The 61187-nt window shown below is 50.0% G+C and overlaps 1 long non-coding RNA gene across 1 annotated transcript; it reads right to left on the bottom strand.

Annotated features, from left to right (window-relative positions):
• Positions 1-4623: 4623 nt before the first annotated feature.
• On the bottom strand, positions 4624-27878 carry LOC142917330 (uncharacterized). Its single transcript, XR_012936968.1, has 2 exons — positions 27808-27878; positions 4624-5502 (listed from the first exon to the last, which is right to left on the bottom strand). It is a non-coding gene; the product is annotated as an uncharacterized LOC142917330 (long non-coding RNA).
• Between the last annotated feature and the right edge of the window lie 33309 nt (positions 27879-61187).

The following is a 61187-nucleotide window of genomic DNA, read 5'->3' as shown; positions in this document are numbered from 1 at the left end:
TGGTGGGGCTGATGGTAAGGCCCCACCTCTTAGTGGCACACTCCAGTTTCAGCAGCAGCACCTCCAACGCCTCCTCTGAGTGAACCCCAATTACCAGGTCGTCGGCATACATAACGTGGTTGACCAATAGGGAGCCATCCCTTGACTGCACCCGGGCATCGATCAGCCTCCGATTGTATCTGTACCAGATGGAAATTCCTCTGGTACAGCTACTGAAGGTTTCACGAACTACGTGGTCAAAATAGATGTTAAATCATGTGGGAGCCAGAGGACATCCCTGTCGCACCCCAAGGTGTACAGGGAATGGCTCTGACTCCCAGCCACGTAGTTTTACCCGGGTCCGCTCACCATCATGAAGGTCCTTAATGATCGTGAGCAGAGGGTCAGGTACTCCAAAAGCACGAAGAACAACCCAGAGCCCAGGATTACTGATGGTATCATAGGCCTTGACCAGGTCAATAAAGCAGAGATGTAGGTCTTGTTGGAATTGCCTACACCACTGCTAACACAGAGACACACAGAGACACACAACATAGACACACAGACAGACACAGAGAGAGAGAGAGACAACACAGAGACACAGAGAGAGAACACAGAGACAGACACAAAGAGAGAGAGAGAGAGACACAGCAACAACACAGAGAGAAACACAGAGAGAGAGAAACACAGCAACAACACAGAGACACAGAGAGAGTTCATAGTTCATAGTTCATTTATTTGGTATAGCCCTGTGAGACATTCGGCTCTTGAATCGGGTGCAACCGCAACAAACAAAAAACATGAACAGGAAAACATCTTAAAGTGATTTTGTGACTGTGCAAACAGAAAATACAGGAAAAAAATATCAAAATATTCCTGAAATAGCACCGTACACCAACGCTGTGTGCAAAAATCCCAGTGGGATGCAGGTCAAACAACAACAACAACCACAAGACAACTAAGATTAAGGCTATCAGTCTAACTCCGTACTACAATAAACAAAAACATGGCCAAAACAAAAAAAACTTTTTGAAATCACCAAAATAAAAGCCATAAATGCAATGTAACAGTGATCATAGGGACTGTGACCGAATTTTTAACAATAAACTCCATAAATAAATTATAACACCAAAATCTAGGGCCATAATTTAGGCCACTGAATAGCAGTGGCAGCTAGGGTTGTACAACTCCTCTAGAGCAGTTTTGAGTGAGAGACAGCAACAACACAGAGACACAGAGAGAGGCACACCACAGAGACACAGATAGAGAGAGACACAGCAATAACACAGAGACACAGATAGAGAGAGACACACAGCAACAACACAGAGACACAGAGAGAGACACAGATAGAGAGAGAGACACACAGCAACAACACAGAGAGAGAGACACAGATAGAGACACACAGCAACAACACAGAGACACAGAGAGAGAGACAGATATAGAGACACAGCAACAACACAGAGACACAGAGAGAGGCACACCACAGAGACACAGATAGAGAGAGACACAGCAACAACACAGAGACACAGATAGAGAGAGACACAGCAACAACACAGAGACACAGAGAGAGAGACAACACAGAGACGCACTTGGCTGCTGAAGTCAAAACTGCGGGAATGAAGGACGCGCGGTACGGGAGGTGGATGGGGGAGAGAGTCGGGGTAGGGGGAGAGAGAGAGAGATGGGGAGAGATGTTGGAGCGCTGAATGAGAGAGAGGGGGGGTTATCTACTCACTTGCAGCGGAGATTTTACATTCTCCATCGCTACACCGGCAGATAAAAAAAATTTTTGTCAGCTGAGAAGCGGAGGAGCAGATTCCACCACCACCACCGTCACCACCACCGCTGCTGTGCGTGTGGGGGTGGGGGTGTCACGTGTCAGTATTTAAATGGCTTAGCCCAGCCACGTGCTGTGTTCAAAGTGCCTAGCTGGTGTGTCACGTGTCAGTATTTAAATGTCTTAGCCCAGCCACGTGCTGTGTTCAAAGTGTCTAGCTGGTGTCACGTGTCAGTATTTAAATGTCTGAGCCCAGCCACGTGCTGTGTTCAAAGTGCCTAGCTGGTGTGTCACGTGTCAGTATTTAAATGTCTTAGCCCAGCCACGTGCTGTGTTCAAAGTGCCTAGCGGGTGTGTCACGTGTCAGTATTTAAATGTCTTAGCCCAGCCACGTGCCTCCACTTAACACCTTAATTAACTGAGTGGTTAATTGCTTTAGCGGGTGGCGCGTGAGCATTTAAATGGTTTAGCCCAGCCACGTGCCTCCACTTAGCACCTTAATTAACTGAGTGGTTAATTGCTTTAGCCAGGTGTGGTGGTGTGTATATAAAATCTCCTCTTGAAATCACGCAATACCCTCCACCCCATTATTTTGGCCAAGTGTAAGAAATACAATTTTAAGACTTAAAACTTTCATGACTGCAGGAATTCATTTTCTTGGTGTTGGGATCGAAACGTCGTAGTTTATTTTATTTCCTTTGAAACCTTTATCCGTGACTTTACCGAATGACCCAAAGTCGCGTGACGTCATTTATGGACGTCCCCTTAATTATTATTTTTGTATAGAGGATTTTACCACGGTCAAGTCGTGCGTGAATGAAATGATCATTATTGCTGGGTTCCCAATCACTCCGTGTTCACACCTCGTCACACCTCGTCATGCTGTGTGTGTGTTCACACCTCGTTCACACCTCGTCACGCTGTGTGTGTGTTCACACCTCGTCACACACTGTGTGATCACACCTCGTTACAATGTGTGTGATCACACCTCGTTACAATGTGTGTGTGTTCACACCTCGTTACAATGTGTGTTCACACCTCGTCACGCTGTGTGTGTTCACACCTCGTCACACACTGTGTGATCACACCTCGTCATCCTGTGTGTTCACACCTCGTCACACTGTGTGTATGTTACACCTCGTCACACTGTGTGTGTTCACACCTCGTCACACTGTGTGTGTCTTCACACCTCGTCACGCTGTGTGTGTGTTCACACCTCGTCACACACTGTGATCACACCTCGTTACAATGTGTGTTACACCTCGTCACACTGTGTGTGTGTTCACACCTCGTCACGCTGTGTGTGTTCACACCTCGTCACACTGTGTGTGTTCACACCTCGTCACACACTGTGTGTGTTCACACCTCGTTACAATGTGTGTTCACACCTCGTCACGCTGTGTGTGTGTTACACCTCGTCACACTGTGTGTGTTCACACCTCGTTACAATGTGTGTTCACACCTCGTCACACTGTGTGTGTTCACACCTCGTCACACTGTGTGTGTGTGTTACACCTCGTCACGCTGTGTGTTCACACCTCGTCACACACTGTGTGTGTTCACACCTCGTCACACACTGTGTGTGTTCACACCTCGTCACACACTGTGTGTGTGTGTGTGTTCACACCTCGTCACACTGTGTGTTCACACCTCGTCACACTGTGAGTATTCACACCTCGTCACGCTGTGTGTGTTCACACCTCGTCACGTTGTGTGTGTGACGAGGTATTCTGGCTGTGGTGGGTGGGTGAGGCAGGGCGGGGCCAGGCACACACAAACACAAAGACAAAGATTCCCCACTGTGTAGCCTGTAACAGACTGTAGGGGCAAGTGCTGTTAGCGAGTAGCAGCAGCTATGAAGGCTGCCGGCACTGTGGCACACGAGGGGGTGGGTGGTCAGCACCACGCCCGGCCGCCTTTGTCTCCCTCCTGGCGATGATTACTACACACCGCACCAGGTACTCATTTGAGGTGAGGTGGGTGGTGGTTGTAGTGGTTGCAGTGGTGGCAGTGGTGGTGGTGGCCGTGGTGGTGGTGGTGGTGGTGGCGGTCGTGGCGGTGGTGGCAGTGGTGGTGGTGGCGGTCGTGGCAGTGGTGGCAGTGGTGGTGCGCGTTCACACACTAGGGGGCAGTGGGGGTGGTGTCTGACTTAGTCCACTAGGGGGCAGTGGGGGGTGGTGTCTGACTTAGTTAGTCCACTAGGGGACAGTGGGGGTGGTGTCTGACTTAGTCCACTAGGGGACAGTGGGGGTGGTGTCTGACTTAGTTAGTCCACTAGGGGGCAGTGGGGGGTGGTGTCTGACTTAGTCCACTAGGGGACAGTGGGGGTGGTGTCTGACTTAGTCCACTAGGGGACAGTGGGGGTGGTGTCTGACTTAGTCCACTAGGGGACAGTGGGGGTGGTGTCTGACTTAGTCCACTAGGGGGCAGTGGGGGTGGTGTCTGACTTAGTTAGTCCACTAGGGGGCAGTGGGGGTGGTGTCTGACTTAGTCCACTAGGGGCAGTGGGGGGTGGTGTCTGACTTAGTCCACTAGGGGGCGGTGGGGCGCCACCCCACCAGGCAGCTGGACATGAGAATGATTTTTCAAATAAAAAAGACTTTTCTATAGGTAACATTTTGAGTAGTTCGTATAAGAAACCGCCGCTGCAACGCCGCGCGGTCTGATTTGTGCCTCGTGGGAGGTCTCGAGACCTTTCGCCGTGGGGTTTATATCTTGCAGAACTAACGGACAACCTGAAGTGGCATCACCCTGTTTGGGCCGAAACGTCGTGAGAATTTTATTTGATCAATTTATTATTTTATTCTCATTCTACGTGGTAATGACTTTACCGAAAGAACCAAAGAAGATGAATCCTTGCAGTCACGAAAGCTTTAAATCGGAATTTAATGTTTGTGTTTTTTAATCACGAGTATGTTTGTTCTGTTCTGTATGTACATGGACACAGTTCAACATTCAAAGCATCACAAGGGACAATATCCTCTAAATGCGATGGGTTTTATTCCGCTGTTTAGCCGCTACAAGCAGGCACGGAGGAACAAACGCGGCCGCTCGTGAGCCCCGTACTTAGACCGCTTCGAGTCGCACCTTGGCACAGCGATGAGCAATGTCACCCGATTCCACCAAACGCGGCGTCCAACGTTTTGACCCACGTGCTGTCGTCAGGTGCCGCCAGCCCACGTGACCGTCTGTTGTGACGAGAATGTCGCCCCGATTGTCGGTGTCACTCGCTGAGCCCCGTGCCCCTGCTGGACGTCTTTGCGGGGGGGAAAAATTAATGAGTGGGTGAGTGAGTGGGTGGTTGGGTGGGTGAGTGGATGGGTGAGTGAGTGGGTGGTTGGGTGGGTGAGTGGATGGGTGAGTGAGCGGGTGAGTGGGTGGGTGAGTGGGTGGGTGAGTGAGTGGGTGAGTGGATGGGTGAGTGAGCGGGTGAGTGGTTGGGTAAGTGAGTGGGTGAGTGAGTGGTTGGGTGAGTGGGTGAGTGGATGGGTGAGTGAGTGGGTGAGTGGATGGGTGAGTGAGCGGGTGAGTGAGTGACCGGGTGAGTTAGTGAGTGGGTGAGTGAGCGGGTGAGTGAGTGAGTGGGTGAGTGAGCGGGTGAGTGAGTGAGTTAGTGAGTGGAACGCGAGCCCGCCCGCCCACCCGCACGCCCGCATGCACGACCCTCCCCTGTATGTCCAGTGTGTCCGGCCTTCCACCCCGGCTGGCCGGCGCACAGTTGAATTTGGCTGCTCCTCGCTCGTCGACTCGATGGGCGACGAGGTCATGGAGAGGGAGGAGGAGGAGGAGAGAGAGAGAAGGGCGGGCGGGCGGGCGGGCGGCGATGAGAAAGGAAGATAGCGCGTGAGTCCGTGACGCGGGTCGCTCCACGCGCATCGAACGCACGCGGAGACACGGAGAGACATGGAGAGACGCGGAGAGACACGGAGAGAAGCGGAAACACGCGGAGACACGCGGAGACACGGAGAGACATGGAGAGACACGCAGAGACACGCGGAGACACGGAGAGACACGGAGAGACACGGAAAGACGCGGAGAGACAAGGAGAGACGCGGAGAGACACACGGAGACACGGAGAGACACGGAGAGAGACGGAGAGACGCGGAGAGACACGGAGAGACACGGAGAGACACGGAGAGACACGCGGAGAGACACGGAGAGACAAGGAGAGACACGGAGAGACGCGGAGAGACACGGAGAGACACGGAGAGACACAGAGAGACAAGGAGAGACGTGAAGAGACGTGGAGAGACACGGAGAGACACGGAGAGATGCAGAGAGACACGGAGAGACAAGGAGAGACACGGAGAGAAACGGAGAGACACGCGGAGACAAGGAGAGACACGGAGAGACAAGGAGAGACGCGGAGAGACATGGAGAGACACACGGTGACAAGAGACATGGAGAGGCACGGAGAGACGCGGAGAGACACGGAGAGACGTGGAGAGACACGGACACGGAGAGACACGGAGAGACACGCGGTGACAAGAGACACGGAGAGACGCGGAGAGACGCGGAGAGACACAGAGAGACGAGAGACACGCGGTGACAAGAGACACGGAGAGACACGGAGAGACATGGAGAGACACGCAGAGACACGGAGAGACACGCGGAGACAAGGAGAGACACGGAGAGACAAGGAGAGACAAGGAGAGACACGGAAAGACAAGAGACACGGAGAGACGCAGAGAGACACGGAGAGACAAGGAGAGACGCGGAGAGACACGGAGAGACACGGAGAGACACGCGGAGACAAGGAGAGACACGGAGAGACAAGGAGAGACAAGGAGAGACGCGGAGAGACACGGAGAGACACGCGGTGACAAGAGACACGGAGAGACACGGAGAGACGCGGAGAGACACGGAGAGACACGGAGAGACACGCGGTGACAAGAGACACGGAGAGACGCGGAGAGACGCGGAGAGACACGGAGAGACACGGAGAGACACGCGGTGACAAGAGACACGGAGAGACACGGAGACACGGAGAGACACGGAGAGACACGGAGAGACACGCGGAGACACGGAGAGACACGGAGAGACACGGAGAGACACGCAGTGACAAGAGACACGGAGAGACACGGAGAGACGCGGAGAGACACGGAGAGACGTGGAGAGACGCGAGAGACACGGAGAGACACGGAGAGACACGCGGTGACAAGAGACACGGAGAGACGCAGAGAGACACGGAGAGACACGGAGAGACACGCGGAGACACGGAGAGACACGGAGATACACGGAGAGACACGCAGAGAAATGGAGAGACACGCGGTGACAAGAGACACGGAGAGACGCGGAGAGACACGCGGAGACACGGAGACACGGAGAGACACGGAGAGACACGGAGAGACAAGGAGAGACATGGAGAGACGTGGAGAGACACGGAGAGAAACGGAGAGACACGGAGAGACGCGGAGAGACACGGAGAGAAACGGAGAGATACGGAGAGACGCGGAGAGACACGGAGAGACACGGAGAGACACGGAGAGACGCGGAGAGACACGGAGAGACACGCGGAGACAAGAGACACGGACACGCGGAGAGACACGGAGAGACACGGAGACACACGGAGACACAGAGAGACGTGGAGAGACACGGAGAGACTCTCTCCCCCTCCTCTGTTCCGACCATGGACGAACTCATCCGTCTGAACGGGGCCCGTAGCTATCCGTGGTGCTAAAGTTGAGGGTAAGAATCCACCCATTTTTTGCCATATAGCATTGTGATATATAACGACTTATTGTTGGTAGCTGAGCTGATTGGAGAATATAGAGTTTATTGATAACATTAAGGTAATTTATATTTTAGTTTTTATTGGGTCACTATATAGTACTGTGAATAGCTCAGATGTGTAGGCCTTGACTTCAACATAGTCATTTCTGTGACCAGTCACTAGCTAATCACTCAGTTATTTCAATGCTAAATTCGCCTAGTTATTTCAATGCTAAATTCTCCTGTTTGATTTGTACTAAGTGCCTCGGTGAATGTGTATGGTCTGACTTTAACGTAGCTATTTCTGTAAGCAGTTACAAGCTAATCACTCAGCTATTTCAATGCTAAATTCTATGCTAATTCCATTGTCAAGGGGTGCCTCTGCGGATGTGTATGCTTTAACTTAGCTATTTCAATGCTAAATTCTATGCTAATTCCATTGTCAAGGGGTGCCTCTGCGGATGTGTATGCTTTAACTTTTAACATAACTATTTCTGTGACCAGTCACAAGCTAATCATTCAGCCATTTCAATGCTAAATTATATGCTAATTCCTTTGTCAAGGCGCTTTGTTCCTCTCACACAGCTTAAAGGCCGTGATCTGAACGTGGCTCTTTCACTCCAGCGCTGTCCTACCAGTCTCGTCCCTTCACCTGATGAAGGCCGCTTGTGTTGTGGCCGAAAGGTCGTGAGAATATTATTGTGTTATTTTATTTTATCAATTTATTATTTTATTCTCATTCCTCGTGACTTTACCGAAAGAACCAAAGAAGACACAGGGTTTTATTAGTGATTCCTGGTCCTTTCTATGAAGTAACGGTAGATAGAAAATAAAAATAACGCGGCAAAAATTAGATAGTAAAAATGTTTAAATAATCACTGGGGAAATAACAAAAGCCAAAAAAGCCCACGACGTTTCGATGGCAACACGAGCGGCCTTCATCAGGCGGAGAGAAGAGTTGTTGTTAGTGTGAGAGCTGTACAGAGCAGCACACGAGGCGTGGCGGGGGGGGGGGCGACGTTGGGGATTGACCCACTCACCGGCACAGCGACGGCCTCACCACTGGCACAGCGAGAGAGAACAGCTTACCACTGGTACAGCGAGAGAACAGCTCACCACTGGCACACAGAGAGAACAGCTCACCACTGTTACAGAGAGAACAGCTCACCACTGGCACACACTAACAGCTCACCACTGGCACACAGAGAGAACAGCTCACCACTGGCACTGAGAGAGAACAGCTCACCACTGGCACAGAGAAAACAGCTCACCACTGGCACAGAGAACAGCTCACCACTGACACAGTGAGAGAGAACAGCTCACCACTGACACAGTGAGAGAGAACAGCTCACCACTGTCACACACAGAGAGAACAGCTCACCACTGGCACACAGAGAGAGAACAGCTCACCACTGGTACAGAGAGAACAGCTCACCACTGGCACACACTAACAGCTCACCACTGGCACACAGAGAGAACAGCTCACCACTGAAACACAGAGAGAACAGCTCACCACTGGCACACAGAGAGAACAGCTCACCACTGGCACACAGAGAGAGAACAGCTCACCACTGGCACACAGAGAGAGAACAGCTCACCACTGGCACACAGAGAGAGAACAGCTCACCACTGGTACACAGAGAGAACAGCTCACCACTGGCACACAGAGAGAGAACAGCTCACCACTGGCACACAGAGAGAGAACAGCTCACCACTGGCACACACTAACAGCTCACCACTGGCACACAGAGAGAACAGCTCACCACTGGCACACAGAGAGACAGCTCACCACTGGCACACAGAGAGAGAACAGCTCACCACTGGCACACAGAGAGAGAACAGCTCACCACTGGCACACAGAGAGAGAACAGCTCACCACTGGTACACAGAGAGAACAGCTCACCACTAGCACACAGAGAGAGAACAGCTCACCACTGGCACACACTAACAGCTCACCACTGGCACACAGAGAGAACAGCTCACCACTGGCACACAGAGAGAGAACAGCTCACCACTGGCACACAGAGAGAACAGCTCACCACTGGCACACAGAGAGAGAACAGCTCACCACTGGCACACAGAGAGAACAGCTCACCACTGGCACAGCGAGAGAACAGCTCACCACTGACACAGAGAGAACAGCTCACCACTGGCACAGAGAGAACAGCTCACCACTGGCACTGAGAGAGAACAGCTCACCACTGACACACAGAGAGAGAACAGCTCACCACTGGCACACAGAGAACAGCTCACCACTGGCACAGCGAGAGAACAGCTCACCACTGACACACAGAGAGAACAGCTCACCACTGGCACACAGAGAGAACAGCTCACCACTGGCACACAGAGAGAACAGCTCACCACTAGCACAGAGAGAGAGAACAGCTCACCACTGGCACACAGAGAGACAGCTCACCACTGGCACACAGAGAGAGAACAGCTCACCACTGGCACACAGAGAGAGAACAGCTCACCACTGGCACACAGAGAGAGAACAGCTCACCACTGGTACACAGAGAGAACAGCTCACCACTAGCACACAGAGAGAGAACAGCTCACCACTGGCACACACTAACAGCTCACCACTGGCACACAGAGAGAACAGCTCACCACTGGCACACAGAGAGAGAACAGCTCACCACTGGCACACAGAGAGAACAGCTCACCACTGGCACACAGAGAGAGAACAGCTCACCACTGGCACACAGAGAGAACAGCTCACCACTGGCACAGCGAGAGAACAGCTCACCACTGACACAGAGAGAACAGCTCACCACTGGCACAGAGAGAACAGCTCACCACTGGCACAGAGAGAGAACAGCTCACCACTGACACACAGAGAGAGAACAGCTCACCACTGGCACACAGAGAACAGCTCACCACTGGCACAGCGAGAGAACAGCTCACCACTGACACACAGAGAGAACAGCTCACCACTGGCACACAGAGAGAACAGCTCACCACTGGCACACAGAGAGAGAACAGCTCACCACTGGCACAGAGAGAACAGCTCACCACTGGCACACAGAGAGAACAGCTCACCACTGGCACACAGAGAGAACAGCTCACCACTGAAACACAGAGAGAACAGCTCACCACTGGCACACAGAGACAACAGCTCACCACTGGCACACAGAGACAACAGCTCACCACTGGCACACAGAGAACAGCTCACCACTGATACACAGAGAGAACAGCTCACCACTAGCACACAGAGAGAACAGCTCACCACTGGCACACACTAACAGCTCACCACTGGCACACAGAGAGAACAGCTCACCACTGGCACACAGAGAGAGAACAGCTCACCACTGGCACACAGAGAGAACAGCTCACCACTAGCACAGAGAGAGAGAGAACAGCTCACCACTGGCACACAGAGAGAGAACAGCTCACCACTGGCACACAGAGAGAGAACAGCTCACCACTGGCACACAGAGAACAGCTCACCACTGGCACACAGAGAGAACAGCTCACCCCTAGCACATAGAGAGAGAGAGAACAGCTCACCACTGGCACAGCGAGAGAACAGCTCACCACTGGCAAACACAGAGAGAGAACAGCTCACCACTGGCAAACACAGAGAGAGAACAGCTCACCACTGACACACAGAGAGAACAGCTCACCACTGGCACACAGAGAGAACAGCTCACCACTGGCACACAGAGAGAGAACAGCTCACCACTGGCACACAGAGAGAACAGCTCACCACTGGCACAGCGAGAGAACAGCTCACCACTGACACACAGAGAGAACAGCTCACCACTGGCACACAGAGAGAGAACAGCTCACCACTGGCACACAGAGAGAACAGCTCACCCCTAGCACATAGAGAGAGAGAGAACAGCTCACCACTGGCACAGCGAGAGAACAGCTCACCACTGGCAAACACAGAGAGAGAACAGCTCACCACTGGCAAACACAGAGAGAGAACAGCTCACCACTGACACACAGAGAGAACAGCTCACCACTGGCACACAGAGAGAACAGCTCACCACTGGCACACAGAGAGAGAACAGCTCACCACTGGCACACAGAGAGAACAGCTCACCACTGGCACAGCGAGAGAACAGCTCACCACTGACACACAGAGAGAACAGCTCACCACTGGCACAGAGAGAAAGCTCACCACTGGCACACACAGAGAGAACAGCTCACCACTGACACACAGAGAACAGCTCACCACTGGCACAGAGAGAACAGCTCACCACTGGCACAGAGAGAGAACAGCTCACCACTGACACACAGAGAGAGAACAGCTCACCACTGGCACACAGAGAACAGCTCACCACTGGCACAGCGAGAGAACAGCTCACCACTGACACACAGAGAGAACAGCTCACCACTGGCACACAGAGAGAACAGCTCACCACTGGCACACAGAGAGAGAACAGCTCACCACTGGCACAGAGAGAACAGCTCACCACTGGCACACAGAGAGAGAACAGCTCACCACTGGCACACAGAGAGAACAGCTCACCACTGGCCTACAGAGAGAACAGCTCACCACTGGCACACACACAGAGAGAACAGCTCACCACTGACAGAGAGAGAACAGCTCACCACTGGCACACAGAGAGAACAGCTCACCACTGGCACACAGAAAGAAAAGCTCACCACTGGCACACAGAGAGAGAACAGCTCACCACTGGCACACAGAGAGAACAGCTCACCACTGGCACACAGAGAGAACAGCTCACCACTGACACACAGAGAACAGCTCACCACTGGCACAGAGAGAACAGCTCACCACTGGCACACAGAGAGAACAGCTCACCACTGGCACACAGAGAGAACAGCTCACCACTGGCACACAGAGAGAGAACAGCTCACCACTGGCACACAGAGAGAGAACAGCTCACCACTGGTACACAGAGAGAACAGCTCACCACTAGCACACAGAGAGAACAGCTCACCACTGGCACACACTAACAGCTCACCACTGGCACACAGAGAGAACAGCTCACCACTGGCACACAGAGAGAGAACAGCTCACCACTGGCACACAGAGAGAGAACAGCTCACCACTGGCACACAGAGAGAACAGCTCACCACTAGCACAGAGAGAGAGAACAGCTCACCACTGGCACACAGAGAGAGAACAGCTCACCACTGGCACACAGAGAGAGAACAGCTCACCACTGGCACACAGAGAGAACAGCTCACCACTGGCACAGCGAGAGAACAGCTCACCACTGACACACAGAGAGAACAGCTCACCACTGGCACAGAGAGAAAGCTCACCACTGGCACACAGAGAGAGAACAGCTCACCACTGACAAACAAAGAACAGCTCACCACTGGCACAGAGAGAACAGCTCACCACTGGCACAGAGAGAGAACAGCTCACCACTGACACACAGAGAGAGAACAGCTCACCACTGGCACACAGAGAACAGCTCACCACTGGCACAGCGAGAGAACAGCTCACCACTGACACACAGAGAGAACAGCTCACCACTGGCACACAGAGAGAACAGCTCACCACTGGCACACAGAGAGAGAACAGCTCACCACTGGCACAGAGAGAACAGCTCACCACTGGCACACAGAGAGAACAGCTCACCACTGGCACACAGAGAGAACAGCTCACCACTGAAACACAGAGAGAACAGCTCACCACTGGCACACAGAGACAACAGCTCACCACTGGCACACAGAGACAACAGCTCACCACTGGCACACAGAGAACAGCTCACCACTGATACACAGAGAGAACAGCTCACCACTAGCACACAGAGAGAACAGCTCACCACTGGCACACACTAACAGCTCACCACTGGCACACAGAGAGAACAGCTCACCACTGGCACACAGAGAGAGAACAGCTCACCACTGGCACACAGAGAGAACAGCTCACCACTAGCACAGAGAGAGAGAGAACAGCTCACCACTGGCACACAGAGAGAGAACAGCTCACCACTGGCACACAGAGAGAGAACAGCTCACCACTGGCACACAGAGAACAGCTCACCACTGGCACACAGAGAGAACAGCTCACCCCTAGCACATAGAGAGAGAGAGAACAGCTCACCACTGGCACAGCGAGAGAACAGCTCACCACTGGCAAACACAGAGAGAGAACAGCTCACCACTGGCAAACACAGAGAGAGAACAGCTCACCACTGACACACAGAGAGAACAGCTCACCACTGGCACACAGAGAGAACAGCTCACCACTGGCACACAGAGAGAGAACAGCTCACCACTGGCACACAGAGAGAACAGCTCACCACTGGCACAGCGAGAGAACAGCTCACCACTGACACACAGAGAGAACAGCTCACCACTGGCACACAGAGAGAGAACAGCTCACCACTGGCACACAGAGAGAACAGCTCACCCCTAGCACATAGAGAGAGAGAGAACAGCTCACCACTGGCACAGCGAGAGAACAGCTCACCACTGGCAAACACAGAGAGAGAACAGCTCACCACTGGCAAACACAGAGAGAGAACAGCTCACCACTGACACACAGAGAGAACAGCTCACCACTGGCACACAGAGAGAACAGCTCACCACTGGCACACAGAGAGAGAACAGCTCACCACTGGCACACAGAGAGAACAGCTCACCACTGGCACAGCGAGAGAACAGCTCACCACTGACACACAGAGAGAACAGCTCACCACTGGCACAGAGAGAAAGCTCACCACTGGCACACACAGAGAGAACAGCTCACCACTGACACACAGAGAACAGCTCACCACTGGCACAGAGAGAACAGCTCACCACTGGCACAGAGAGAGAACAGCTCACCACTGACACACAGAGAGAGAACAGCTCACCACTGGCACACAGAGAACAGCTCACCACTGGCACAGCGAGAGAACAGCTCACCACTGACACACAGAGAGAACAGCTCACCACTGGCACACAGAGAGAACAGCTCACCACTGGCACACAGAGAGAGAACAGCTCACCACTGGCACAGAGAGAACAGCTCACCACTGGCACACAGAGAGAGAACAGCTCACCACTGCCACACAGAGAGAACAGCTCACCACTGGCCTACAGAGAGAACAGCTCACCACTGGCACACACACAGAGAGAACAGCTCACCACTGACAGAGAGAGAACAGCTCACCACTGGCACACAGAGAGAACAGCTCACCACTGGCACACAGAAAGAAAAGCTCACCACTGGCACACAGAGAGAGAACAGCTCACCACTGGCACACAGAGAGAACAGCTCACCACTGGCACACAGAGAGAACAGCTCACCACTGACACACAGAGAACAGCTCACCACTGGCACAGAGAGAACAGCTCACCACTGGCACACAGAGAGAACAGCTCACCACTGGCACACAGAGAGAACAGCTCACCACTGGCACACAGAGAGAGAACAGCTCACCACTGGCACACAGAGAGAGAACAGCTCACCACTGGTACACAGAGAGAACAGCTCACCACTAGCACACAGAGAGAACAGCTCACCACTGGCACACACTAACAGCTCACCACTGGCACACAGAGAGAACAGCTCACCACTGGCACACAGAGAGAGAACAGCTCACCACTGGCACACAGAGAGAGAACAGCTCACCACTGGCACACAGAGAGAACAGCTCACCACTAGCACAGAGAGAGAGAACAGCTCACCACTGGCACACAGAGAGAGAACAGCTCACCACTGGCACACAGAGAGAGAACAGCTCACCACTGGCACACAGAGAGAACAGCTCACCACTGGCACAGCGAGAGAACAGCTCACCACTGACACACAGAGAGAGAACAGCTCACCACTGGCACACAGAGAGAGAACAGCTCACCACTGGTACACAGAGAGAACAGCTCACCACTAGCACACAGAGAGAACAGCTCACCACTGGCACACACTAACAGCTCACCACTGGCACACAGAGAGAACAGCTCACCACTGGCACACAGAGAGAGAACAGCTCACCACTGGCACACAGAGAGAGAACAGCTCACCACTGGCACACAGAGAGAACAGCTCACCACTAGCACAGAGAGAGAGAACAGCTCACCACTGGCACACAGAGAGAGAACAGCTCACCACTGGCACACAGAGAGAGAACAGCTCACCACTGGCACACAGAGAGAACAGCTCACCACTGGCACACAGAGAGAACAGCTCACCACTGGCACACAGAGAGAGAACAGCTCACCACTGGCACACAGAGAGAGAACAGCTCACCACTGGTACACAGAGAGAACAGCTCACCACTAGCACACAGAGAGAACAGCTCACCACTGGCACACACTAACAGCTCACCACTGGCACACAGAGAGAACAGCTCACCACTGGCACACAGAGAGAGAACAGCTCACCACTGGCACACAGAGAGAGAACAGCTCACCACTGGCACACAGAGAGAACAGCTCACCACTAGCACAGAGAGAGAGAACAGCTCACCACTGGCACACAGAGAGAGAACAGCTCACCACTGGCACACAGAGAGAGAACAGCTCACCACTGGCACACAGAGAGAACAGCTCACCACTGGCACAGCGAGAGAACAGCTCACCACTGACACACAGAGAGAACAGCTCACCACTGGCACAGAGAGAAAGCTCACCACTGGCACACAGAGAGAGAACAGCTCACCACTGACAAACAAAGAACAGCTCACCACTGGCACAGAGAGAACAGCTCACCACTGGCACAGAGAGAGAACAGCTCACCACTGACACACAGAGAGAGAACAGCTCACCACTGGCACACAGAGAACAGCTCACCACTGGCACAGCGAGAGAACAGCTCACCACTGACACACAGAGAGAACAGCTCACCACTGGCACACAGAGAGAACAGCTCACCACTGGCACACAGAGAGAGAACAGCTCACCACTGGCACAGAGAGAACAGCTCACCACTGGCACACAGAGAGAACAGCTCACCACTGGCACACAGAGAGAACAGCTCACCACTGAAACACAGAGAGAACAGCTCACCACTGGCACACAGAGACAACAGCTCACCACTGGCACACAGAGACAACAGCTCACCACTGGCACACAGAGAACAGCTCACCACTGATACACAGAGAGAACAGCTCACCACTAGCACACAGAGAGAACAGCTCACCACTGGCACACACTAACAGCTCACCACTGGCACACAGAGAGAACAGCTCACCACTGGCACACAGAGAGAGAACAGCTCACCACTGGCACACAGAGAGAACAGCTCACCACTAGCACAGAGAGAGAGAGAACAGCTCACCACTGGCACACAGAGAGAGAACAGCTCACCACTGGCACACAGAGAGAGAACAGCTCACCACTGGCACACAGAGAACAGCTCACCACTGGCACACAGAGAGAACAGCTCACCCCTAGCACATAGAGAGAGAGAGAACAGCTCACCACTGGCACAGCGAGAGAACAGCTCACCACTGGCAAACACAGAGAGAGAACAGCTCACCACTGGCAAACACAGAGAGAGAACAGCTCACCACTGACACACAGAGAGAACAGCTCACCACTGGCACACAGAGAGAACAGCTCACCACTGGCACACAGAGAGAGAACAGCTCACCACTGGCACACAGAGAGAACAGCTCACCACTGGCACAGCGAGAGAACAGCTCACCACTGACACACAGAGAGAACAGCTCACCACTGGCACACAGAGAGAGAACAGCTCACCACTGGCACACAGAGAGAACAGCTCACCCCTAGCACATAGAGAGAGAGAGAACAGCTCACCACTGGCACAGCGAGAGAACAGCTCACCACTGGCAAACACAGAGAGAGAACAGCTCACCACTGGCAAACACAGAGAGAGAACAGCTCACCACTGACACACAGAGAGAACAGCTCACCACTGGCACACAGAGAGAACAGCTCACCACTGGCACACAGAGAGAGAACAGCTCACCACTGGCACACAGAGAGAACAGCTCACCACTGGCACAGCGAGAGAACAGCTCACCACTGACACACAGAGAGAACAGCTCACCACTGGCACAGAGAGAAAGCTCACCACTGGCACACACAGAGAGAACAGCTCACCACTGACACACAGAGAACAGCTCACCACTGGCACAGAGAGAACAGCTCACCACTGGCACAGAGAGAGAACAGCTCACCACTGACACACAGAGAGAGAACAGCTCACCACTGGCACACAGAGAACAGCTCACCACTGGCACAGCGAGAGAACAGCTCACCACTGACACACAGAGAGAACAGCTCACCACTGGCACACAGAGAGAACAGCTCACCACTGGCACACAGAGAGAGAACAGCTCACCACTGGCACAGAGAGAACAGCTCACCACTGGCACACAGAGAGAGAACAGCTCACCACTGGCACACAGAGAGAACAGCTCACCACTGGCCTACAGAGAGAACAGCTCACCACTGGCACACACACAGAGAGAACAGCTCACCACTGACAGAGAGAGAACAGCTCACCACTGGCACACAGAGAGAACAGCTCACCACTGGCACACAGAAAGAAAAGCTCACCACTGGCACACAGAGAGAGAACAGCTCACCACTGGCACACAGAGAGAACAGCTCACCACTGGCACACAGAGAGAACAGCTCACCACTGACACACAGAGAACAGCTCACCACTGGCACAGAGAGAACAGCTCACCACTGGCACACAGAGAGAACAGCTCACCACTGGCACACAGAGAGAACAGCTCACCACTGGCACACAGAGAGAGAACAGCTCACCACTGGCACACAGAGAGAGAACAGCTCACCACTGGTACACAGAGAGAACAGCTCACCACTAGCACACAGAGAGAACAGCTCACCACTGGCACACACTAACAGCTCACCACTGGCACACAGAGAGAACAGCTCACCACTGGCACACAGAGAGAGAACAGCCTCTTCACTGCTAGCCTGTTCTCTCTCACCCTCCTAGCCTCTCTACTGCTAGCCTGTTCTCTCTCACCCTCCTAGCCTCTCTACTGCTAGCCCGTTCTCTCACACTCCTAGCCTCTCCACTGCTAGCCTGTTCTCTCACGCTCCTAGCCTCTCCACTGCTAGCCTGTTCTCTCACCCTCCTAGCCTCTCCACTGCTAGCCTGTTCTCTCTCCCGCTCCTAGCCTCTCTACTGCTAGCCTGTTCTCTCTCACTCTCCTAGCCTCTCCACTGCCTGCCTGTTCTCTCTCACTCTCCTAGCCTCTCCACTGCTAGCCTGTTCTCTCTCACGCTCCCAGCCTCTCCACTGCTAGCCTGTTCTCTCACCCTCCTAGCCTCTCCACTGCTAGCCTGTTCTCTCACCCTCTCCTAGCCTCTCTACTGCTAGCCTGTTCTCTCACGCTCCTAGCCTCTCCACTGCTAGCCTGTTCTCTCTCACTCTCCTAGCCTCTCCACTGCTAGCCTGTTCTCTCACCCTCCTAGCCTCTCCACTGCTAGCCTGTTCTCTCTCACTCTCCTAGCCTCTCCACTGCCTGCCTGTTCTCTCTCACTCTCCTAGCCTCTCCACTGCTAGCCTGTTCTCTCACGCTCCTAGCCTCTCCACTGCTAGCCTGTTCTCTCACACTCCTAGCCTCTCCACTGCTAGCCTGTTCTCTCTCACGCTCCTAGCCTCTCTACTGCTAGCCTATTCTCTCACGCTCCTAGCCTCTCCACTGCTAGCCTGTTCTCTCACTCTCCTAGCCTCTCCACTGCTAGCCTGTTCTCTCACTCTCCTAGCCTCTCCCCTGCTAACCTGTTCTCTCTCTCCTAGCCTCTCCACTGCTAGCCTGTTCTCTCTCTCCTAGCCTCTCCACTGCTGCCCTGTTCTCTCTCACTCTCCTAGCCTCTCCACTGCTAGCCTGTTCTCTCTCACTCTCCTAGCCTCTCCACTGCTAGCCTGTTATCTCTCACTCTCCTAGCCTCTCCACTGCTAGCCTGTTCTCTCACGCTCCTAGCCTCTCTACTGCTAGCCTGTTCTCTCACTCTCATAGCCTCTCCACGGCTAGCCTGTTCTCTCTCACCCTCCTAGCCTCTCTACTGCTAGCCCGTTCTCTCACACTCCTAGCCTCTCCACTGCTAGCCTGTTCTCTCACGCTCCTAGCCTCTCCACTGCTAGCCTGTTCTCTCTCTCCTAGCCTCTCCACTGCTAGCCTGTTCTCTCACGCTCCTAGCCTCTCCACTGCTAGCCTGTTCTCTCACCCTCCTAGCCTCTCCACTGCTAGCCTGTTCTCTCACTCTCCTAGCCTCTCCACTGCTAGCCTGTTCTCTCTCACGCTCCTAGCCTCTCCACTGCTAGCCTGTTCTCTCACCCTCCTAGCCTCTCCACTGCTAGCCTGTTCTCTCTCCCGCTCCTAGCCTCTCTACTGCTAGCCTGTTCTCTCACGCTCCTAGCCTCTCCACTGCTAGCCTGTTCTCTCTCACTCTTCTAGCCTCTCCACTGCTAGCCTGTTCTCTCTCACTCTCCTAGCCTCTCCACTGCTAGCCTGTTCTCTCACCCTCCTAGCCTCTCCACTGCTAGCCTGTTCTCTCTCACTCTCCTAGCCTCTCCACTGCCTGCCTGTTCTCTCTCACTCTCCTAGCCTCTCCACTGCTAGCCTGTTCTCTCACGCTCCTAGCCTCTCCACTGCTAGCCTGTTCTCTCACACTCCTAGCCTCTCCACTGCTAGCCTGTTCTCTCTCACGCTCCTAGCCTCTCTACTGCTAGCCTATTCTCTCACGCTCCTAGCCTCTCCACTGCTAGCCTGTTCTCTCACTCTCCTAGCCTCTCCACTGCTAGCCTGTTCTCTCACTCTCCTAGCCTCTCCCCTGCTAACCTGTTCTCTCTCTCCTAGCCTCTCCACTGCTAGCCTGTTCTCTCTCTCCTAGCCTCTCCACTGCTGCCCTGTTCTCTCTCACTCTCCTAGCCTCTCCACTGCTAGCCTGTTCTCTCTCACTCTCCTAGCCTCTCCACTGCTAGCCTGTTCTCTCTCACTCTCCTAGCCTCTCCACTGCTAGCCTGTTCTCTCACGCTCCTAGCCTCTCTACTGCTAGCCTGTTCTCTCACTCTCATAGCCTCTCCACGGCTAGCCTGTTCTCTCTCACCCTCCTAGCCTCTCTACTGCTAGCCCGTTCTCTCACACTCCTAGCCTCTCCACTGCTAGCCTGTTCTCTCACGCTCCTAGCCTCTCCACTGCTAGCCTGTTCTCTCTCTCCTAGCCTCTCCACTGCTAGCCTGTTCTCTCACGCTCCTAGCCTCTCCACTGCTAGCCTGTTCTCTCACCCTCCTAGCCTCTCCACTGCTAGCCTGTTCTCTCTCACTCTCCTAGCCTCTCCACTGCCTGCCTGTTCTCTCTCACTCTCCTAGCCTCTCCACTGCTAGCCTGTTCTCTCTCACGCTCCTAGCCTCTCCACTGCTAGCCTGTTCTCTCACCCTCCTAGCCTCTCCACTGCTAGCCTGTTCTCTCTCCCGCTCCTAGCCTCTCTACTGCTAGCCTGTTCTCTCACGCTCCTAGCCTCTCCACTGCTAGCCTGTTCTCTCTCACTCTCCTAGCCTCTCCACTGCTAGCCTGTTCTCTCACCCTCCTAGCCTCTCCACTGCTAGCCTGTTCTCTCACCCTCCTAGCCTCTCCACTGCTAGCCTGTTCTCTCTCACGCTCCTAGCCTCTCTACTGCTAGCCTATTCTCTCACGCTCCTAGCCTCTCCACTGCTAGCCTGTTCTCTCACTCTCCTAGCCTCTCCACTGCTAGCCTGTTCTCTCTCTCCTAGCCTCTCCACTGCTAGCCTGTTCTCTCTCACTCTCCTAGCCTCTCCACTGCTAGCCTGTTCTCTCTCACTCTCCTAGCCTCTCCACTGCTAGCCTGTTCTCTCTCACGCTCCTAGCCTCTCTACTGCTAGCCTGTTCTCTCACTCTCATAGCCTCTCCACGGCTCGCCTGTTCTCTCTCACCCTCCTAGCCTCTCTACTGCTAGCCTGTTCTCTCACGCTCCTAGCCTCTCCACTGCTAGCCTGTTCTCTCACGCTCCTTAGCCTCTCCACTGCTAGCCTGTTCTCCCTCTCTCACTCTCCTAGCCTTTCCACTGCTAGCCTGTTCTCTCTCACGCTCCTAGCCTCTCTACTGCTAGCCTGTTCTCTCACTCTCCTTAGCCTCTCCACTGCTAGCCTGTTCTCTCACGCTCCTAGCCGCTCCACTGCTAGCCTGTTCTCTCTCACGCTCCTAGCCTCTCCACTGCTGCCCTGTTCTCTCTCTCCAAGCCTCTCCACGGCTCGCCTGTTCTCTCTCACCCTCCTGGCCTCTCCACTGCTAGCCTGTTCTCTCACGCTCCTAGCCTCTCCACTGCTAGCCTGTTCTCTCTCTCCTAGCCTCTCCACTGCTAGCCTGTTCTCTCACGCTCCTAGCCTCTCCACTGCTAGCCTGTTCTCTCACGCTCCTAGCCTCTCCACTGCTAGCCTGTTCTCTCACTCTCCTAGCCTCTCCACTGCCTGCCTGTTCTCTCTCACGCTCCTAGCCTCTCTACTGCTAGCCTGTTCTCTCACGCTCCTAGCCTCTCCACTGCTAGCCTGTTCTCTCACTCTCCTAGTCTCTCCACTGCTAGCCTGTTCTCTCACGCTCCTAGCCTCTCCACTGCTAGCCTGTTCTCTCTCTCCTAGCCTCTCCACTGCTAGCCTGTTCTCACTCACTCTCCTAGCCTCTCCACTGCTCGCCTGTTCTCTCTCTCTCTCCTAGCCTCTCCACTGCTAGCCTGTTCTCTCACGCTCCTAGCCTCTCCACTGCTAGCCTGTTCTCTCACCCTGCTGGCCTCTCCACTGCTAGCCTGTTCTCTCACGCTCCTAGCCTCTCCACTGCTAGCCTGTTCTCTCTCTCCTAGCCTCTCCACTGCTAGCCTGTTCTCTCACGCTCCTAGCCTCTCCACTGCTAGCCTGTTCTCTCACCCTCCTAGCCTCTCCACTGCTAGCCTGTTCTCTCTCACGCTCCTAGCCTCTCCACTGCTAGCCTGTTCTCTCACCCTCCTAGCTTCTCCACTGCTAGCCTGTTCTCTCTCACGCTCCTAGCCTCTCTACTGCTAGCCTGTTCTCTCACGCTCCTAGCCTCTCCACTGCTAGCCTGTTCTCTCACTCTCCTAGCCTCTCCACTGCTAGCCTGTTCTCTCACTCTCCTAGCCTCCACTGGTAGCCTGTTCTCTCTCTCCTAGCCTCTCCACTGCTAGCCTGTTCTCTCTCACGCTCCTAGCCTCTCTATTGCTAGCCTGTTCTCTCACTCTCCTTAGCCTCTCCACTGCTAGCCTGTGCTCTCACGCTCCTAGCCTCTCCACTGCTGCCCTGTTCTCTCTCTGCAAGCCTCTCCACTGCTAGCCTGTTCTCTCTCTCCTAGCCTCTCCACTGCTAGCCTGTTCTCTCTCACTCTCCTAGCCTCTCCACTGCTAGCCTGTTCTCTCTCACGCTCCTAGCCTCTCTACTGCTAGCCTGTTCTCTCACTCTCATAGCCTCTCCACGGCTAGCCTGTTCTCTCTCACCCTCCTAGCCTCTCTACTGCTATCCTGTTCTCTCACGCTCCTAGCCTCTCCACTGCTAGCCTGTTCTCTCTCTCACTCTCCTAGCCTCTCCACTGCTAGCCTGTTCTCTCTCACGCTCCTAGCCTCTCCACTGCTAGCCTGTTCTCTCACTCTCCTTAGCCTCTCCACTGCTAGCCTGTTCTCTCACGCTCCTAGCCTCTCCACTGCTGCCCTGTTCTCTCTCTCCAAGCCTCTCCACTGCTAGCCTGTTCTCTCACCCTCCTGGCCTCTCCACTACTAGCCTGTTCTCTCACGCTCCTAGCCTCTCCACTGCTAGCCTGTTCTCTCTCTCCTAGCCTCTCCACTGCTAGCCTGTTCTCCCTCATGCTCCTAGCCTCTCCACTGCTAGCCTGTTCTCTCACCCTCCTGGCCTCTCCACTACTAGCCTGTTCTCTCACCCTCCTAGCCTCTCCACTACTAGCCTGTTCTCTCACACTCCTAGCCTCTCCACGGCTCGCCTGTTCTCTCACGCTCCTCGCCTCTCCACTGCTAGCCTGTTCTCTCACCCTCCTAGCCTCTCCACTGCTAGCCTGTTCTCTCACTCTCCTAGCCTCTCCACTGCTAGCCTGTTCTCTCACCCTCCTAGCCTCTCCACTGCTAGCCTGTTCTCTCTCACTCTCCTAGCCTCTCCACTGCCTGCCTGTTCTCTCACTCTCCTAGCCTCTCCACTGCTAGCCTGTTCTCTCTCATGCTCCTAGCCTCTCCACTGCTAGCCTGTTCTCTCACCCTCCTAGCCTCTCCACTTATAGCCTGTTCTCTCTCACGCTCCTAGCCTCTCTACTGCTAGCCTGTTCTCTCACGCTCCTAGCCTCTCCACTGCTAGCCTGTTCTCTCACTCTCCTAGCCTCTCCACTGCTAGCCTATTCTCTCACTCTCCTAGCCTCTCCACTGCTAGCCTGTTCTCTCACTCTCCTAGCCTCTCCACTGCTAGCCTGTTCTCTCACGCTCCTAGCCTCTCCACTGCTAGCCTGTTCTCTCACCCTCCTAGCCTCTCCACTGCTAGCCTGTTCTCTCTCACGCTCCTAGCCTCTCCACTGCTAGCCTGTTCTCTCACCCTCCTAGCTTCTCCACTGCTAGCCTGTTCTCTCTCACGCTCCTAGCCTCTCTACTGCTAGCCTGTTCTCTCACGCTCCTAGCCTCTCCACTGCTAGCCTGTTCTCTCACTCTCCTAGCCTCTCCACTGCTAGCCTGTTCTCTCACTCTCCTAGCCTCCACTGGTAGCCTGTTCTCTCTCTCCTAGCCTCTCCACTGCTAGCCTGTTCTCTCTCACGCTCCTAGCCTCTCTACTGCTAGCCTGTTCTCTCACTCTCATAGCCTCTCCACGGCTAGCCTGTTCTCTCTCACCCTCCTAGCCTCTCTACTGCTATCCTGTTCTCTCACGCTCCTAGCCTCTCCACTGCTAGCCTGTTCTCTCTCTCACTCTCCTAGCCTCTCCACTGCTAGCCTGTTCTCTCTCACGCTCCTAGCCTCTCCACTGCTAGCCTGTTCTCTCACTCTCCTTAGCCTCTCCACTGCTAGCCTGTTCTCTCACGCTCCTAGCCTCTCCACTGCTGCCCTGTTCTCTCTCTCCAAGCCTCTCCACTGCTAGCCTGTTCTCTCACCCTCCTGGCCTCTCCACTACTAGCCTGTTCTCTCACGCTCCTAGCCTCTCCACTGCTAGCCTGTTCTCTCTCTCCTAGCCTCTCCACTGCTAGCCTGTTCTCTCACGCTCCTCGCCTCTCCACTGCTAGCCTGTTCTCTCACCCTCCTAGCCTCTCCACTGCTAGCCTGTTCTCTCACTCTCCTAGCCTCTCCACTGCTAGCCTGTTCTCTCACCCTCCTAGCCTCTCCACTGCTAGCCTGTTCTCTCTCACTCTCCTAGCCTCTCCACTGCCTGCCTGTTCTCTCACTCTCCTAGCCTCTCCACTGCTAGCCTGTTCTCTCTCATGCTCCTAGCCTCTCCACTGCTAGCCTGTTCTCTCACCCTCCTAGCCTCTCCACTGCTAGCCTGTTCTCTCTCACGCTCCTAGCCTCTCTACTGCTAGCCTGTTCTCTCACGCTCCTAGCCTCTCCACTGCTAGCCTGTTCTCTCACTCTCCTAGCCTCTCCACTGCTAGCCTATTCTCTCACTCTCCTAGCCTCTCCACTGCTAGCCTGTTCTCTCACTCTCCTAGCCTCTCCACTGCTAGCCTGTTATCTCTCACTCTCCTAGCCTCTCCACTGCTCACCTGTTCTCTCTCACTCTCCTAGCCTCTCCACGGCTAGCCTGTTCTCTCTCACCCTCCTAGCCTCTCTACTGCTAGCCTGTTCTCTCACGCTCCTAGCCTCTCCACTGCTAGCCTGTTCTCTCACGCTCCTAGCCTCTCCACTGCTAGCCTGTTCTCTCTCTCCTAGCCTCTCCACTGCTAGCCTGTTCTCTCACGCTCCTAGCCTCTCCACTGCTAGCCTGTTCTCTCACCCTCCTAGCCTCTCCACTGCTAGCCTGTTCTCTCTCACTCTCCTAGCCTCTCCACTGCTAGCCTGTTCTCTCACCCTCCTAGCCTCTCCACTGCTAGCCTGTTCTCTCTCACTCTCCTAGCCTCTCCACTGCTAGCCTGTTCTCTCACTCTCCTAGCCTCTCCACTGCTAGCCTGTTCTCTCTCACGCTCCTAGCCTCTCCACTGCTAGCCTGTTCTCTCACCCTCCAAGCCTCCCCACTGCTAGCCTGTTCTCTCTCCCTCTCCTAGCCTCTCCACTGCTCGCCTGTTCTCTCTCTCTCCTAGCCTCTCCACTGCTAGCCTGTTCTCTCTCACGCTCCTAGCCTCTCCACTGCTAGCCTGTTCTCTCACCCTCCTGGCCTCTCCACTGCTAGCCTGTTCTCTCACGCTCCTAGCCTCTCCACTGCTAGCCTGTTCTCTCACCCTCCTAGTCGAAACCTTCTCCTGCCAGGCCACCAAGATTATACGGCTTACCAAAAATACATAAAGTTGATACACCTCTTCGTCCCATAGTCTCTACTATCAGCTCCCCCACCTACAAACTAGTCTAAACCTTCTCCTGCCAGGCCACCAAGATTATACGGCTTACCAAAAATACATAAAGTTGATACACCTCTTCGTCCCATAGTCTCTACTATCAGCTCCCCCACCTACAAACTAGCTCGTTTTTTGTCTGAAATCCTGCGTCCTTTCACTGGAAAGACCACCTCTGCGGTACAAAATTCTACTCACCTGGTATCGACAATCAAGGGTATTTCCCTGTCCCCAGACGACCTGCTTGTCAGTTTTGATATAGTTTCCTTATTCACCAAGGTTCCTGTACCTGACACCATTGCAATCATTGAAGACTTGGTTCATCAAGGACTAAACACTGAGGTACCCCCCCTGGTGAGGCACTGTTTAACCAATACATACTTCACTTGGAATGGAACTTTCTACAAACAAACTGAGGGCACCCCAATGGGCTCCCCCCTTTCTCCAGTTATAGCTAACATTTTCATGGAGAAATTTGAGACTGACGCCATCCAGACTGCCACTCTGCGCCCAACCTTATGGAAGAGGTACGTGGATGACACTTTTGTCATCTGGCCACATGGCCGGCCTGCTCTAGACCAATTCTTCGACCACATCAATTCCATACACCCAGCCATCAGATTTACCATGGAAGTCGAAATAGATGGCAAGATACCTTTTTTGGATGTCCTAATTAAAAAGAGACCTGATGGTTCAATGAGCCACTCTGTCTACAGGAAAGCTACCCATACGGATGCTTATCTGAAACCGGATTCCCACCACCATCCATCACAGAAGAATTCTCTCATCAAGACTCTGTATCATAGAGCCCAATGCATATCCGACCAGGAACACATAAGCAGTGAACTCAAGCACGTACACCAAGCTCTTAGGGCTAATGGTTACTCCGACTATACAATCCGCAAAGCTATCACTCAAACCATGAAGAAGAACCCTCTTGAGGAGCCTTTCAAAACCATCACTTTACCCTACATTGCTGGGATCACAAAAAAGATCTCCAAAATCTTGAATAAACACAAGATCCAGGTCCGTTTCAACACATTACATAAAATCCGTGATCTGGTTCCGTCTGTAAAAGATGTGATTCCGGACATACAATACCCTGGTGTCTACAAACTAAGTTGCCTCTGTGGTAGTAGTTACATTGGAGAAACCAAACGCCATGTCTCGGACCGCATTCGTGAACATAAAGCAGACCTTAAACACGGTAGGACCAACACCTCGGCCGTAGCAGATCATTGTTCTAATTCAGTAGGCTCACATGCCATTGACTTTTCCAAGACGGAGGTTCTTTGTAAGCCATCTGGCTTCCATGAGAGATTCGTTCATGAGGCTATCCACATATACAAGCACAGAGACAATTTCAACCGAGAAGATGGATTCTATCTTAGCAATCATTGGAAAGATTTGATAAACCATTTCAGTTCTTAATTGATTGTTCACGCTTACAGTGGCTTTCAGACAGCATACATTATAAAAAATTTCGTCTCCCCCCTCCTCTTTTAAAAAAAAAATAGATGGACTAGTCCTGGGCAAACTGCCAAATCGCTGCGCGTGACGCCAACGTTTTTTATAAATAAATGCGCTGTTTAAAAATAAATTTATGCAAACCAACACACCTGAAGATGACCGTTTGAGTTATGGTCGAAACGTCGTGAGATTTTTTATTGTTATATATATTTTATTATTTTGTTGTTTCTCTTCAACGTGACTTTACCGAAAAAACTAAGAAGATTAAATTCAATAAGATAAAGACCACTTGTGTTGCGATCGAAACGTCGTGGGTTTATTGTTTTATTTTATTTTTCATTTTATTATTATTTTATTTTCTATCTACGTGACTTTATCGAATAAACCAAGAATATTAATTCCTGCAGTCACCAAAGTTTTAAGTCAAAACATTCACACACGTTGACAAAGCCTCACCTTGTGTTGTTGTGGGCAGGTCGCTTCTGACAACAAGAGCGGTATAGCAGCTCAAGCGGGCTTGGCCTGCTAACAAAAGAAAATAAAAACTGCGTGAATATTTACAATAAAACAAAGTTACAAAGTGGCGAGCCGGGTGAAGACAAATTAAACTTAAGCGAGATAATTAAAGTGAACGCAATCAGGCGAGGGCAGGAGGCAAGGCCCCGCGTGGCTAGGCCCCGCGTTGTAAGGTTCCAACCTGGACATCGATTCCCATGCTCGCTGCTACTCAACTGACATCCCTACGAGAGCGAGGCTCTACCTTGGTAAACAACAACAACAACCACCACCACAACGACCACCACCACAACGATGAGAATTTCTCACCTCGGATTTCAGTGCAAGCGCGCACACGGCAGCTTCCTGTTGCCTCGCGACAGCAGGAAGTAGTATGACGTCACTTCCCTCCCACGAGCGGCTCTCTAAGTGAATAAATTATGTTAATGAGACCAGACCATACGTCGAGGGATGGGGGCGTTGGCGCTGAACCCGTCGCAATAAATTCGCGACGGCTTTAACGGATACATTATGTTAATGAGCCGCCAGTCACTGGGCGTAGCTTTGCCCAAATAAGGATTGCCACTGGACCGATATCGGCAGTGACCCAGGCGGAGGTGACGTCACGCTCAAGAGCTCGGTGGACGGGGGAGGGGTGAATACCTTGGTGACATGACGTCACTAGCAAGTTACACCTCCCCCTTGCGTTTCACGCCGATGAGGTATGGCAGAGTGGTGACGTCACAGAGTTGGAGTTTAAGTTGATTTAGATTCATTTTCTACTGCTCCCTCCCTTGGGTGTGTGAGCTCAGCAACAACAACGTGGACATTATTGTGTATACACTGTGTGTGTACACTGTGTGTGTGTACACTGTGTGTCACTGTTTGTGTGTACACTGTGTGTACACTGTGTGTGTGTACACTGTGTATACTGTGTGTGTGTACACAGTGTGTGTCCGCATTGAACCGAACCCCCGGCAAGGCCATCTACTTAATGACGAGAGAAAATTCACACGAAATGTCCTTTGCAATGAAGTCTTCCAGATGTAAATTGATACAAGCTTTTATTGAAGAAATAAAATCATCTAACTCAAAACACAACACAATTCAAAGATGTTTCATTCTAAAACTTCAAAACGGAGCATGGGGTACTTGCGTGAATGCGTCCTTCGTGTGCAAATGTTGTGACTTTCCTGGCCTGAAGGCCGTCAACGTGTTGGACCTTTATTGGTGCACAGCGTCTCAACAACAGCAGTGGGGTTTGCTTCAACCGATGGTTACGAACATCCAGACGTGAATCAGCAAGGACCATATCTAGTCCCAGTTAGACAAAATCAACGTCAACACGTAAGACAAAACTACAATTTGTGTTGTAGAGAATGTACCTCCTCCTATACGTGTAACCTTCAAGTGGTATGCCTTGTAACTGATGAATGATCCAAGCGTGCTCCCTATTTCAAGGAAAATGAGTTGCTCCAGAGGCAAACGCTTCGTGAAACACAAAAGTACCCTTTGACCTGTATCACAAGAACAACGGGTCTCACCTGACTTCCCTGTACAGGTTACTTCCAAAACACACACACACACTTTGTCCTAACATCACTTATTCAATGTGTGACCTCAGACAAAATGATACATGTACGCGCACAGACAAGTATTCATTATAAATCATTGACGGGCATATTAACAACATTGAATTACTGCAGCGAAATTGACTGCATCACGTTACATCGTATTAACAAGAAGCTATTTTACAAATATGCACCGTCTGCTTAACAGTGTATGTACAACAAACTATTGTTGCGTCATTCAAAACGAGTAGGCCGTTGCATGCTGGCGTCTGGGTCAAAATGTAGCAAATTCTAAACATTACGCTACAAATAATAGATCACGGCGTTTCGAATGGCAACACAAGCAATCATCATCAGGTGGGACAAGCACAGCAGCAATAAGAAACTGCTGGAGTAGGCGCCTACTACTTCAGCAGTTTCTCTTGCTGTGGTTGTCCCACCTGATGACGATTGCTTGTGTTGTGATCTAAACGCCGTCATCTGTTATGTTTCTACCCACGTGGTGACTTTACCGAAATAACTCAAGAGTGTGGATTCCTGCAGTCACGAAAGCTATGAATCAAGATTACCTACAAACTACACAACTGAAATTACGCATCAATCATCGCCCCCTGACAGGCTCTTGTCCACATGCAGGCTGGTGTAGGACCACCACCTTGTGCCACACAGGTGCAGCTGCTACTTGGGGATGCTCTTCGAGTGCTTCAGACGAGATACAAAACTCCGAGTTGCTGAGGCGGTTAAGCAAGCACCGTGTAACTGCAATTATTATAACATAGTGAATGCTTGGGGGCTTATTGTCTCTCGCTCCTGGTTAGAGATCTACCCAACCCACGGGCCCACAAAGACTGGCCGCTCTTACTCTGCAGGTTGAACCTAGGAACTGAGTGTCCAACTTCACGTTCTTGTCATTAAAGGCCTGTGACAAAGGTGCATCTATTGTAGCGACATCGTCTCTGGCTTACACATCTACCGGGTCTCCACTTGACTTTGTATTGTCTAGGAAGTCCACCCACACCTCCACTTCCACAAACTGCTGGGAGTTGCCTCGCTCTGCCTCAGTCAGAATTCTCCTCCTGCTTTACGATGTGAAGGTCCCATTTTGGAGTTGAATCTTCATCTTCACATTTTACCTTCACTTCTTCGCTCATCACTTCTTCCCTCTTCACCATCACTTCTTCACATTTCACCTTCACCTCTTCATATTTCACCTCGATACCTTTAAAAGTGTCCAAGCTGGGATATTCGTCCGGTTCGTGATTCACGAGGGATGGGTTCATTGCGGCACTTTGACTTTCACAAGCTGATTTCAGACTCCACTCCTTGTGGATCTTCTGATGCTTCTGTGTTCTCTGGTGTACTTGAAGATTTGATGAACGTGCAAATGCCTTCCCACACACACTGCACTTGAAGGGTTTCTCTTCTGTATGTGTTCTCTGGTGTTTTAAAAGCAGATGAATCTGAAACTGTCTTCCCACACACACTGCACTTGAAGGGTTTCTCTTCTGTGTGTGTTCTCTGGTGTTTTTTAAGAGCAGATGACCGTGAAAATGCCTTCCCACAAACACTGCACTTGAAGGGTTTCTCTCCCGTGTGTGTTCTCTGGTGTAATACGAGATTATATGACTGTGTAAACGCCATCCCGCACATCGTGCACCTGAAGGGTTTCTCTCCCGTGTGTGTTCTCTGGTGTTTTACAAGATCAGATGACTGTGCAAATGCCTTCACGCACACACTGCACTTGAAGGGTTTCTCTCCTGTGTGTGTTCTCTGGTGTTTTTTAAGAGCAAATGACCGTGTAACCGCCATCCCGCACACACTGCACTTGAAGGGTTTCTCTCCCGTGTGTATTCTCTGGTGTTTTCTAAGAGTAGATAAATCTGAAAATGCCTTCCCACAAACACTGCACTTGAAGGGTTTCTCTCCCGTGTGTGTTCTCTGGTGGTTCTTAAAAACTGATGGCCATGCAAATGCCTTGTTACACACAGTACATTTGAAGGGTTTCTCTCCTGTGCGAGTTCTCTGGTGCCGTGTCAAATTTCCAGTCCGGTCCGTGCTGTATGCACGCTGGTCGCATTGTTGACTTGTCGTACCGAGCTGCGCTGAGTGCCTTTGCTCCATCAGACCAATTCTGCAGAAGAAGCATCAGCTGCAGACAGAAAAAAAGAATATCCACACCATCTACACGTCAGGCACAGAGGAATGCACACGTGACTTACACGTCTATACTTATTAATATATTCATGATGTAGTGAAAAAGTTTCCCAAATTCATCAGATTTGATGAATCTGCAAACGCCTTCACGCACAGAGTGCACCTGAAGGGTTTCTCTCCACGGGCTGCTATGGCACACAATGAGAGGGCAAATGTCATTAATATGCCTGGAAGCCCTCATATCTTCCAGATGAATGTTAACTCAAAACTCTAAGCACACAATTTCGGCTGTCTGACTACAAAAGGAATATTTATGAAAGCTAAATTCAGCTGACATAGCAAAGGGTGTTGAAAACAATACTATTTGTGTTATGCAGAAATGCATAAATTAACGTTCAATCGCAACTTAGAGGTGTGAATCCAGGCTCGGATGTCCTTGAATGCTGGGATGAACAGTTCTGACTTCAGCTGCATGTGTGTGGTGTGTTCACCTCCTGTTTCCATTCTTATAAAGAGTTCCAGATGAAAACAAAAATAAACAATTTTTTTGATACAACCTCCGTGTTCAACAGAGTTAATAGACGTTACTGCAAACACAAACTTGACACTGTCACACACTGCCATGAGTAAACAGGTGGTGGTGTGACCAGAACAATGCCTGGCCACCTTCATCTGCTCAGCATTAATTCTTCCTCACTCCACCAAGTAATGAATCGAGGATCAATCAACATAGCCGAGGCTATCCGTGTCTCTGTCTCTCTCCCCGTGGTGAAGGTGTTCCCCTCCACACATTCAGAGTCAACAGCAGCACGAGCTTAGCGTCTTTGACCGATAGATACATTGACGCACGTATTGTTGGTTCTTTCAGAAAAGTCACATAGATAGAAAATAAAAATAACAGATTAAATTTAATAAGATAAAGACCACTTGTGTTGCGATCGAAACGTCGTGGGTTTTTTGCTTTATTTAAAAAAGATATTTTTCATTTAATTTGATTGCTATTTTTATTTTATTTCATATCTACGTGACTTTACCGAAATAACCAAGAAAATTCATTCCTGCAGTCACCAAAGTTTAAAGTCAAAACATTCACACACGTTGACAAAGCCTCACCTTGTGTTGTTGTGGGCAGGTCGCTTCTGATAACAAGAGCGGTATAGCAGCTCAAGCGGGCTTGGCCTGGTGAAAACAAAAGAAAATAAAAACTGCGTGAATATTGACAATAAAACAAAGTTACAAAGTGGCGAGCCGGGTGAAGACAAATTAAACTTAAGCGAGATAATTAAAGTGAATGCAATCAGGCGAGGGCAGGAGGCAAGGCCCCGCGTGGCTAGGCCCTGCGTTGTAAAGTTCCAACCTGGACATCGATTCCCATGCTCGCTGCTACTCAACTGACATCCCTACGAGAGAGAGGCTCTACCTTGGTAAACAACAACCACCACCACCACCACAACAACAACCACCACCACCACAACGATGAGAATTTCTCACCTCGGATTTCAGTGCAAGCGCGCACACGGCAGCTTCCTGTTACCTCGCGACAGCAGGAAGTAGTATGACGTCACTTCCCTCCCACGAGCGGCTCTCTAACTGAATAAATTATGTTAATGACGCCGGCCCATATGTCGAGGGATGGGGGCGTGGGCGCTGAACCCGTCGCAATAAACTCGCGACGGCTTTAACGGACACATTATGTTAATGCGCCACCAGTCACTGGGCGTAGCTTTGCCCAAATAAGGATTGCCACTGGAACGATATCGCCAGTGATCCAAGCGGAGGTGACGTCACGCTGAAGAGCGCGGTGGACAGGGGAGGGATGAATACCTTGGTGACATGACGTCACTAGCGAGGTACACCTCACCCTGGCGTTTCATGCCGATGAGGTAATGCTGAGTGGTGACGTCACAGAGTTGGAGTTTAAGTTTATTTAGATTAATTTTCCATTGCTCCCTCCCTTGGGTATGGGAGCTCAGCAACAATGTGGACATACACTGTGTATACACTGTGTGCGTGTGTACACTATGTGTATACACTGTGTCACTGCGTGTCGCTGTGTCACTGAGTACCTGGTGCGGTGTGTAAATATCGCCACTAGGGAGACAAAGGCGGTCGGGCGTGGTGCTGGCCACCCACCCCCTCGTGTACCGTTCCGGCCTTCATAGGTGCTCACTAACAGCACTTGCCCCTACGGTCTGTTAAGGCTACACGGGGGATCTTTGTCTTTGTGTGTCACTGTGCCTGGCACAAGCGTCGTGGTGACGTCACCGTCACTTAGTGGCGAATGGCGGTTGTTGTTGTCACTGTGTCACTGTGTGTGTGTCACTGTGTGTGTGTATATACAGTGTGTGTACCCTGTGTGTACACTATGTGTATACACTGTGTGTGTGTACACTGTGTGTACACTGTGTGTCACTGTGTGTGTGTACATTGTGTATACACTGTGTGTACAGTGTGTGTACACTCTGCACAAAGAGGGTACACTGTGTGTGCACTGTGTGTACATTGTGTACACTTTGTGTGCACACTGTGTGTACACTGTGTGTGTACACTGTGTGTGTACATTGTGTGTGTACACTGTGTGTGTGTACACTGTGTGTGTCCGAACCCCCGGCAAGGCCATCTACTTAATGACGAGAGAAAATTCACACGAAATGTCCTTTTCAATGAAGTCTTCCAGATGTAAATTGATACAAGCTTTTAATGAGGAAATAAAATAATCTCATTCAAAACACAACACAATTCAAAGATGTTTCATTTTAAAACTTCAAAACGGAGCATGGGGTACTTGCGTGGATGCGTCCTTCGTGTGCAAATGTTGTGACTTTCCTGGCCTGAAGGCCGTCAATGTGTTGGACCCTTATTGGTGCACAGCGTCTCAACAACAGCAGTGGGGTTTGCTTCAACCGATAGGTAACGAACATCCAGACGTTAATCAGCAAGGTGCATTTCTAGTCCCAGTTAGACAAAACCTACGTCAACACGTAAGACAAAACTACAATTCGTGTTGTAGAGAATGTACCTCCTCCTATAAGTGTAACGTTCAAGTGGTATGCCTTGTAACTGATGAATGATCCGAGTTTGCTTCCTATTTCAAAGACAATGAGTTGCTCCAGATGCTTCGTGGAACACAAAAACACCATTTGACCTGTATCACAAGAACAACGGGTCCCACCTGAGTTCTCTGTACAGGTTACTTCCAAACAGACACGCACACTTTGTCCTAACATCACTTATTCAATGTTTGACCCTTACAGATCAAATGTTACTTGTATGCACAAAATCAAACAAGAATTCATTCTAAATTATTGACAGGCATATTAACAAAATTGGATTACTTCAGTGAAATATACTGTATCACGTTACATCGTATTAACAAGAAGCTTTTAAAAAAAAGTTGCAGTCTGCTTCACAGTGTATGTAAAACATACTATTGTCATTCAAAACGAGTAGGCCATTGCATGCTGGCGTCTGAGTGAAAATGTAGCAAATTCTAAACATTACCTACAAACTACACAACTGAGATGACACATCAATCATCGCCCCCTACTGACAGGCTCTTGTCCACATGCAGGCCGGTGCAGGGCCACCACCTTGTGCCACACAGGGGCAGCTGTTACTTGGGGATGCTCAAGCGTTTGAGATACAAAACTCCGAGTTGCTGAGGCGATTAAGCAAGCACCATGTAAAAGCAATTATTATAACATAGTGAATGCTTGGGAACTTATTGGCTCTTGCTCCTGGTTAGAGATCTACCCAACCCACGGGCCCACAAAGTGTTCAACTTCACATTCCTGTCATTAAAGGCCTGTGACAAAGGTGCATCTATTGGAGCAACATCATATCAAGCTTACACATCTACCGAGTCTCCACTTGACTTTGTATTGTCTAGGAGCAAGTCCACCCACACCTCCACTTCCACAAACTGCTGGGAGTTGCCTCGCTCTGCCTCAGTCAGAATTCTCCTCCTGCTTTACAATGTGAAGGTCCCATTTTGGAGTTGAACCTTCATCTTCACATTTTACCATCACTTCTTCGCTCATCACTTCTTCACATTTCACCATCACCTCTTCACATTTCACCATCACCTCTTCATATTTCACCTCGATACCTTTAAAAGTGTCCAAGCTGGGATTTTCTTCCGGTTCGTGTTTCATGAGGGATGGGCTTATTGTGGCACTTTGACTTTCACAAGCTGATTTCAGACTACACTCCTTGTGGATCTTCTGATGCTGTGTTCTCTGGTGTACTTGAAGAGTTGATGAACGTGCAAATGCCTTCCCGCACACACTGCACTTGAAGGGTTTCTCTCCTGTGTGTGTTCTCTGGTGTACTTCAAGATTTGATGAACGTGCAAACGCCTTCCCGCACAGAGTGCACCTGAAAGGTTTCTCTCCCGTGTGTGTTCTCTGGTGTGTTTTAAGAGTAGATGACCATGAAAACGCCTTCCCACAAACACTGCACTTGAAGGGTTTCTCTCCCGTGTGTGTTCTCTGGTGTATTACGAGATTATATGACTGTGTAAACGCCATCCCGCACATTGTGCACCGGAAGGGTTTCTCTCCCGTGTGTGTTCTCTGGTGTTTTACAAGCGCAGATGAATGTGCAAATGCCTTCACGCACACACTGCACTTGAAGGGTTTCTCTCCCGTGTGTGTTCTCTGGTGTTCTACAAGAGCAGATGACTGTGCAAATGCTTTCCCACACACACTGCACTTGAAGGGTTTCTTTCCCGTGTGTGTTCTCTGGTGTGTTACAAGATGACATGAATCTGAAAACGCCTTGCCGCACAGAGTACACTTGAAGGGTTTCTCTCCTGTGTGTGTTCTCTGGTGTTTTTTAAGAGCAGATGACCATGAAAATGCCTTCCCACACACACAGTACATTTGAAGGGTTTCTCTCCTGTGTGACTTCTCTGGTGCCGTGTCAAATTTCCAGTCCGGTCCGTGCTGTATGCACGCTGGTCGCATTGTTGACTTGTCGTACCGAGCTGCGCTGAGTGGCTTTGCTCCATCAGACCAATTCTGCAGAGGAAGCGTCAGCTGCAGACATAAAAAAAAGAATATCCACACCATCTACACGTCAGTATCGATGCACAGAGGAAAGCATATATACACAGTAGCACGTGACTTACACGTCTATACTTATTCATATATTCATGATATAGTGGAAAAGTGTCCCAAATTCATCACACGGGCTGTTATGGCACACACTGAGAGGGCAAATGGTCATAAACATGCCTGGAAGCCCTCGAATCTTCAAAATGAATGTTCACCCAAAACTCCGAGCACACAATTTCGGCTGTCTGGCTACAAAAGGAATATTTATGAGAGCTAAATTCAGCTGACATAGCAAAGGGTGTTGAAAACAATACTATTTGTGTTAGGCAGAAATGCATAAATTAACGTTCAATCGCAACTTAGAGGTGTGAATCCAGGCTCAGATGTCCTTAAATGCTGGGATGAACAGTTCCGACTTCAGCTGCATGTGTGTGCTGTGTTAACTTCCTGTTTACATTCATATAAAGAGTTCCAGAGGAAAACAAAAGTAAACAATTGTCATGATATAACCTCCGTGTTCAACAGAGTTAATAGATGTTACTGCAAACACAAACTGTACACTGTCACTGAGTAAACAGGCGGTGACGTGTCTAGAATCATGCCTGGCCACCTTCATCTGCTCGGCATGAATGCTTTCTCACTCCACCAAGTAATTAATTGAGGATCAACGAACATAGCCGTGGCTAACTGGAGTTTGCGTGTCTCTCTCCGTGGTGAGATGTTAACTACCTCACCTGGTATACAGGAAGTCATGGGTTCGATCCCAACCGTGACGCCTGCTGTATATTTGGAGTTTGCGCGTCTCTCCGTATAGCGTCTTTGACCGATAGACATTGACACACGTATTCTTGTTTCTTTCGGTAAAGTTACGTAGATAAAAAATAACAATAACAGATAATACAATTACATTAAATAAAGGCCACTTGTGTTGCGATCAAAACGACGTGAGTTGTTTTGCTTTAGTTACAATTTATTTTTTATTTATTTTCATTGTTATTTTTATTAATTTTCTATCTACATGACTTTACCGAAAAAACCAAGAATAATAATTCCTGCAGTCACCAAAGTTTTAAGTCAAAACATTCACACACGTTGACAAAGCCTCACCTTGTGTTGTTGTGGGCAGGTCGCTTCTGATAACAAGAGCGGTATAGCAGCTCAAGCGGGCTTGGCCTGCTAACAAAAAAACGAAAATAAAAACTGCGTGAATATTTACAATAAAACAAAGTTACAAAGTGGCGAGCCGGGTGAAGACAAATTAAACTTAAGCGAGATAATTAAAGCGAACGCAATCAGGTGAGGGCAGGAGGCAAGGCCCCGCGTGGCTAGGCCCCGCGTTGTAAAGTTCCAACCTGGACATCGATTCCCATGCTCGCTGCTACTCAACTGACATCCCTACGAGAGAGAGGCTCTACCTTGGTAAACAACAACAACCACCACAACGATGAGAATTTCTCATCTCGGATTTCAGTGCAAGCGCGGATCGGCAGCCTCCTGTTACCTCGCGACGTCACACGGGTAAGCAGGTAACATGACGTCACTGCCGGGATAAGAGACACGCCCCTCCCACAAAGAGCGGCTCTGTAACTGAATAAATTATGTTAATGAGCCCGGGCCATACGTCGAGGAATGGGGTGTGGCTGCTGAACCTGTCGCAATAAACACTCGACGGCTTCAACGGATACATTATGTTAATGAACCGCCAGTCACTGGGCGTACCTTTGCCCAAATAAGGATTGCCACTGGATTGATATCGGCAGTGACCCAAGCGGAGGTGACGTCACGATCAAGAGCACTGTGGACGGGGTTGGGGGAGTGTGAATACCTTGGTGACATGACGTCACTAGCGAGATACACCTCCCGCTGGCACTTTATGCCGATGAGGTCATGCTGAGTGGTGACGTCACAGAGCGGGGATGGAGTCTAAGTTGATTTAGCTTCATTTTCCATTGCCCCCTCCCTTGGGTGTGTGAACTCAGCAACAACGTGGACATTATTGCGTATGCAGTGTGTGTGTACACTGTGTGTACACACACACTGTATACAAACACACAGTGTGTGTGTGTACACACTCTGTGTGCGTACACGTGCACACACAGTGTGTGTACATGTACACAGTGTGTGTACATGTACACACACTGTGTGTGTGTAGTGGGGGGCAAAGGCGATGCATCGGCCAGTCATCTGAGTCAGTCGACCCATGGCATCTTATAATCAATTATTTTTTTTAATGTATTATTTTTATTTGTTATTTGTATTTTTTCATTTTTTTATCTTTTATTTTGTTTATTTTTTGTTTTCTATCTACGTGACTTTGCCGAAAGAACCAGGAATATGGTAGCGCATTCTTTATTTGTTGCAGAGATTCAAAGTTCAAATCCGACAGGCACACCTGGCAACCCCAGTAACATTCACCACATTATGCGCTGTTCTGCTTCACGGCGGATGTAAAACAGAGTATTGTGTCACTCACAACGCACAGATCATTGCATGTTGGTGTCACGGTCAAAATTGTGGTAATTCCAAAACATTATCCGGAAACTCCACAACGTAGATGACGTGTCAATGATCGCCCCCTACCGACAGACTCATGCCACGTGCAGGCCGGTGGAGGGCCACCTTGTGCCACATAGGGGCAGCTGCCACTTAGGGGCGCCCTTCGATTGTTTGAGATGAGATTCGATACGAAACACCAAGTTGCTGAGGCAATTAGGCAAGTGACTTATGAGTGTAAATATGTTGTGTATAACGTAGTGAATGCTTGGGAGCTTAATTGTCTCTCGCTCCTGCTCACAGATTTACCCAGCCCACAGATCTTACATATGAAAAGCTAATGGTCAGTGAGGTCAGCAGCACTGTAGACATGGGCCTGCATTCGCTGGTCCACTGCTATATAGTCCAGCGGATGTTCTTGCTTGGACCCGGCGTGAATCCATGATGTTGTCTGGATGCACAGATGCCAGAACAGCGTGTTGGCAATGACAAGCCCACAGGCTGCACAGAAGTCTAACAGCCTCCTACCATTGTTATTGAGTTGATCTGGCCCATGCCTTCCAATCGCTCCAGACCAGGTGCCAGCATCATGACCAACTCGGGCATTGAAGTCACCCAACAGGATGACTCTATCCCGAGGGGCCACTTTTAGCTAACACCTGTCACAGGAGGTTATAGAAGGAATCTGAATCCACGGGCTTGCCTGCATCCCTCCACTGATGTTCATCTTCGGTGGGGGCGTAAGCAGCCACCACCACCACCATTCTCTGCCTCCTGTTGATGGGGAGGCGAGCCCAAAGTAGCCTGGGGCTTACAGCTTCCCACACCTCGCCGCCACCTTCCCACGCCGCCTTCATTCTTTTATTCAGAATAAGAGCCACTCCTTGTTGTTTGGCAGTCTCCTGCCCCGAGTGGAGGACTCTGCACCCTCATGAGGAACCCCAAGGGTAAGGATTCAGGCATTGCTCCTCACAATGTTATCGTCTGGCATCACAACCACCAACAACACACCTGTATTTGAATTGCAAGTAACTTTAAAGAACACAACGCAACCCAAACAACCGTTCGTTTGAAAAACATATCCTAAAGAATCGTCACTGGGTGTTGGCTGTGAGCGAGAATCAAACTCGGGTCGTCATGTTTGTAGAGCAGCGCACTAACCGCTAGACTACTGCAACACACGTTACACACGGTACACACACACACAGTGTACACACACACACACAGTACACACACACACGCATGGTACACACACACACGCATGGTACACACACATGCACAGTACACACGCACACGCACAGTACACACACACACGCACGGTACACACACATGCACAGTACACACGCACAGTATACACACGCACAGTACACACACACGGTACACACGCACACGCACAGTACACACACACGCACAGTACACACGCACAGTACACACGCACAGTACACACACACGCACGGTACATGCACGGTACACACACACAGTACACACGCACAGTACACACACACGCACAGTACAAACACACACGGTACACACACACACACAGTACACGACACACACGCACGGCACGCCCACACTCCTTCAGTCACGTGACTAAGGTTGACGCGCCGCCCCATCTAACGAGGTGACCTCTTGGCTCTCTCGTCTCGCCTCGACACGTAGATTAATTTCTTACTCTTACCTAGAAACGTCATTGTCTGTCTGTCTGTCTCTGTGGACGCAACTTGCGAGGAATTTAACTCACACACTGTGGGGTTTACGTTTCAAATAAAGTGCCCAGATACCATGCGACAAGCCCCGTGGTGAGCCAGTGCTATTCCTATTTCCAATCAGTCAGCTTGAAAGTAGTTAAATTAACAATTTATTACCAATCTCCATATATATCAAAGGCAAAGTTGTGAATGTGTGCGTCTGTTCAAAATGTTTAGCGTACTTCCCGACACGCACCAAGCTTTAAATTTGCCATGTGGGTAATTTCCAGACTGTACACCGTGCAAACATTATAAAAATAGACTTTTGTATATTTTTGGGGGGGGGCACGCAATAATGGATATGCATGAAAACACCACGATACATAGGACTTACTTTGATTAGAATCTTGGAATTGATTGTGTACATGTTGAAATTGTTAAATGAGCATTTTGAGCACACTGCTGTTTTAATAAATGTTCATGATTCTGAGAATATAACTAATTCTGAGCATCATAATGACCATATTGGAATTGTCATCATGAATGGGGGTACAATGATTTTTTATAACAATAGGAATGCGGTTTTGAGCATGACTATTGATATTTCGGACTCATTTATGACAATAGATTCACGATTAAATTGCGATTTTGTTTAGCTCATCAATCAGGATACTGTTAATAATGCGCATGCCCATAAATTGTTGAAATGACTAGAAATGCAAGTTGTGTATACTCTCCAACCCCATTCCTCTACCTACCCATTCCCTTGACGGGCTCCGTGCCCACTTAAACCCATGACGATGGCGGTGATGATTCCACCTCTCGCTGTAACAATCAAAGCACCTCCAACTTCTGAATGCAAAGGTGCTGGTTGGTGTAACGCCAAAACACATCGTCAACGCCGCTCCCAAGCCCGCCCTACGTTAATTCAATCGTTAGAATCAACAAAATAAAAAGTTCCACAGAGGAAACTAAAATGACATTACGCAATCCCCAAAGTGGCACGCGGTAGGCTACACGACTCGGAGAACAACGTCAGACTTCAAGACTTGCATCGCCATCATCAGCATCATTCTTCCTCTCCACAAGTCATCGCACGTCAATATTCAACAAGCTGCACACACGTGCAAGTAACCTCTCGACCCGCCACCTGCACAGTTAACGCGATCAGACCCGGGGGTCAAATTAAAATTGTGTCTTTGGTGACGTATTGCAATCGGTGTAATTTTAATGATGTACGTACAGCAACTGCTGCAACTGCTGTACGTACATCGAATTATATCATTGACAACGGGGTCCGCTTTTGCGGTATCTGCGTGCGGTCTTATAATTATATAGATACGTAGTCAGTTCATTAGTATGGGGTTCCTCTATAAGGAATTGTAAAATGTATTACTTAATACGCTTCCAGGCCGCACTTAGCTTGTAGCAGTCAGAGCAGTTAAAATGACTGTACATGTGTAGGTATGAAATAAAATAAATTTAATTAAAAGAAAATAAATTTTAGTTATTAAAACATTTAACTTAACGTAGGTATAAAATAAATGTAATTTAAATAAAATAAATGTAATTTATTTTAAAAAATGTATTTAAATAAAATAAGATAATTTATAAAAAATGTAATTTAACGTAGGTATAAAATTAATTTAAATAAAATAATGTAATTTATTTTAAAAATTAAATTAAACGTAGGTATTAAATGAAATAAATGTAATTTAAATAAAATAAATTTAATTTATTAAAACATTTAATTTAACGTAGGTATAAGATAAAATAAATGTAAAAAGAATAATTTATAAAAAAAAATTACGTAGGTATAAAATAAATGTAATTAAAATAAATTTAATTTATAAAAAATTGATTTAACGTAGGTATAAAATAAAATTCATTGAAATAAATGTAATTAATACAAATTTTCAATTAAATTTTACGTAGGTATGAAATAAAATAAATTAAAAATTTTAATTTATTACAAAATTAAATTAAACGTAGATATAACAAAATAAATTTAATTTAAATTATAAAAAATATTCATTCATAAAAAAATACATAGGTATAAAATGAATTTTAATTTACTTCATTAAAATTTTAAATAAAATTTAACGTAGGTATAAAATAAAATGTAATTAAATTAAATAATAAATACATTTTATTTTCTACCTCCGTGACTTTACCGAAAGACGCAAAGAGTGTGGACCCACGTGACATCAAGGCTGTCCTAGTCTTAGTCTAGGCAAGGCCTCAGGGTGTACCGGGCCTTTCACAACAACCGCAGCCGCAGCAACAACGGTTCTCTTGAGAAAATGCTTTAAAAAAGTCAACGTAGCTTACCTTGACACTCGCGAACTTTAATGATTAAAATAATTAAAACAAAAACTAAACATTCACACGCACATGGGCGCGCGGCGTTCAGCGTGTAGGGCATTAAAAACGGTAGCGTCCTCCCGCGATCTTATTGGTCGCCGTGTGCCAAAGTGGGGAGGGGGGAGGGCCAGCGATCCGATTGGTCGAGAGGCAAACCTGGGCGCGTCTCCGGCGATGGTGCGCAGCGATTGGTCAACGGTTGTCCTATGCTAATTTTGGTATGCTAATTAATTTTAATATGTATGCTAATACAGTATATTTATTAATACTCATTAAGTTTAATGTTTATCCTAAATTAGTTAAAAATTTATGCTCGTTTAGTTAACATTCTATGATAGTATCGTTATATTTTTTTATGCTATGATTACAGCAGTACATACTAACCGTAGTGGTACATGCTATGATTACAGCAGGTATACTGACTGTGGTGGTACCTGATATGATTACAGCAGGTATAGTGACTGTGGTGGTACCTGCTATGATAGCAGGCATACTGACTAGTGGTACCTGCTATAATTACATCAGTGCATACTGACTGTGGTGGTACCTGCTATGATTACAGCAGGCATACTGACTGTGGTGGTACCTGCTAAGGTTACAGCAGTGCATACTGTGGTGGTACCTGCTATGATAACAGCAGGCATACTGACTAGTGGTACCTGCTATAATTACATCAGTGCATACTGTGGTGGTACCTGATTTCACTACAGCAGTGCATACTGACTGTGGTGGGTACCTGCTAAGGTTACAGCAGTGCATACTGTGGTGGTACCTGCTATGATAACAGCAGGCATACTGACTAGTGGTACCTGCTATAATTACATCAGTGCATGCTGTGGTGGTACCTGATTTCACTACAGCAGTGCATACTGACTGTGGTGGGTATCTGCTAAGGTTACAGCAGTGCATACTGCTTATATGCTTTATCACGTGTCGTGAATGTGATAGTTTCATCCCAGAAATGGTGCCCTTGACCGGCCCAGAGCAGACATTTCACTTTGCCTTAGAACCTGAGGTGGCACAGCATTAGCAATTCCAAGTTCTTTATGTGACCAATAGCAACGAATTATGTGGCAAGCATTTGAAATGAGTGGGTTATGACGTACTGTACTTCACTCTTATCGACCATTAACATAAGTCTGTGTTACTGGCGTTGTGCTGCCTTGGCCGGTACCAACTTCTTCTTTGACCACGTGGACCACGCGGATGAATGGTCTACGCGAGTCGAGCGACCGATGGAGAAGACCTATGGGGGCACGCGGCGGGAGACTCTCAGGCGAAATCGTGGAAGCCGCGTGACAGAAGCCACGAGTGGAGGATAGACGCATGCTGGCGAGACGTCGTCTTCAGTTTAATTTGTTTCACGTGTCAGGTGTAGAGTCCTGTGAGCCGTGCGGCCCTTGACTCGGGTGCAACCGCAACAAACAAAAGCGTGAACATACTCATGTTGTGGGTCACTGTTGACGATGTGGGTCCCTTCTGACGAGGTGAGTGTCCATATTCATGTTGTGGGTCACTGTTGACGATCTGGGTCCCTACTGACGAGGTGAGTGTGCATATTCATGTTGTGGGTCACTGTTGACGATGTGGGTCCCTACTGACGAGGTGAGTGTCCATATTCATGTTGTGGGTCACTGTTGACGATGTGGGTCCTGATTGAAGATATGGGTCCGGATTAAAGAGGTGAGCGTCCCTTTTGATGTGGGTCTCTATTGACGCGGCGAGCATCCCTGTTGACGATGTTGGTCGCTGATGACGATCTGGGTCCGTGTTACCGATGTTAGCACTGAATTGGTCCTCGTCTAATATCATATATGTTCTACCATATGTATACTGTTGTATATGTAGGTGTTATGAAAATTGATGAAAATAATGAAAATTAAATGAAATTTGAAATTAGCATAATTTATCCGAAATTATGTTAATTAGTGTAATTATGTGCATAAATTATGCGGATTCAAGAGATAATCGTATTAATTTATGCGAGTGGGCGTGGTTAGGATAATGCAGGTCGTTATGGATTATCAGGTCGAGCCTCAGTGACGAGGATTGTGTTATGAATTGGAATAACGCAATTAATCGTATGCAGTGACGCATGCGTTGTGAGCGTGAATGAGAGAGAGTCGATTCGACTCTGCTCTTTAATTCCGTATTATCGATAAGAATACGATTACTCTCGATTGAACATTACGGATTATGTGTGTTATGGATCATGTGGTGATAGTGTGCTTATGATAGGTCCCCAGGATTCAGATCTCATACGCAGAACAATATTATGCAGAATTTCAGGAAGAATCACACACAAACCTTCTGCTTTAATCAATTTTATTTCTAGCTAACTTTAATTTTTGGATAATATGAAAACTCAATCTCGGGATTTTGGAATTTCAACACAGCGTGAACATGATACCATCACGATTGCGTTGTTTCACCTCGATAGCGGCACCTGTGGTTAATTCCCGACGCGTAACGCAATTGATCGGTTGTTGAGAGAGAGATTAAAAACATGCGAACTATTCTATCAAACCTTAACTTTATAATATGCAAACTCGTATGCTTGAATTGTTACACAACACGGCACTTGGTCTTTGATTCGTATCCAATCCTTAATACATCCTGATATGCGAAGCTATTATGCTTGAAATCGTCAGCACAGTACCACGTTGATGTTCGTTCATTGATTCATAATGATTATGCATTTAAAGCGTTCGACTGAAATACTTCGAATTGCCTTATCAACACCACTCGTTGGCCACAATGCTTCGTTACTTGAATTGTCAGACAAAACAGCATTCGGTCATTGATCATGCGCGGCCCTTAATGCAATTATTGTCACGTTGTTAACAATAGGATGACTGATTATTATGCAACGCTACTCGTTGACAGGGCACTCCAACCAGTATTATTCTTGGAGGCACAAATATGCGTTTGAATTCGTTATTTCATTCGTGGATACCGGCAAGATTATGCAGAAAGACAAATATTAACGAACGACTCAAGTATTCCTAATCAACTTCTCAACGCGACTCAATGGGTGGCGATGTTTCCTTTTGAGATCCTTATCTCGGGCCAATCTTTTAATTGATTGTGGCCAGACCCCTGGCAGGGAACCGGTTGAACCCGCTCTTCAACCCCGCGAGCGGCGCTCCGTGGTGAGGTGCCAAGAACGAATCCTTGTTAATGGGTCAGTTGGTAATTTATGCGGTTAGAAGTACAGCCCCAGCACAACATTACAGAGAAAATTATGAACACTCTTAAAAACGATAGATTATTCACTCGGTCGTTGCGATGTTTCCACAATCACGGATGGTTCAATGGCTTGAGGTTTTTAGGCTTTGTTAATGACCCGTGTGTGTGTGTGTTGAATGGTGTGAGTGGTGAAAGAGTAGGCCAATGTTCGGAATCGATTCTTTGCGTCAAGCAGACGTCTGGTTTGTGTGTAGTGGGGGGCAGTGTATCATACGTATCAGTTGATTCTTCTTTCAGTAGTTGGTTCGGACTCGATGGACGTTGGTGAACGAGTAGATGCGTTGTTGTAGCTGAGATGACCGTCTGGTAGACGGCGTTAGAAGCACGCCCGCAGCGGCACGCTGGTGCTCCGTCGTCGGCGGTTGTAGATTGCAGGCTCACGATTCGCTCGTGGTGGCGCTGGTGCTGGTTCTGGTGGCACGCTGGTGGCGCGCTGTTGGCACGCTCTGGTGCTGATGCTGGTGCTGATGGCACGCTGGTGGCGCGCGCTCCCTCTCCTTGAAGATGCGCGAACGCGCCCGTGCTGGTTCGCTGATAGCAGTTTCTCTCCACTGCTGGCTGAGCTGCTGCACGCTCTTGCTTGGCGTTGCTGGCCGCGCTCTTTCTCCTTGAAGATGCGCGAAAGCGCCCGTGCTGGTTCGCTGACAGCAGTTTCCTCCACTGCTGGATGAGCTACGCCGGCGCGCGCTCTTTCCGCTGCTGTAGTATCTGACGCTGCTGTAGTATCTGACGCTGCGCTCGCGAGCGACAGGTCAAGTTTTTCTTCTGCTGAGTTGAGTTGAGATGAGTCTTCTTCTGTTGAGCTGAGTTGAGATGAGTCTTCTTCTGTTGAGCTGCCCCCGAGGGCTGATGAGTTGATTTCAATGCTGAAACGGCTCCTTTTTATGCCAAAAATCTCTCCCCTTCTCGGCTCCCCCTCACGAGGTGGAGCTATCTTTGATCTGATCGTATGTCGGTGGGGGGGGTTCGTGTGTCGGTGGTGGGGGGGGGTTCGTGTGTCAGTGTGTATGTTTGTGTGTGTGTCATTTATGACATGGCTCTGTTCGGGTCTTTCCTCAAGCCATAAACATCAAGACAACAGACACCTCGATTCATCTTGGTGGCGTCTGGTTGTCTAATCCCTCCACCCAGAGAGAGGGGCGGGTTCCCCCCCCCCTTTTCCGTACGCGTTCCGACGCACAAAGAAATGGTTAAGATTTTTTTTTAAGTTTAACATTTCACATCACAGTTGGTATCTTATCATACACAGTTATGATCCTGCTTGTGATTCATAGTATTTGATTTATTTCCAAGTGAAGATGCTCTTCCGAGCATATGCATTTTATCACGTGCTGCAGGGAAAGACAAAGGTGGCCGGGAGCACCTCTTTATACTTTTGACTTATATTTCTCAAATACCATTTGGTCCCATGTTCGCCAAGACTCGTGTTTGTAACTACGTCCTCCCGACACCTCTCGGTTTTACCGAGGTTCGAATTGTTATGATGGAATTATTAAAAAGAAAAATAATTATCATCCTGAGTTTAAGAGGTCCATTTCTTGATTGTTGGAATCCATATCCCTTGGTTCTGTAAGGTTCTATAATGGAATGTCGTGTAAGGTTAACACGTTGTTATTATTAATATTATTTTGCAATTTTCTTTAAAACTTTCTTTGCCTGGTTGCCGTGTGTGGGGTGGGTGTGTCTCCTCATCAAACCCGGCTGGCTTTTCCAGATGGCCCCTTGTGATAAGGTGTAATTCCTGCTTCTCCGCGCTGTGAGAGAGACAAATGTGGTCGGGGTTGCTTGGAATATTGTTTAAACTCTTTCGCAAGTTTGCTCGTTGTCTCATTCCTTCTCGATAACCTTTGATGTGACTCGGTTTTCTTGCTCCCAGCTTTGTTTTAACAGTAAAAGTATTAAAGGTGAAAATCATTTGATAGCGAATTAATCATTGGATAATAATTCACTGATGTGTCTGGTGGCCTGTTCTTAATTGGAGTGAGCGTTAGGCTCGCTACTTTTATCTTATTCTTGTTGTTGCCTTTTAATTTTTTTGTTGTTGTTTTACTGGAAAATAAGGAAAAGAATATGTATACGATTTACCCTGTTGGCGTCTGGTGTCTGCTCTCTTGGTATTCTGACCTCGGGCCAGGGATATTAGGGCCAGGGATATTAGGGCCAGGGATATTAGGGCCTGGGATATTAGGGCCAGGGATGTTAGGGCCAGGGATATTAGGGCCAGGGATATTAGGGCCAGGGATATTAGGGCCAAGGATATTAGGGCCAGGGATATTAGGGCCAGTGATATTAGGGCCAGGGATATTAGGGCCAGGGATATTAGGGCCAGGGATATTAGAGCCAGGGATATTAGGGCCAGGGATATTAGGACCAGGGATATTAAGGCCAGGGATATTAGGGCCATGGATATTAGGGACAGGGATATTAGGGCCAGGGATATTAGGGCCAGGGTTATTAGAGCCAGGGATATTAGGGCCAGGGATATTAGGGCCAGGGATATTAGGGCCAGGGATATTAGTGCCAGGGATATTAGGGCCAAGGATATTAGGGCCTGGGATATTATGGCCAGGAATATTAGGGCCAGGGATATTAGGGCCAAGGATATTAGGGCCAAGGATATTAGGGCCAGGGATATTAGAGCCAGGGATATTACGGCCAGGGATATTAGGGCCAGGGATTTTAGGGCCAGGAATATTAGGGCCAAGGATATTAGGGCCTGGGATATTAGGGCCAGGGATATTAGGGCCAGTGATATTATGGCCAGGGATTTTATGGCCAGGGATGTTAGGGCCAGGGATATTAGGGCCAGGGATTTTAGGGCCAGGGATATTAGGGCCAGGGATATTAGGGCCAGGGATTTTAGGGCCAGGGATATTACGGCCAGGGATATTAGGGACAGGGATATTAGAGCCAGGGATATTAGGGCCAGGGATATTAGGGCCAGAGATATTATGGCCAGGGATATTAGGGCCAGGGATATTAGGGCCAGGGATATTAGGGCCAGGGATATTAGGGCCAGGGGTATTAGGGCCAGGGGTAATAGGGCCAAGGGTATTATGGCCAGGGATATTAGGGCCAGGGATGATAGGGCCAGAGATATTAGAGCCAGGGATATTAGGGCCAGGGATATTAGGGCCAGGGGTATTAGGGCCAGGGATATTAGGGCCAGGCATATTAGGGCCAGGGATATTAGGGCCAGGAATATTAGGGCCAGGGATATTAGTGCCAGGGATATTAGGGCTAGGGATATTAGGGCCAGGGATATTACGGCCAGGGATATTAGGGCCAAGGATATTAGGGCCAGGGATATTAGGGCCAGGGATATTAGGGCCAGGAATATAAGGGCCAAGGATATTAGGGCCAGGGATATTAGGGCCAGGGATATTAGGGCCAGGGATATTAGGGCCAGGGATTTTAGGTCCAGGGATATTAGGGCCAGGGATATTAGGGCCAGGGATTTTAGGGCCAGGGATATTAGGGCCAGGGATATTAGGGCCAGTGATATTAGGGCCAGGGATAATAGGGCCAGGGATATTAGGGCCAGGGATATTAGGGCCAGGGATATTAGGGCCAGGGATATTACGGCCAGGGATATTAGGACCAGGGATATTAAGGCCAGGGATATTAGGGCCAGGGATATTAGGGCCAGGGATGTTAGGGCCAGGGATATTAGGGCCAGGGATGTTAGGGCCAGGGATATTAGGGCCAGGAATTTTAGGGCCAGGGATATTAGGGCCAGGGATATTAGGGCCAGGGATATTAGGGCCAGGGATATTAGGGCCAGGGATATTAGGGCCAGGGATATTAGGGCCAGGGATATTAGGGCCAGGGATATTAGGGCCAGGGATAGTAGGGCGAGGGATATTAGGGCCAAGGATATTAGGGCCTGGGATATTACGGCCAGGAATATTAGGGCCAGGGATATTAGGGCCAGGGATATTAGGGCCAGGGATATTAGGGCCAGGGATATTAGGGCAAGGGATATTAGGGCCAGGGATTTTATGGCAAGGGATATCAGGGCCAGGGATATTAGGGCCAGGGATATTAGGGCCAGGGATATTAGGGCCAAGGATATTAGGGCCAGGGATATTAGGGTCATGGATATTAGAGCCAGGGATATTACGGCCAGGGATATTAGGGCCAGGGATATTAGGGCCAAGGATATTAGCGCCTGGGATATTAGGGCCAGGGATATTAGGGCCAGTGATATTATGGCCAGCGATTTTAGGGCCAGGGATGTTAGGGCCAGGAATATTAGGGCCAGGGATTTTAGGGCCAGGGATATTAGGGCCAGGGATATTAGGGCCAGGGATTTTAGGGCCAGGGATATTACGGCCAGGGATATTAGGGACAGGGATATTAGAGCCAGGGATATTAGGGCCAGGGATATTAGGGCCAGGGATATTAGGGCCAGGGATATTAGGGCCAGGGATATTAGGGCCAGGGATATTAGGGCCAGGGATATTAGGGCCAGGGGTATTAGGGCCAGGGGTAATAGGGCGAAGGGATATTAGGGCCAGGGATATTAGGGCCAGGGATATTAAGGCCAGGGTTATTAGGGCCAGGGATATTAGGGCCAGGGATATTAGGGCGAGGGATATTAGGGCCAGGGATATTAGGGCCAGGGATATTAGGGCCAGGGATATTAGGGCCAGGGGTATTAGGGCCAGGGATATTAGGGCCAGGCATATTAGGGCCAGGGATATTAGGGCCAGGAATATTAGGGCCAGGGATATTAGTGCCAGGGATATTATGGCCAGGGATATTAGGGCCATGGATATTAGGGCCAGAGATATTAGAGCCAGGGATATTAGGGCCAGGGATATTAGGGCCAGGGGTATTAGGGCCAGGGATATTAGGGCCAGGGATATTAGGGCCAGGGATATTAGGGCCAGGGATATTAGGGCCAGGGATTTTAGGGCCATGGATATTAGGGCCAGGGATATTAGGGCCATGGATATTAGGGCCAGGGATATTAGGGCCAGGGATATTAGGGCCAGGGATATTAGGGCCAGGGATATTAGGGCCTGGGATATTAGGGCCAGGGATATTAGGTCCAGGGATATTAGGGCCAGGGATATTAGTGCCAAGGATATTAGGGCCAGGGATATTAGGGCCAGGGATATTAGGGCCAGGGATATTAGGGCCAGGTTTGTTAGGGCCAGGGATATTAGCGCCAGGGATTTTAGGGCCAGGGATATTAGGGCCAGGGATATTAGGGCCAGGGATGTTAGGGCCAGGGATATTAAGGCCAAGGTTATTAGGGCCAGGGATTTTAGGGCCAGGGATTTTAGGGCCAGGGATATTAGGGCCAGGGATATTAGGGCCAGGGATATTAGGGCCAGCGATATTAGGGCCAGGGGTATTAGGGCCAGGGATATTAGGGCCCGGGATATTAGGGCCAGGGATATTAGGGCCAGGAATATTAGGGCCAGGGATATTAGTGCCAGGGATATTAGGGCCAGTGATATTAGGGCCAGGGATATTAGGGCCAGGGATATTAGGGCCAGGGATATTAGGGCCAGGGATATTAGGGCCAGGGATTTTAGGGCCAGGGATATTAGGGCCAGGGATATTAGGGCCAGGGATATTAGGGCCAGGGATATTAAGGCCAGGGTTATTAGGGCCAAGGATATTAGGGCCAGGGATATTAGGGCCAGGGATATTAGGGCCAGGGATTTTAGGGCCATGGATATTAGGGCCAGGGATATTAGGGCCAGGGATATTAGGGCCAGGGATATTAGGGCCAGGGATATTAGGGCCAGGGATATTAGGGCCTGGGATATTAGGGCCAGGGATATTAGGTCCAGGGATATTAGGGCCAGGGATATTAGTGCCAAGGATATTAGGGCCAGGGATATTAGGGCCAGGGATATTAGGGCCAGGGATATTAGGGCCAGGGATGTTAGGGCCAGGGATATTAGGGCCAGGGATTTTAGGGCCAGGGATATTAGGGCCAGGGATATTAGGGCCAGGGATGTTAGGGCCAGGGATATTAATGCCAGGGTTATTAGGGCCAGGGATTTTAGGGCCAGGGATTTTAGGGCCAGGGATATTAGGGCCAGGGATATTAGGGCCAGGGATATTAGGGCCAGCGATATTAGGGCCAGGGGTATTAGGGCCAGGGATATTAGGGCCCGGGATATTAGGGCCAGGGATATTAGGGCCAGGAATATTAGGGCCAGGGATATTAGTGCCAGGGATATTAGGGCCAGGGATATTAGGGCCAGGGATATTAGGGCCAGGGATATTAGCGCCAGGGATATTAGGGCCAGGGATATTAGGGCCAGGGATTTTAGGGCCAGGGATATTAGGGCCAGGGATATTAGGGCCAGGGATATTAGGGCCAGGGATATTAAGGACAGGGTTATTAGGGCCAGGGATATTAGGGCCAGGGATATTAGGGCCAGGGATATTAGGGCCAGGAATATAAGGGCCAGGGATATTAGGGCCAGGGATATTAGGGCCAGGGATATTAGGGCCAGGGATATTAGGGCCAGGGATTTTAAGGGCCAGGGATATTAGGGCCATGGATATTAGGGCCAGGGATATTAGGGCCAGGGATATTAGGGCCAGGGATATTAGGGCCAGAGATATTAGGGCCTGGGATATTAGGGCCAGGGATATTAGGTCCAGGGATATTAGGGCCAGGGATATTAGTGCCAAGGATATTAGGGCCAGGGATATTAGGGCCAGGGATATTAGGGCCAGGGATATTAGGGCCAGGGATGTTAGGGCCAGGGATATTAGGGCCAGGGATTTTAGGGCCAGGGATATTAGGGCCAGGGATATTAGGGCCAGGGATATTAAGGCCAGGGTTATTAGGGCCAGGGATTTTAGGGCCAGGGATATTAGGGCCAGGGATATTAGGGCCCGGGATATTAGGGCCAGGAATATTAGGGCCAGGGATATTAGTGCCAGGGATATTAGGGCCAGGGATATTAGGGCCAGGGATATTAGGGCCAGGGATATTAGCACCAGGGATATTAGGGCCAGGGATATTAGGGCCAGGGATTTTAGGGCCAGGGATATTAGGGCCAGGGATATTAGGGCCAGGGATATTAGGGCCAGGGATATTAAGGCCAGGGTTATTAGGGCCAGGGATATTAGGGCCAGGGATATTAGGGCCAGGGATATTAGGGCCAGGAATATAAGGGCCAGGGATATTAGGGCCAGGGATATTAGGGCCAGGGATATTAGGGCCAGGGATTTTAGGGCCAGGGATATTAGGGCCATGGATATTAGGGCCAGGGATATTAGGGCCAGGGATATTAGGGCCAGGGATATTAGGGCCAGAGATATTAGGGCCTGGGATATTAGGGCCAGGGATATTAGGTCCAGGGATATTAGGGCCAGGGATATTAGTGCCAAGGATATTAGGGCCAGGGATATTAGGGCCAGGGATATTAGGGCCAGGGATATTAGGGCCAGGGATGTTAGGGCCAGGGATATTAGGGCCAGGGATTTTAGGGCCAGGGATATTAGGGCCAGGGATATTAGGGCCAGGGATATTAATGCCAGGGTTATTAGGGCCAGGGATTTTAGGGCCAGGGATTTTAGGGCCAGGGATATTAGGGCCAGGGATATTAGGGCCAGGGATATTAGGGCCAGCGATATTAGGGCCAGGGGTATTAGGGCCAGGGATATTAGGGCCTGGGATATTAGGGCCAGGGATATTAGGGCCAGGAATATTAGGGCCAGGGATATTAGTGCCAGGGATATTAGGGCCAGGGATATTAGGGCCAGGGATATTAGGGCCAGGGATATTAGGGCCAGGGATATTAGGGCCAGGGATATTAGGCCAGGGATTTTAGGGCCAGGGATATTAGGGCCAGGGATATTAGGGCCAGGGATATTAGGGCCAGGGATATTAAGGCCAGGGTTATTAGGGCCAGGGATATTAGGGCCAGGGATATTAGGGCCAGGGATATTAGGGCCAGGGATATTAGGGCCAGGGATATTAGGACCAGGGATATTAGGGCCAGGGATATTAGGGCCAGGGATATTAGGGCCAGGGATATTAGGGCCAGGGATATTAGGGCCTGGGATATTAGGGCCAGGGATGTTAGGGCCAGGGATATTAGGGCCAGGGATATTAGGGCCAGGGATATTAGGGCCAAGGATATTAGGGCCAGGGATATTAGGGCCAGTGATATTAGGGCCAGGGATATTAGGGCCAGGGATATTAGGGCCAGGGATATTAGAGCCAGGGATATTAGGGCCAGGGATATTAGGGCCAGGGATATTAGGGCCTGGGATATTAGGGCCAGGGATGTTAGGGCCAGGGATATTAGGGCCAGGGATATTAGGGCCAGGGATATTAGGGCCAAGGATATTAGGGCCAGGGATATTAGGGCCAGTGATATTAGGGCCAGGGATATTAGGGCCAGGGATATTAGGGCCAGGGATATTAGAGCCAGGGATATTAGGGCCAGGGATATTAGGGCCAGGGATATTAGGGCCAGGGATATTAGGGCCAGGGATATTATGGCCAGGGATATTAGGACCAGGGATATTAGGGCCAGGGATATTAGGGCCAGGGATATTAGGGCCAGGGATATTAGGGCCATGGATATTAGGGCCAGGGATATTAGGGCCAGGGATATTAGGGCCAGGGATATTAGGGCCAGAGATATTAGGGCCTGGGATATTAGGGCCAGGGATATTAGGTCCAGGGATATTAGGGCCAGGGATATTAGTGCCAAGGATATTAGGGCCAGGGATATTAGGGCCAGGGATATTAGGGCCAGGGATATTAGGGCCAGGGATGTTAGGGCCAGGGATATTAGGGCCAGGGATTTTAGGGCCAGGGATTTTAGGGCCAGGGATATTAGGGCCAGGGATATTAATGCCAGGGTTATTAGGGCCAGGGATTTTAGGGCCAGGGATTTTAGGGCCAGGGATATTAGGGCCAGGGATATTAGGGCCAGGGATATTAGGGCCAGCGATATTAGGGCCAGGGGTATTAGGGCCAGGGATATTAGGGCCTGGGATATTAGGGCCAGGGATATTAGGGCCAGGAATATTAGGGCCAGGGATATTAGTGCCAGGGATATTAGGGCCAGGGATATTAGGGCCAGGGATATTAGGGCCAGGGATATTAGGGCCAGGGATATTAGGGCCAGGGATATTAGGCCAGGGATTTTAGGGCCAGGGATATTAGGGCCAGGGATATTAGGGCCAGGGATATTAGGGCCAGGGATATTAAGGCCAGGGTTATTAGGGCCAGGGATATTAGGGCCAGGGATATTAGGGCCAGGGATTTTAGGGCAAGGGATATTAGGACCAGGGATATTAGGGCCAGGGATATTAGGGCCAGGGATATTAGGTCCAGGGATATTAGGGCCAGGGATATTAGGGCCAGGGATATTAGGGCCAGGGATATTAGGGCCAGGGATATTAGGGCCTGGGATATTAGGGCCAGGGATGTTAGGGCCAGGGATATTAGGGCCAGGGATATTAGGGCCAGGGATATTAGGGCCAAGGATATTAGGGCCAGGGATATTAGGGCCAGTGATATTAGGGCCAGGGATATTAGGGCCAGGGATATTAGGGCCAGGGATATTAGAGCCAGGGATATTAGGGCCAGGGATATTAGGACCAGGGATATTAGGGCCAGGGATATTAGGGCCAGGGATATTACGGCCAGGGATATTAGGACCAGGGATATTAGGGCCAGGGATATTAGGGCAGGGATATTAGGGCCAGGGATATTAGGGCCTGGGATATTAGGGCCAGGGATGTTAGGGCCAGGGATATTAGGGCCAGGGATATTAGGGCCAGGGATATTAGGGCCAAGGATATTAGGGCCAGGGATATTAGGGCCAGTGATATTAGGGCCAGGGATATTAGGGCCAGGGATATTAGGGCCAGGGATATTAGAGCCAGGGATATTAGGGCCAGGGATATTAGGGCCAGGGATATTAGGGCCAGGGATATTAGGGCCAGGGATATTACGGCCAGGGATATTAGGACCAGGGATATTAAGGCCAGGGATATTAGGGCCATGGATATTAGGGACAGGGATATTAGGGCCAGGGATATTAGGGCCAGGGTTATTAGAGCCAGGGATATTAGGGCCAGGGATATTAGGGCCAGGGATATTAGGGCCAGGGATATTAGTGCCAGGGATATTAGGGCCAAGGATATTAGGGCCTGGGATATTAGGGCCAGGAATATTAGGGCCAGGGATATTAGGGCCAAGGATATTAGGGCCAAGGATATTAGGGCCAGGGATATTAGAGCCAGGGATATTACGGCCAGGGATATTAGGGCCAGGGATTTTAGGGCCAGGAATATTAGGGCCAAGGATATTAGGGCCTGGGATATTAGGGCCAGGGATATTAGGGCCAGTGATATTATGGCCAGGGATTTTATGGCCAGGGATGTTAGGGCCAGGGATATTAGGGCCAGGGATTTTAGGGCCAGGGATATTAGGGCCAGGGATATTAGGGCCAGGGATTTTAGGGCCAGGGATATTACGGCCAGGGATATTAGGGACAGGGATATTAGAGCCAGGGATATTAGGGCCAGGGATATTAGGGCCAGGGATATTATGGCCAGGGATATTAGGGCCAGGGATATTAGGGCCAGGGATATTAGGGCCAGGGATATTAGGGCCAGGGGTATTAGGGCCAGGGGTAATAGGGCCAAGGGTATTATGGCCAGGGATATTAGGGCCAGGGATGTTAGGGCCAGAGATATTAGAGCCAGGGATATTAGGGCCAGGGATATTAGGGCCAGTTGTATTAGGGCCAGGGATATTAGGGCCAGGCATATTAGGGCCAGGGATATTAGGGCCAGGAATATTAGGGCCAGGGATATTAGTGCCAGGGATATTAGGGCCAGGGATATTAGGGCCAGGGATATTACGGCCAGGGATATTAGGGCCAAGGATATTAGGGCCAGGGATATTAGGGCCAGGGATATTAGGGCCAGGAATATAAGGGCCAGGGATATTAGGGCCAGGGATATTAGGGCCAGGGATATTAGGGCCAGGGATATTAGGGCCAGGGATTTTAGGGCCAGGGATATTAGGGCCAGGGATATTAGGGCCAGGGATTTTAGGGCCAGGGATATTAGGGCCAGGGATATTAGGGCCAGTGATATTAGGGCCAGGGATAATAGGGCCAGGGATATTAGGGCCAGGGATATTAGGGCCAGGGATATTAGGGCCAGGGATATTACGGCCAGGGATATTAGGACCAGGGATATTAAGGCCAGGGATATTAGGGCCAGGGATATTAGGGCCAGGGATGTTAGGGCCAGGGATATTAGGGCCAGGGATGTTAGGGCCAGGGATATTAGGGCCAGGAATTTTAGGGCCAGGGATATTAGGGCCAGGGATATTAGGGCCAGGGATATTAGGGCCAGGGATATTAGGGCCAGGGATATTAGGGCCAGGGATATTAGGGCCAGGGATATTAGGGCCAAGGATATTAGGGCCTGGGATATTACGGCCAGGAATATTAGGGCCAGGGATATTAGGGCCAGGGATATTAGGGCCAGGGATATTAGGGCCAGGGATATTAGGGCAAGGGATATTAGGGCCAGGGATTTTATGGCAAGGGATATCAGGGCCAGGGATATTAGGGCCAGGGATATTAGGGCCAGGGATATTAGGGCCAAGGATATTAGGGCCAGGGATATTAGGGCCATGGATATTAGAGCCAGGGATATTACGGCCAGGGATATTAGGGCCAGGGATATTAGGGCCAAGGATATTAGGGCCTGGGATATTAGGGCCAGGGATATTAGGGCCAGTGATATTATGGCCAGCGATTTTAGGGCCAGGGATGTTAGGGCCAGGAATATTAGGGCCAGGGATTTTAGGGCCAGGGATATTATGGCCAGGGATATTAGGGCCAGGGATTTTAGGGCCAGGGATATTACGGCCAGGTATATTAGGGACAGGGATATTAGAGCCAGGGATATTAGGGCCAGGGATATTAGGGCCAGGGATATTAGGGCCAGGGATATTAGGGCCAGGGATATTAGGGCCAGGGATATTAGGGCCAGGGATATTAGGGCCAGGGGTATTAGGGCCAGGGGTAATAGGGCCAAGGGTATTATGGCCAGGGATATTAGGGCCAGAGATATTAGGGCCAGAGATATTAGAGCCAGGGATATTAGGGCCAGGGATTTTAGGGCCAGGGATATTGGGGCCAGGGATATTAGGGCCAGGGATATTAGGGCCAGGGATATTAAGGCCAGGGTTATTAGGGCCAGGGATATTAGGGCCAGGGATATTAGGGCGAGGGATATTAGGGCCAGGGATATTAGGGCCAGGGATTTTAGGGCCAGGGATATTAGGGCCAGGGGTATTAGGGCCAGGGATATTAGGGCCAGGCATATTAGGGCCAGGGATATTAGGGCCAGGAATATTAGGGCCAGGGATATTAGTGCCAGGGATATTATGGCCAGGGATATTAGGGCCATGGATATTAGGGCCAGAGATATTAGAGCCAGGGATATTAGGGCCAGGGATATTAGGGCCAGGGGTATTAGGGCCAGGGATATTAGGGCCAGGGATATTAGGGCCAGGGATATTAGGGCCAGGGATATTAGGGCCAGGGATTTTAGGGCCATGGATATTAGGGCCAGGGATATTAGGGCCATGGATATTAGGGCCAGGGATATTAGGGCCAGGGATATTAGGGCCAGGGATATTAGGGCCAGGGATATTAGGGCCTGGGATATTAGGGCCAGGGATATTAGGTCCAGGGATATTAGGGCCAGGGATATTAGTGCCAAGGATATTAGGGCCAGGGATATTAGGGCCAGGGATATTAGGGCCAGGGATATTAGGGCCAGGGATGTTAGGGCCAGGGATATTAGGGCCAGGGATTTTAGGGCCAGGGATATTAGGGCCAGGGATATTAGGGCCAGGGATGTTAGGGCCAGGGATTTTAGGGCCAGGGATTTTAGGGCCAGGGATATTAGGGCCAGGGATATTAGGGCCAGGGATATTAGGGCCAGCGATATTAGGGCCAGGGATATTAGGGCCAGGGATATTAGGGCCAGGGATATTAGTGCCAGGGATATTAGGGCCAGGGATATTAGGGCCAGGGATATTAGGGCCAGGGATATTAGGGCCAGGGATATTAGGGCCAGGGATATTAGGGCCAGGGATATTAGGGCCAGGGGTATTAGGGCCAGGGGTAATAGGGCCAGGGATATTATGGCCAGGGATATTAGGGCCAGGGATATTAGGGCCAGAGATATTAGAGCCAGGGATATTAGGGCCAGGGATATTAGGGCCAGGGGTATTAGGGCCAGGGATATTAGGGCCAGGGATATTAGGGCCAGGGATATTAGGGCCAGGGATTTTAGGGTCAGGGATATTAGGGCCAGGGATATTAGGGCCATGGATATTAGGGCCAGGGATATTAGGGCCAGGGATATTAGGGCCAGGGATATTAGGGCCAGGGATATTAGGGCCTGGGATATTAGGGCCAGGGATATTAGGTGCAGGGATATTAGGGCCAGGGATATTAGTGCCAAGGATATTAGGGCCAGGGATATTAGGGCCAGGGATATTAGGGCCAGGGATATTAGGGCCAGGGATGTTAGGGCCAGGGATATTAGGGCCAGGGATTTTTGGGCCAGGGATATTAGGGCCAGGGATATTAGGGCCAGGGATATTAGGGCAAGGGATATTAGGGCCAGGGATTTTATGGCAAGGGATATCAGGGCCAGGGATATTAGGGCCAGGGATATTAGGGCCAGGGATATTAGGGCCAAGGATATTAGGGCCAGGGATATTAGGGCCATGGATATTAGAGCCAGGGATATTACGGCCAGGGATATTAGGGCCAGGGATATTAGGGCCAAGGATATTAGGGCCTGGGATATTAGGGCCAGGGATATTAGGGCCAGTGATATTATGGCCAGCGATTTTAGGGCCAGGGATGTTAGGGCCAGGAATATTAGGGCCAGGGATTTTAGGGCCAGGGATATTATGGCCAGGGATATTAGGGCCAGGGATTTTAGGGCCAGGGATATTACGGCCAGGGATATTAGGGACAGGGATATTAGAGCCAGGGATATTAGGGCCAGGGATATTAGGGCCAGGGATATTAGGGCCAGGGATATTAGGGCCAGGGATATTAGGGCCAGGGATATTAGGGCCAGGGATATTAGGGCCAGGGGTATTAGGGCCAGGGGTAATAGGGCCAAGGGTATTATGGCCAGGGATATTAGGGCCAGGGATATTAGGGCCAGAGATATTAGAGCCAGGGATATTAGGGCCAGGGATTTTAGGGCCAGGGATATTGGGGCCAGGGATATTAGGGCCAGGGATATTAGGGCCAGGGATATTAAGGCCAGGGTTATTAGGGCCAGGGATATTAGGGCCAGGGATATTAGGGCGAGGGATATTAGGGCCAGGGATATTAGGGCCAGGGATATTAGGGCAGGGATATTAGGGCCAGGGATATTAGGGCCTGGGATATTAGGGCCAGGGATGTTAGGGCCAGGGATATTAGGGCCAGGGATATTAGGGCCAGGGATATTAGGGCCAAGGATATTAGGGCCAGGGATATTAGGGCCAGTGATATTAGGGCCAGGGATATTAGGGCCAGGGATATTAGGGCCAGGGATATTAGAGCCAGGGATATTAGGGCCAGGGATATTAGGGCCAGGGATATTAGGGCCAGGGATATTAGGGCCAGGGATATTACGGCCAGGGATATTAGGACCAGGGATATTAAGGCCAGGGATATTAGGGCCATGGATATTAGGGACAGGGATATTAGGGCCAGGGA

The sequence above is a fragment of the Petromyzon marinus genome, unplaced genomic scaffold, assembly GCF_048934315.1.
Source record: "Petromyzon marinus isolate PM22_M1 ecotype Great Lakes invasive population unplaced genomic scaffold, UKy_Petmar_22M1.pri1.0 PM_G_Scaffold_46, whole genome shotgun sequence".
In the NCBI taxonomy this organism is placed as follows: domain Eukaryota; kingdom Metazoa; phylum Chordata; class Hyperoartia; order Petromyzontiformes; family Petromyzontidae; genus Petromyzon; species Petromyzon marinus.
This window is presented reverse-complemented; position numbering and strand designations above follow the sequence as displayed.